Source organism: Eupeodes corollae, chromosome 2, assembly GCF_945859685.1.
Source record: "Eupeodes corollae chromosome 2, idEupCoro1.1, whole genome shotgun sequence".
In the NCBI taxonomy this organism is placed as follows: Eukaryota; Metazoa; Arthropoda; class Insecta; order Diptera; family Syrphidae; genus Eupeodes; species Eupeodes corollae.
Window position 1 is genome coordinate 54,995,065 of NC_079148.1, and position 72,089 is coordinate 55,067,153.

Genomic DNA, 72,089 nt, shown 5'->3' on the forward strand with positions numbered 1-72,089 from the left:
CTACTAATTGCTATAAAAACAGTAAAACATTTCAGAACAATCTAGTTTCAATTTTTACGGATAGCTGTAATCGAGTTTCTTACATTTTTGCCTGTAACACGATTAATGCTTTTGGTTTTTCAAGCTATACACAACGGATCAACAAAGTTTCGTCCTAGTAAAAATCGAGTTTGAGTATTTCCTAAAAGTGAAACATTTTTTCACACCATTTTTCTTAAACATACAGTTTTAAGAGTTTGTAAAATGAAGAGTAAAAAAGAATCGAGTCACTGAACACAGCTAGGTCTCTGAAGACTGTCAAATTTTAAATTTGGTTTTAAATACTATACTCTCTTGAACTACATTACAATTTTTTCAGAGATCCTGTATATAACGATGGTAATGTCAGTTTTCCTTGCCATCTTAATGACTTGTAGATTATCTATAAGCTGAGTTTACTAGAAGCAGCAAAAAAAAATACTTCATGTTCAAAAACAGCAGTTCTAAGAGGGATAAATCGGCTATTTTCCTTAGTTCGTCAACAGCAATTTTTTGAATTCACTTTAAAGAATGATCTAGAACTGATTTCGTTCGCTTTATAGTTCCCAACAATTACTTATTTATTCTTTCTATATATCACTTTCTGTTTATTAACAAAGCCTTCAGACAAACAATTCATATGATGTTTATATTTATTACTAACTATTCAGATGATAAGTAGAGATTAACTTAAACTCAAACCTCTCTGATCCTCCATTATTAAATTTATTACCAGGTCATAACAAAAGGGTGAAATAAGGCACTTAGTAAATTTCCAAAGGATCACGTCGGAAAACAAAAACAAATGGTAATTTTGTTCAGTTCGCCATTGATCCCATCTTGTTATATTGTATATATTTACATGTGTATTATGTACACCAAAACAGGTGAAGTGGGCGGTATAACTACACAATTCGTGATTTAATTTTACAAATATTTACACTTTGACGCTTCAATAAAGCAACCGAACCGAAACGTACACCCAAGGAACTCGCTTTCTACCTTGTGATTTATCACCGTGAATTGTTGAATTCTACACATAATATAAACTAACCATAGATACACCTGTCAAGGCATGATGTTCCGAGAATAACCAGAAGCAGAAAATACATACGATCCAAGTACTCCTCCGTAGTATCGAGAAGGTGCTCCGTTAAGTATTCAAAGGAATCTTCAAAACTACATTGTTTACAGTATTTAAATGTTTCTCTGCAGCCATTCGAATGCCCAATGAAGCTCCGAACTGGCACTTGAAATTATTTTAAACAATTTCGAACTTCAGATGTTTTTATGACTGCGGCCACCCGCCACCCACCACCCCGGTTGATCAAACCGAAGGCGTATCCAAATGGGGACCAACCCGTTTGGCATTAAGTATCTGTGAAATTTCCTCGTTCTAGTATTCAAAATTCTTCCTCATATTCGGTGGTGGTGGCAGCAACAGAAATCAGCGTGATCTTTCGAACGACGAGAACAGCAAGAGACTCAGATATTGTTCTAAAAATAGATCACTTGTCATTTTCATTTTCGAAAATGAGGCAATCCTATTGGCTCACGGCAGTATAGTTCACCCTATGGATGATTCCTGCGCTTTCGAAAAACGAAATTCAGTATCGATACGATCTTGGTGGATGCGATCTTCACACTTTTCATTTATTTATAAACAAAGATCACTTCGGTGTGATTGCTCATTAGTCGAATCGATAGTCGGATTTTTGGAATTGATCTTTGAAGTTTTAAGGGAGGGCTTGGTTTTCTATAAAATTTCTAAGGCTACGCGTGGACAGACATTGTCGACGACCGACGTCGACGTTGATTTGTTGAGTCGCTTGTTGATTTTTGAGGAGAGCGTATATACGTGTCAGCTGAAGAATATCTGTGCGGACGGTTGAAAGTTTAATTGACGCTAAAAAGGTTATTGCGCTGATATAAAAGTGTCGAAAAATTGCAAATCGAAAGTGCTAGACAATAAGGTGATGATCCGATGTTTGTTATAATTCGGTGATTATTCGGCGTTGAAGTTTCTCACTCACTAGTGCTAATAGTATCTTATGTATTTAATGTTTTATTTTTCTATTTTTTTTTCTTCTAATATTTTGGTCAATTGGTGTTAAAATGTTGATGGTAGTTTTATTGAAAATTCGTTTAAGTCTTTTCAACAGTTTGTGTTGTTAGTTTATGTGATTAAAGTTTGGAATTATTTATTGTTGGCTTTAACAACAATTGTATTGTTGGTTGATTTGGAAAGAAATTTTGTTGTTTGTTGTCGAAAGTCAAAATAGTATATTGTGAGAGATTTGAAAAAAAAAATCGTTAATACGTAACAGGAATGCATCAGACGGCTTATCGTCGAGCAATGTCTTCAGATTGCACTTCTATGGTTGCTTCGATGTCACCATTCATCGAAAATGGATTAAATGCGAGTTTTACGGAATGCTGTTACACTGCACCGGATTATTGGTCTGGATCTTATGGAAGCAGTGCCATAAGTCCAATGAAACAAATTGAGGGTAAGTTGTAAGGTTTTCATAATCTAGGTTACTGAATCTTACCCTGATATAATAATGAATTTTTATGAAGATTAGTTGTGAGATTAGACTTGCCATATTTTTTTTAAATTACTTAAGTATAAGTAAATATTAAATTATACCACTTTTAGAAAATTGGTTAATTTCGTATGTAAATTTAGTTTCTTGATTAAAACCAAACAAATATTTCGATCTTATAGAGTTGACCCCCAATGTGAAACGCCTATCGTCGGGCCAAGTATAAAAAAACCATAACAAAAATTTACAAAGTATAAATAGATATAGATATATTTTATGTAGATAAAGTTAGACTTAAGTTGATATAAAAGACTCTGTTTCATATTCCTTGCGTTGCGAAATTTACTTTTTGAAAATATAATTTCGAAAGTCCGCAGGTAACTTAAGACAAAAAGAGGACAATCCGCAGTTTTTTAGTTGTCTGAAGCGACGCTAGTTTTTTTTGTTTATTGTTTGAATACAATCGATCATTTTTGTTCGATTTGAATATAGGCCAACAATAAACTTTTGCTGTTTATTTGTATATGGTTGCTGAAAAAATTAATGTTTCTTTTGTACCTATATTTTCAATATTAAGTTTTCAATAAGTGTTGTGATTGGGATCGTTAAGAACTGAAATTAATAATCAAAATTAACTTAAAAAACATAAACATGGTAAATACGAACTTTAAGCAAAACATCTCAAAATATTGTTCAGTTCTTCTATAAACTCTAAAAGAGAATTCATATCAAATGTTAAAATGTTCATCATTTGTTTCATTATAATTTTCAAAATGACTGATTGTATTAACATTTTAGTTAATATGAATTTACTTAAACATATTTAAACAGCTTTTCAATACTTTTTGTAGTTACATAATTTGTTCGAATGTTAGGTTTAACTGGAATTCTTATATAATTTTAATATTTTTATGATTTCATATTGAAAATAACAACAACTTATCTTAATACAAGGCAGAGTTAGTGGTTTTTCCTAAGAATGAAGTTGGAATTAACTTATTAATAAAACCCATTTAAAGGAAATAATAACATTTAAATAAAACAAAGTCATAAGCAATTTGAGCAAGGATTTCAAGTAAAGGGAGAAACAGTTATCATTTTTGTATTTTGTGTAAAAAGCTGGCCGATAATTTCTATCCAAGTTTTAAAGATTATTTTCTAAAACTCCATTTTTCAGTGAGAGAAAATTTGAAGAAGTTTTTCTAATACTAACATTATTGTTCAAGATACCTATGCAATTTGAGCCCAAATGGAAGTTTTTTTTTTCAAATCCAATATGCTATTTAAATCCTCATTTAACAAAGCACAATCTTCCCTGGATTTGGTAGTTCTATACAATTTAAGGCCATCTACAAATAGAAGACTTAATACATTTTTATAGATATTAGTGGTGTCATTTATAAATAAGAGGAATAATAACATACCCAAATGAGGACAATTTTGACAATTTGAAATCTAAGACTTCAAATAGACAATAAACCAATCGTAGAAGTTCGAATGAAATCCGAACCTAAAAAGCTTGTGCATAAAAACGTCATGATTAGCACGATCAAATGCTTTGGCAACATCTGTAAATATAATATCAGTTTCAAAATTTGATTTCAAATTATTTATTATATAATTAGTCGTTGTTAATTTAACTGAATTAAAGACGAGTTGGTACACCGATGTAAACTCTTTTCATTGAAAAGAAAGTCAATCATTTCAAATAAGTTGGAAAAGCTGAAATCGACAATATATCTGCAATTGAAAAACTCATACATTTTAAGTAGAAAGATGATCATCAAGGGTACAATCGATTAAGATAAACATGTACAAAAAAAAAGGTTCTTCGGGATTTTCATTTTTAGTTGAATATAAACTGACTTCAGAAATATCTAATACCATAGAACCTATATTTATAGTCTGTGGGATTTTTGAAAGTTTAAGGTTAGAAGGAGAGTCTGTGGAGCATACTGATTGAAAGTAAACAGCAAAAAGGTTAAAAATCTCGTTTAATAATGTTCTTACTATATTCACAATGGTAAACGTTAAAACAAAATAATGTTGGTATAGTTATACAATAAAATAAACGAACTTTTCTCATACTATATCTATTTTGTTTGGTCAAAACTAAAGCAACTTTAAAAAAAGCATACTTAAATAATATTCTTTACTTAAATTTACATATTGTGAGATACAATATTTCATACATATTCCAGTCATACTGACCTAATTGGAACTAGAACACTTTTGCAATTTTCATGGACTGAGGCAAAAACCCATTCTACAGTTGCTTGAAATTTTGTTTTCTACGCTAAAACTATATTTCAAATAAAACCGAAATATGCTACATGCCAAAACTTTCCTAAAGTATCCTTTTAAGACTGAATAATTCTACATATTTTGGAGCACACAATTTCCGCTATGTCCTTGCAATAAAAAAATATTAAAAAACATTTCAACTGAGAAATGAAATTCAACAACAAATTAAATTACTTTAGTTTTGTCCAACACTGCACTTTGTACTTTTAGTTTTTGAAATCAATTTTATTTCAAAAAGTAAAAATGTTATCATATTAGATGGTAGGTTTGTTCTATTTTAATCAATGTGTAACTACACATATCATGATTAATTTCATAAAATGGGAAAATAAGCTACTTACAAATTATCTAAAAAAGAATCTTTGTCGGTCGCAATTAAAAAGTATAACAAGTTAAGTCACTTTTTTTAAGTTTTTGGGGAGACATTTTGAATGTTAGAACAAAGTATTTCTTGTATTTAATAAGCAAGAAAACAGAAATAAATAAGACATTAGTAAAAATTGCTTAACGAAACATGTGTATTTTTCAATAGGTTTCGGTATTAATTTCACTTATGTCTTTTTCTGTGTTGGAAGAAAGAAAGGCATATTGCGTATCTCTTAGTATATTCCATTTAAGAACAAGTTATGGATCGATATAAGCTGCGCATGAGCAAACTTCGCACAGTGGCACAAGTTGTATGGGGCAAGTTAACCAATGAACCGATTTTCATGAAATTTGTATGTAAGAATAGTAAAAGCTAGGAAAATCAACTCCAGAAATTACAGCCCACAAAAAGTGACAATAGGTTTGAACCAAAATTGAAACTGGTTTTTTCATAAATCAATTTTTTTTTATAATTAGCAAACACTAAAAGGGTTGTGTAATGTGTGTACCTTTAAAATGCCAAAGACACAGTGTGAGCTTTAGGAAAATAGGGAAGGGTTCAATACTAGTTGCGAAGTACGGCTAAAAAATGAATCTCTGTACTTCATAGTACGGCCGAAGTTGGTCTCAAAAACTAATGTTCATTCCTAGAAGCGTGGGCGTTACGGTTAAATTGTTAAAGGGGAGGAATGCAACTGGCTATTTCACTAGAGCAAAGTACGTTTATATCACGGTAAAAAGAGATAAGACAAGAAACTTTACAACGATGTTCGAAATCTAAGTGTGCTACCGACAGCGAAAAAATGTATTGGATTGGAAGTAGCAGACAGGAGATCATTTTTAAAAATGAGGAAAAGAGTTGGAGACAAAACGGAGTCCTGGGGCACACCAGCATTTATTTCATGGGTCTCAGGCTTGAATTCGTCCAAAACAACTTGTTTTAAACGATTCGAAAGAAAATTTCTAATCTAACGAAGAAGAGATTCTTCAATCCCAAAAGCATGCATTTTCCATAAGAGAGCAAGATGCCAGACTTTATTAAATACCTTTGAAATATCAAGTGCAATTTCTTACTTTCTCCAAAACGTTTCTATGACCTTAGAAAGAAGGAACGTTGGTGCTTTCAGTCGATAATTCGAGGGGGAAGAAAATTCGTCTTTTTTTGGGATTAGCTGAACAAATGCAATTTTCCAACAACTCGGAATGAGCCCAGAAGAATTGGATAGATGGAAAAGCTTACACAGGTATTTTGCTAGCGAGGAAGAACAGCTCTTGAGAATAATAGCGGAGATACCATCCGGACCAGCGGATTTATGAATGGTGAAGTCTTTAAGAATTCTCGCCAAAGTACGAGTACGATAATAGATTGGTCCCATTGAAACATTTACCCATTCAAGAACTGGGGGAGCCATGACACTATCTGGTAAGGTGCAATTTTCGGCGAACTGCCTTGCAGACAAGTTAGTTTTAGAGCTAACTTAACTCGTGCCATTTGACAACAAGCGTAGGCACCGAGGAACAATTCCAAATGTTTTTTTACATATGACCGAAAATTCTTACTGCCTTTGGGACATTGCAATATTTTTTGCCATAATTTCTGGTCATGCAAACATTTGGAATGGGCATTGTAGGCCTTCCTTGCTTGTGAAAACCTTTTTCCGGTTTTCCTTATTTGGGTTGGTTTTAAAACACCGGAAGTTGACCTCTTTCTCCTAGATAAGCTCTTTGCATCTCGAATCGAACCATGATTTAGTCTTAGGTTTAATACTTTTAATATGAAAAAAGGTAAACACAATAGTGTTTCAAATTTAATTTGAAATTAATAATTTTGTATTCGGATTTAAGAACAAAAAAAGAACAAACAGCTTGTTGGAATTTCTGAAGAAAAAAAATTAAGAGGTATTGTATTTTTTTCGTAATATTCGATAATAATTTTCATACTTTCGTATTCAATAGAATTCCATTAATGTGTAGGTTTCGGTATTAAATTGACTTAAGTCTTTTTTCGTGTTAGTAGACTATATTCAAGAAAAAGTTATGGATCGATGTAAGCTGGGCATGAGCAATCGTCGCACAGTGGCACAAGTTGTATGGGGAACCGAAACAAACTCCATTAATCCCTCAACTGAATAGATTTTCATAAAATTCTACTTCAGAAATTACAGCTCACAAAATGTGAAAATAGGTTTGAACAAAATTAAAACTTGTTTTTTTTCCTAAATCCAATATTAAAAAAGGAAAACACAATAGTGTTTAAAATTTTAATTTTCTTACTTTTGGATTTGACATGATTCGAATAATGTGGTTTTTAATAATTAATTCCTTAAAGTAAAACTAAACAGGCATTTTATAATTAATATTCACTTTGAATCTTTTTTGATTAGAATGATAACAATTGAGTTGAATCAACTTAAAATAGCATGTTAAACATGGAAAAATCATTCGATTAAAATTCAAAGTTTGAGTTTCAGACATAACAAAAGAGAGAAAATTATATTTAAAATTAAACTGAATTCTACTCAGAGATGAATATAATTTACTAACCCCTCTCTTTTGGATTAATTTTCAGAAAATGAGATTTTCTTGCAAGCTCAATTATTTCAGACTTTGAGAAGGAAGTTTAAGACAAAATTTGGGGTGTCATACCTTTTTTTTGTATGCTCTGAGTACGAAAATGATATTTGTAAGCCCCACAAAATTTTGAACAAATTGCGTAAAACATTGAAAGCCGCCCATTTCGTATGTTTTTTTTCGATTTTTTACTAATGTTTGAGATTTGAAAATCACTAGAACCTTGTTTTTAACGCCACCATATTTATTTATTAACTTCCCATAGGAAGTTATTGTAATTGGTCCGAGTGTCGAATTGAAAATTTTGACTTTTTTCGACGTTTCAAGGACCCTAGAGTCTAAATGATTTTTTTTTGATAGTTTAAGTTAATACAAAATATCTAACGAACCAATAACGCTATGAATTAAATTTTAAATTATATATTGTGACGTGACATCAAAGAAGTATATCTTTGGAAAAAATCCAATTAACGGTGTTTTTATGAATCAAAATAAATTTAAAGAAATAACTGCCACCTCAAATATTTTTGACGATCAAAAAATTATTTAATTTCCAAAATAATTTTTGTGCAACGCAGAATAAAGTTTTTGGTTTTTGACATTTGGTAAAATTTTGCGAAAAATCGAATTGACAGTTTTTTTTACAAAAATAAAAACCTAACAAAAAATAGAGTTAAGACTTGGTAAAAATTTACTTTCGACTCAAATATCTTTTCAAAAATTAAAAATATTGAATTCAAACTAATTTTATCTCACAGAAATTGTTGTTTGCGATATTCAGTAATTTTGTATAAAAATCCAACAACCAGTTCTTTCATAAAAAAATTAAAAATAGTACGCAAATGCTACTAAAATTGGTAAAAACTGGCTTCCGACTAAAAATCTCGTTAACAAAACTATTTCATCATACGCAAAACGTTAATGGTAATTTTTAATTCTTTAGAATAATTCAACTGAAATACTTTTTTAACAAAACACGAAAACCTACAAACCTTTTAACAAGACAAATCGGCAGACGGGGTCGGAAGTTATCGGTGTGAGTCGCAACCCAGCATCTTTTTCAATTTTCAATTGAACAATGATGTGCAGGAGCTGTGGTTTCAATTAAGACGGCTTAATGTTACACAGCTTGTGCCAGAATCGAATTATTTAAGGAAACTTTTGGTAACCGCAGGGTTTTACGTTACAGATCCATAAAATAGCCTAAAAAAGAAATATTAGATTTAATACCGTTGGACTATTGTTTTTTCTATTTATCCTGAATATTGTTATAACATGAAAAGGCAGATTGTGGTAAAATATTAATAATTCGCGTAGAACGGCTAAAAAACAAACTCTGTAGGTACATAAGCATTCCATGAGCTGCGAGTATTATTGTTAATAGGCTAATTTATACTGCAGCATAATCCGTTGAAATGACATTAATCAAGGGTGAGACCTGAAATATTTTGAAGCTGTTCAAACGACGCACGTAAATGAATCAACGATTTTATTGTTTCCGATAATTTTAACGCTATTTTTTTCGTTATCTTAAAAGCACTTACCATCCGTTATCGTTAAAAACGTCACCTAAGTCTTACATGGCATCTTGAAATCTACAAAAACAAATGATATTTTGAGTTAAATCTGCTTTCAATGTTCTTCTCGGAAGCAAAAACAATTTTAAAAGAATTCGAAAATTGTTGACTTACTTATTGCTGGTAACTAACCTATGCGCCAACAAATTAAGGCTTCATTATTACAAGTTATTTGGTTGCTCATGTAAAACTTGTCATAATTAATTATGATTTCAGCTTCTGATACACAGCACATATCTTAGTTAAGTTAACCTAATACCCAATTAATCGCTTATGATTGCTCTGTGAATTCAAGCATACATGAACGGTGTCCCATCATTTCTTGCAACCGCACCGGAGGAAGAAGCGGCGTCGGTAGTATGATACACACAATACAGACGGTGACGGGAAAAGTGATTTATTCACTTTTAACAGCATCACGAACACTTTTCTGACATAAAGATTTGTAGGATTTTCCATATACATTCATGCGAGTAGGAATAGGAACCCCAAAAAGGAGGCATTTTAATTCAAAATAATAGGATCCCATTGCAACTTTATCACCACAGAGAGATCAACTCAACCCATCTAATTATGAACCTCTGAAATGAAGAGATCTCACCTAGTTTATTAGTGATGGCCGAGAACGCACGCTTCATGTGTGACGATTGACATACTTCTTGTACAGGTTGATTGCTCGACGATTCCGAAGGATGGCCGTCCATTATACATATGTAGACTATACTACCATCACCAGAAACAGTCTTGTCACTCGAATAACCAACTGACTGAATATCAAGTGAAGTGAAATCTATTTTTAGGCTTTCAGGAACAAAGTAAGTTGATGATGATGCCGCCGCGCCACCGAGTTGGGCTATACATGTACTTTCTGGGACAAAAAGAAAAAAGAGATAAATCAAAAAAATCCATTTGATTTGGCTGAGAATGAGAACTCGAGCGTTCCGGATCAGGCGCGACACGTATAACCACAACTTTGCAATGCTAGGCTTATGTTTCAAAAGAGATCTTGTTTATTATGTGGCGTGGAGTGTTTTGTGAAGTGTATAGAAGCAAAGCACATTGCTCAGTATTTAGTCTTGAAATGACCCATGGCGGGTCGGAATGCCATCAATTGTCACTAACAAGACATCGGAATTCGACTTGCTACTTATTTTGCGGTGGTTTTACAAATAATTAAATAAAAATTATCCTTAATGGCTCCGCATCGGTGCGGAGATGGTATTCAATTAGTGGTGCTTTAGATTCGAATCTTATATTCTTATATCGGCCATACCCTCGACCAAAAACTGTATTGGTACGCTTGAAATGTACCATAGCCCGTGATAGATTCAATCAATTAAAAACATTGACATCTAGCTACACATAATATGAGCCAAAAAGTTTAGCATTTCTTTAAAAGTGTATACCATAGTAGGAATAAGTAGAGGTGTCTAATGATTTCCTTTTTTACAAATTCTACAACATTGTTAACATTCAGGAAGGCGACTACTGTGAGATTACCTATGTCTTCGTCATCCGGTAAAAATCAAAAGAAGAAGGCAATTCATAGTCTTAATTTAAACATAAGCGAAATTCATAATTGGACAAGTGTTTTTAATGGTTTTAATACATACAACATTTGTTCACTTTTTAATTGAGTGTTTTTTATGATTGGGATATAAAATGGATACAAGATATCCGAAATCAATTGAAATAAAATCGATTTAAACTGATAATTGAGTAATACTATTTTTTCAGGGTTCTATCTTTCGATTTAAGTAAAATAGATCTTAGGGCCAAAAGGCATTAGTATTAAGTGTTATAGTTTAACTTAGAGTGTCCGTATGGGACCAGTAAGTTAGTTGTAAGTTATGGTTAATTAGGCTAGTTTTATGAATTTTTGTCTAGCTCTAAGATAGATTTAAGATTGAATTCATAAAAATAAATTTAAAAAAAAAAAACATAGAAACGAAAAAACGATAATCGTTAGACGATAGCGTTTCGACGATAGTCTCACTTCACGAAAGACGATAATTGTCAAAGTGATATCGTCAAAACGATAGCGTTTGCACGATAGCTAAGTAGGCATCGTCTGCTATTAATTTCCATTGATAACTAAGCAAATTGAAGTAAAAAAGTTCTTAGATTTGTTACAAATTGAAAATAAAAACTCAAAAGAAAACAATTAATTCTGTTACGAAGAAAGTTAAGAGATGTATTGCATCTTCTATCTATTCTAACCCATATGTATCATTTTTTTTACCTACAAAACACTAGTAATCTCTCTTAATTGTTGTTTAATAAATAAAACAATTGTAGTTTTGAAATTGCAAAAGAGGACTTTATAATGATATTGGAAACAATATATTCGCCAGTTGTCGTTCTTCAATATTAAAATTTGCTGTAACTATTGAAACTTTGGGGGCCGGAGAACATTGATATATTTGACAGGCAATGATTTTAATATCGCTCTTGCACAAAACGCTAATCCAAAGTAGTTAAAAAAATATATTTTTGAAGCCAAGTTATGTTTATTGTGAATAAAACGGAGTTTTCGGGTTTTCGGCAAAAAGTTTTCGAAAACACGAAAATCGTTCACACCGAACATTTACACGTTTTCATTTCACATTTGAATGTCAAATTTTGTATTGATGAAAAAATTTGTGAGTAAAAAGTGTTGTTCTTCTCAAATTATTTGTGAAATGTTATTAAACGATGATGAGTATTTTAAACAACATTTCAGAACGAGCCCCAAAACTTTCGATATACATACTCTGCAATGAACTAAATGATCTGAAAATGCAAGATACACACTTTAGTCTTATGGAGCTACTTATAAAGTTGATTTTCAGGAAGATAAAGATCTATACGATCGCCAAAAAAAACGAATGTGTCCCGTGTCATGTGTCATTGAGGGGTTTAACAAACGCTTCGATACGAACATACAAAAAACTCCCAGTATATCACCTCGGATGCGGATAAAATGAAAATATCCAAGTACTTCCTTTAACCCAGTGAAGACATTCTATATGGTATGTATTCTCTCAAGATTCAATTTTTTGAAAATTCTTGAAGTGGAAACATTCTAATAAGGATTTTTCTTTGCCGTGAACACCTTTAAGTCGATAATCATTTCCTGTGCTGTGATAGAGCAGCATATCAGCGCAGACAATGCTGTCTGCTATTCTCGAAAAAGAGTTACTGAAGTTCTGGGGACGTGTGGAATGATCTCACGGCACTCTCTGGCTCTCTGGCTGTAGCTATACTCTTTGTTCACTTCAACCGGTCTAAACAATTGTCTAGAAAATATATTATAGAATCAACAAAAAACAAGTTTTTACAAAACAAAAATTAATTTTATTTGAAACATTTTCTTCTTCTTTCACAACAAATTCTATCCAAAATACTGAGCTTATGACTATTTCTTCTGCCATAGATACATTGTTGCCTTCCTAGCAACTTGTAGGCGGGGTTGAAAAGATTCTGAACGATTTCGTGTAGGTCCTTGTGGCCTAAGCAGAAAAGGTCAATTCCTAGTTCCAGATTCGTACCAAAATCACACTCATCCAGAGCGATCACTGAACGAACTATGATCAAGTCTTCCTCGTCCTTAGGGTCGTCACGCCAGTAGCGAGAGTGAATCCGGGTTCCTCGCTTAACAAAGAGCTTTTGAAACTCTGGAGGATAATAAAAAAACCGCCAGTGCCGCAAATAGTCACCGGGACTTTTGTTCTCGATGGTGGCAAATGTTCCATATACTGTAAATAAAAAACAAAAACCAATAATTCTTATTTTGTAAGGAAATTGTATAAATAATATTACTTACCACGACCAAATTTATTTCAAAAATAAAATATTTGTTTTGATAGCAGCTATCAACTGTTTTGTTTACATTAATTTGAGCGCTGAATTTTTCGAAAGGTTTGTTTGTTTAGTTCAACTTTGAATTGCAACTAGTTTTCGAGTATATAAACCTTGTGGTTTACCAAAAATGTATTTGAGAGATTGAATTTTCGATGTAGGTTTTCGGCCAAAACCGATAATTTCGCGAAAACCGTGTTTTCGGTTTGGTGTTTTTTTATTAACTTGCGATTTTAATTTTCTTCATTCGAAGTTTTCATCCTCAACTCAAGTTTTTTTCAATTTCCAAGAACTTTGAAAGATGACTTCGGCAATACCATTAGATTTAAACATCGTACAACAAACAAAAATAACAAAATTATTCTGATATTTCATAAATCTATTAGAGGATATATTCAATCTTTAAGCAGATCGACTTTTAATTTCTAAGTAACTGAATAGAAAACTACTCAGGCAACGAAAAGCATTCCTCAGCTTAAAATTCAACCTTTTGTTTAATACCAACTTTACAGTTAATAAACTACGGAGTTTAAGACAAGTTAAAAAAAAGACCTCTTAAAATATTGTTGGTGTATTAAGGGTCGCAAATTTTTGTTTGTATTTTTAAACTTTAAAGAGCTTGAAGTTGCTAGTTTTTGTCATTATATTTAAGCGTAGGTTTAAAGTTAATTATACTTTATTCTAAAAAATGACATTAATATTTTAAGAATAATTAACTAAATACTAACTACAAGCATGCCCAGACATGGTTCGAAGTAACATAAGGTGTGGTTTTACGTTCTAACGACTCTTTAAATTGGCATTATTAATCGTTGATTAACTAACTTAAGTTGTAAAAAATTGCTCGGATATAATGAAGGACTTATGAAACACAAACACGCTTCAGCTTTGACTTTTCTGCGTTACGATGGGTCTGCTTCGAGGTTGCTTTGAATGACATTTCTAATATGAAATTTCTAAAATGACACTTCTGTCATTAGGAGCTATTATTTTTTCTCAAAAGATTGTTTTGATTTTTCGTGCAGTAAAAGATATGAATTTTGAAAAATTTGAATTTATCGCGGAAGTAGCTTACACTGTGGTTATTTACAGCTCATGGAGCAAGAAGAACCGTAGACTGAGAGACATTTGTGGGTCCGGAAGCTCAATCTACGGAGTTCGTCAATCTATAAGTAGTTCTCCAATGCTCATTTTGGGTTCTTCAAAAATAAAACTTTTTGTTAGAAAAAAATGTATAGTTTTTCTATGTATATTTTAACAACTTAACTTTTAACTTTTTCTAATAAACAATGGTTATTCCTCCAAATGCAAATGTATTTTGTTTGTTGACTTTTTTAAAAAAATTTAAATTTAAAATTAAAAAATTAAATTTATAGCTGAAGTAGCTTTCACAGCCTATAATAACCAATGGGAATCCCTCCAAATTGTATTTTATTCATTTGTATGGCTGAACTCGTAAACGTCAGGCGAAGCCAAAGCTGAAGCGTGTTTATGTTTCAGCCATTAATTCTATGGAGAAATACAAAATTTTAAATGGGCTCTTTTTTATTTTGGTAATTTTTCTTTTTCATTTTACTCCACAAATATCTTGACTATTTTTTCTGTTAACAAGAGTAAGGTTCCTCGAAAGTAAATAAATGAACAACAAATTATAAAAATTGGGGTATTCTTGTGTTCTTTGTCTGCATTCTTGTTTTCAGAATCTAATTTACAGAATCAAAACTTAAAACGATCTTTCTTAAATACGATGTATAAAGAGTGGTTTAACAATACCGCAATTGACGTGAAGTCCACAATTTGAGGTAACACGTCCATTGAATTTCTGAGAGAAAATAAAAATTGTTTCGTTGGCTCCGTAGCAAGTGAAACCATCCTATTTCAACAACATATTGTTGAGAATTCCTCCAAAATATTTCGAGGGGGGTAACAGTTTTCATGCAAAATCCAAATGTTTTTTTTTAGAAATCATTTTTCTCTACAAGAATAACTCTTGGAGGATTTGTCAGTTCACTGCAAGAGGCAGAACCCATGAAAAAGTTCTTTGCAAGAGGCAGAACCCATGAAAAAAATACTTTAGGTGGCATTGGCTAAGGTTAGAAACTCGACAGTCTTACTTACCTAATGGCCCCATACGGGCACTCTAAGTAAAAACCTATTCCCTAACCGTCACTCCAAGGTTAGGTGGCCCAAAAGTCCGTTGAGAACTAGGGCCTAGTGACTTGCAACTCTCAACCATTCCTGTGTGCGAGTACTGTTGTCAGGGATGGAGGGGACCTACTGTTTAAAGCCAAATCCGAATGGCTAATTTGAGAAAGCACTTTTCATGACAAAAACTACTCTTGGAAGACTTGTCAACTACTCGCAAGAGGCAGAACCGGTGAAAAAAAAACTTTAGATGGCACAGACAGAGGTTGAACCCAAGACTTCTGGCTTGCCAGTCCAACGCACTAATCATCGTGCCCCGAGTACAACAATTAAGATGTCTAGATTTAAAAGAATTATATAAACGCAGTGCATCAAACGACCAACAATACCGCGCAACCTTTTGTCGAAGCTGATAAACCCGGTCGGTTATTATCTGCATTCGAAATCAGACAAAATTTAAACTGTTGAACACACTTTCATTAAAATTTAATTCGTTCTATGTTATCGATCATATTAAATCAATCTGAAATTCAGAATTGTATTCTTTCAATACATTAATTATTGAAACAAAGTATGCGTAGTCAACTAGTTTATAAAAACAGTTTTCAAACAATTGTAACAAAAATTGAGTTCCACAAACTCTACAATACTTCTTTGAAAAACCATACAAAACATTTATGCTAAGGATGATCGAAGTAAAACCTGCAACTGATTAAATTTTGTTTAGTCAGCAGTTACAAACAAATCAATGCAGTAGTTATTGTCATTTTGGGTTCGATTTTTTTTAAATAATAAGAAGTACTTGCATTAAATCTCTCAAATTATGACTCAAAATGACTTTTCATTTATTTCCAAGTTGTGCATGCATATTGTGATGTTCGTTTATAAGTACAAAAACTTATAATTAAAGTAAAAACTATAAAACTCTATCAAAAATCTAGAAGACCTTTTTTTATTTTAGCAAACTTCCTAATAATATTTTTTATCAATTTGTTACTTTACAGCATGCATTCAAACAGCAGGAAAAGATCGATCTTCATATAAACCTCTTGAGCACATTGCAATCAATCCTAAGCATCCGGAAGAAAGTAGCTGCCAGGATAATCGCACAAACAATGAAAATATCAACAACAATGGAAGCAATGCAAAGAAGTACAAATCAAAAAAAGATAATACCAAAAACGTCAGTAAAAAATAGATGTGAAGATATCAAAATATTAACTTTTTTAACTTATATACAGGATGAAATCGTTCATCCGTCTGTAGCTCAAGCTGTGGTTATCCTTGAAACCAAACAGCTATGGGATAAGTTCCACGAACAAGGAACGGAAATGATTGTCACAAAAACCGGAAGGCGAATGTTTCCAACATTTCAAGTTCGAATCGGCGGTCTAGACCCACAGGCAACCTACATCATGATGATGGATTTCGTCCCTGTTGATGATAAACGTTATCGATATGCATTCCATAAGTATGAAATATTTGTTTGAATTTATTCACGAAATAATAATAAAACTTATTATATTTGTGCAACCTATGCAGTTCCAGTTGGGTTGTTGCAGGTAAAGCTGATCCAATCTCACCACCACGCATCCACGTACACCCGGATTCTCCAGCCCCCGGCACAAATTGGATGAAACAAATCATTTCATTTGACAAACTCAAACTCACCAATAACCAACTCGATGAAAATGGCCACGTAAGTCCCGAGCCCGAGTCCGAATTCGAAAAATGCAAAGCTATATAAACAAAATTAATTTTTCTCTCGAAATTTCAAAATATTATTTTTCTTTCTTTCCAAACGATAAAATTATAATTTATGCACTTTCTTTGTTTTTGTTTGTCTTCTGCAGATAATATTGAACTCGATGCACAGGTATCAGCCAAGATTCCACATTGTCTACCTGCCACCTAAAAATACATCGTTGGATGAGAATGAGCATGCCAGCCATTTTCGCACTTTCGTCTTTCCGGAAACATCGTTTACGGCGGTCACTGCCTATCAGAATCAGAGAGTGAGTATTTGTGTGGCTGTGTGTATTTTCAAAACTTAATATTTATGTAGGTTCAGATGAAATGCGACTGTTTAGCGGCTCCCTCGGTTATCAGGGTGTTCGACACTAATTACGACTCTAATGACATCTATTACGACTATACGATACGAGAAAATGCCTCAAGTGATATACATGGATCGAGAAATATTTTCGAAAATCTGTTCACAACGATTTAGATAAACGTTGTCGGTGTTTTTGAAAGTTCTTTTTGTTCTGTTTTTTGTTTTTAATAATCAGATTCTATTAGAAAAGGCAATAAAATCGGATGATTTAATATTTCTTTGGAGCACATTGTTTTGATAATTTATGTTATGATTTGGCGGGAAGCTCCAGTTGTGGCCAACTTGTGTTCTTTATCCTCAAACACAAACACTTACCAGAGATATTATAGAATTTTTGAAAATTTATTTTCACATTGTTAGCTAGTGACACACACAGTACACAAATCTGAACTGTTGGAACGGAACTACTTTGTGTTTTGTTTGATTTGAATGGTTGCATTCTTTAATTTTAACATAAATTAAGGTGGTTCTTTATTAATATCATTAAAATTTAGTTATTTGTAAAATTTACGAATAAATAAATTGGAATTCATCATTTCTTTGTTATAGTGTGTAAAAATATTTATGACTTTTATTTACCCATGGATGAGAATTGAAAGCTGTTTGATGTTTTGATTAAATCAAAGAAATTTGTATCACATGTGGGACTTATAATTGTATATATGTATAACTAAGTCGATTTAGATCTTTTTTCTTTAATTGAGGTGTTTCAAGTTTAGATGATCTCAATATTTTTAAGGTATGACATTAAATGACATATGTATAGAAGGCTATATATATATTTGAATATTTTGAGGCAAAATTTAACACAGCAGGATTTAAATAGGACCTCAATTAGCACTAAATCTTTAAGGTGTCTTAGAGTAGTTTTTAATTAGCATAATCAAAATTTTAGCCCAAAGGTATTGAACTTTATTTTTTGTTATATCGCGCTGTAAAGAAGAATTTATAACCACTAGACGTATATACAAATAATATAGGGCCCGCCATCTAACGGAGGGTTTTTTTTTTTAACTATGCTTATTTGGTGAATAGTAACACTTAGCTCATGTCTGATTTGAAAGACAATGAATTTTATCCTGCCGCTGAATCAATATGGTTCTATATACGCTTAAACAACGCTGAGAAATATTGCCTGAGATCGACTTAGAGAAGATGTCGATTTTGTCAAAAAAAAAACATTTATTCAGATGATGCTCGTTTTGATCTTGACGAGTATGTAAACAGCAAAACTGTCGCATTTGGGGCACAGTAAACCCGCACGTATACATTGAAAAGCCGATGGACCCAATTTTGGTCCAGAGGCATAATTGGGCCATTTTTCTTCGAAAATGTTCAAGTCGCCGTTACAGTCAATGGCGTTCGTTATCGGGCCATGTTGAACAAATGTTTGTTCAATTGAAGGGGAGGATATTGGCAACATTTGGTTTCAATAGAAAGGCGGCGCTACGTGCCACACAGCCGAAGCTACACTCCATGTTTTGCGCCCATTAAAAAAAAAGAAGTTATTTGGCGGACCCTTTATAAGCTTTAGATTAAAAATGAGTTATAACTACCAAAACGTTCCAATTACCTATAATTCATTTTTGTACGTCTTAAATTATTATCAGATACATTTTTTGGCTACATTTCTAAGAATTAATTTTCGGATAAATTATATGGGACCATTGATAATTATTCTACAAGTGTTCCACTGACAGATCTGACATTAGGCTTTTTCTATTCAAATCTTTAGGATCTCAGTCTTTTGCAGATGTTGAACATGCTGAGAACTTAGTCTGCTTCAAACGTGATCCGAACACTTAGATTTTTTTAATTTCTTAAAGGAAGTTTTTGTAATCGGTGGTATTTGAGGATTTGTATTATCTCCAGATTAATTTTAAGCAACGAAAACTACCGTTTTTACATCTGGTAAATAATCAAAGTAACGTTTCTCTTAAAAAAAAATAAAAACCTAAAAAAAGTTGGTAAAAGTTGATTTTCGACTCGAATATCTTTGCAAAAATTTAGAATATTGCCATCAAACTAATTTTACTTTACATAATATATAGTTTTTATCATTCAGTAAAATTTTTTAGAAAAATCAAACTATCAGTTTTTAATAAAAAAAATAGAAATCTACAAAAAATACAGTGTACATTTTTGAAAAACTGATGTTTGGTTTGAATATTTGGAAAATATATTTAACTGATTTTATTGAAAGCAAATATTTTTGTTGTTAACGTAAGGTAATGTTTCAATCATTATTTACAAAAATGATTAGTTTTTGACTTAAAATGTCGGGAACATAAACCGAAATTGAAATCAAACTTATTTCAACATTTGCAAAATATCGTTTGTTACTTTTATTTTAATTTTTTAGAATAATTAAGTTGTAAACTTTTTTTAAGAAACAGACAAATCTAAAAAAACAACGAAAAACTTATAAGAAATGGTTTTCGAATGAAGTTTGATGAGAACAAAGCAAGATTTTGACTTTCAATTTTGTATCTCACACAAAATATTGTAAGCTTCTTTTTGAAATTATTTTGAGTGTTAACCTTTCACGAATTGGTATTTGTAATGTGTGACAAATAGAAATATTTCCCTTTTAAGATCAAAAACATGATCATCGATTTTTTACAAGAAATAAATATAATATTAACATTGTGTGTTAAACAACAAGCTTAATCCCTCATTTAAGTTGTTTTAAGGATTATATTATATTTTTCTTCGTCCCCTGAATGAAAAACAGAACAAATATAAACGCATTAAAAAAAAGAAACATAATTCTAAGTTCGACAGTTTAAGATAATTACTCTCAACAACAACACCTGGCTATAAGTTCTTATTTGTTTCGACGGTCCCTCGTTACCATCGATCTTAAGATTTTTAATCTTAAGAAGGAAGATAACTATTAGCTTCTTGCGTTCGCTAACAAGTTGAGAATTTCCTCTGTGTAGTTCTCCGCCGTGCCTTTTTCAATTATTATCAGTATCAATCATCATTAAACTACACTGATTTCTCTAACTTGTTCCTAGGATTCACCACGGGGAGGTGCAACTAAGCGCTTCTTCCTTCCAGACTATAGACAAGAATATAGCTTTCCCTATGTCTACATGGAAGTCAGTTTGACCCCCTCTAAGTTCGACAGTTCAAACTCTGTTCAGAACCAAAATTGTCCGCCTATACGGTTGGTTGATTTAATCTAAATATTGGACAAAATCTGCAAACAATAGCCGACGAATTTTCGTTCTCCAATTAAAAATTGTATTTACAAGGTTGGAAAGCTTAAGAAAACAAAAAAAATTGGTAAACTCATTACAAGTAATTATTTTAGAAGTGGAGAGAACAGAATCAAGGTTAAAATTGAAAATTATAAGGAGATTGACAATTTGATTTTCCATTCGTTGACGGCAATCTCAATTGATGGCGTAGCTAACTTCTTGCCTTAAATAGTCTGTACTCCACACAACCTCCTACCACAAATTCCTACTTGTAATCTACAGTCACAAATTTTGTATTTGAATTTACTTTACACCAACTACACGTGGGATCACATATTTGTGATGAGAGTTAAAAATTGTACAGTAAACCTACAATTAACCGTTGAACTATTTACGCTTGGAAGTTGTAAGTTACAAATTTAAAGCACAATTTTGTTCAATACTTTTATTAATCAATGCTTTTGCTATGCTATTCGTTTGACAGAAAATTGCTTAAGGTATATTGAATATTAGCATGTCCTTCGTTTTCGTCGCTTGTTGATTGTTGTAATTATTTTCATTTTCTCTGTTTTCTGGTATTTCGATGGTGTCATCATTTGAACTTTTTGAAATGTTGGTTAAAGCTATATAACATTTGATTATATTTACAGCTTTTTGAGGTTGTAATCACAAATGTTTTAAACATTGTCAATCGAATTTACAATTATTCTTCGAGTAGATTTGTGTGCCCGATTATAACGTTCAACTACAGGGGAAGTTTCTCGTAAAATCGGTCTAAGTAACCAGTCTTTGCATGGGTACCCGGTATCTCCTAGTAAAACGACATAGGGTAAAGGCCGAAAACCATTCTTCGCAAGAATGGTTTCACATTCCATTATAGAACGTATAATCAGGCCCACAAACTAATATACAATTTATTTAATTACTTCCATGTCTATCCTAATCAGCAGCTTCAAATTGTTTGGTGCATCTATGTTAGATAACGTTCCATCAATGCATCCACAAATACGTGGCATACCTAAATAATTTTGATTTGAGAGACAATTTGAACAAGAAGATGCTTACTAACATGCAATAGAGTCAACATTTTTGATATATTTCTTGAATATTTGACAATGTGCTCATATAATAGGTCAACGATAGCTTTGGAGACATTTTGGACACAATACTGTTGACTTATCAGTACCATGCATATCCCCGACGTCATGGAATTGCCCTCCGTTACTCATCCAATTCAAAGTTGTTAAAAGTTTCTGTCTTGGGGTTAATGCACAATTTCTTTCCGTTTTGTGTTTTATTCCGGGTCCAATAATATTAACTATTCCTTCTGCTTTAGAGTAACTCTGTCGGAGTTATAATTTTGACGCGAAGAATAAACTTTTTTTTTATTACATTAACATCCGCCTCTGAATTACTGCTGTCACTACTGTGCCTTCTACGCAAAGACATCTTAATTATGAATAACAAATTTGTAGACAAATGTCCACACGTTCTTTCGCCCGTAGAATTTTTTCACAGACTGACACAAATTTGTGACCCTCATTCATATTATGCAACAGAAATTCACAATAAAGTAGAATTTTCACAGTTATTTTGATTGTGATTTACAATTACAAACTTTTTGTCGTGCAATCGAATATTAATTTTTTTAAACAATTTTGTAATTTGTGAATCACAACTACAATTTTGTAGCCTACAGAATTTTACAAAATACGAAACTTGATTTTTTGACGAATTTGTGGTAAAAACGTTTGAAATTCACAAATTTTTAAGATGGTGCAATAGGCCACTGGTCTCGATCTCCCAGATAAATTGTAAAGTTTGTTCATGCGTCCAATCCTTTTCAACTATTCTTTGTATGACTTTATTTCATTTTCTGCAAGAGGGTGATTTCTTACATATGTATATCTTTCTATTTTCGTATTTTTTACATTCTTTCAAAGTAATGTAAGTTTTGTTGTTGATATCTCCTCAAAAACTGTCTGCAACAACATCATCCAATATCCAAATATTGACCATCTTCCAATTAAATGAAAATACAAACATTGTGTGTTTAGACGAGTTAAAAAAATAAAAAACCTTCGTATCTGAAAAGCGAATTCAAAATTTTCTTTTGTAGACAAAATCAATAAAATATATTTTAAATTAAACCTATTCTTTTCCGTCTTAGGTAACCCAGTTAAAAATTGTGAGCAATCCATTTGCCAAGGGATTCAGGGATGACGGGACAAACGACGTGTAAGTATTTTTTTTATAGAAATATAATTTTTAATTCAGCTTATGACGAGAATGCATTCGTCTTGTAGATTTATCTCTTAATTTTATTACTAATTAGGAAAAACGTCAATGGTTCTGGTTACCTTAATAAAAACTAAAACATTGAAATTATCAATCATCTTTGCGTATGTACATTAGATCTGATATACATTTAGAATAACACCTGAAGCTGTTTATAGTTACACATGGTTGTAAATAAAAATTATTTTCAAATTGGCCAACTTGCAAAGAAAAATTAAAAAATTGGAGTAAACCATATATCATCTGTTCCATAATAATAATAATCTAAACATACAATTTGTGTTCTTCTCAAAAATATGTTTTTTTTAATATTTAGAGCAAAACCATACACCAGTGTAAACAATCTACAAAAATGAAAGAATTTTTTTTTGATTAATTCCTCGTTTTTCATCAAAAGTGGGCTCTTTAAATTTATAAACAATCAAAAATGTTGCTTGTGGTTTTGAAAGTTTCGAAATGTAAGAAACCAGTCGAGTACAAGTATAGACTTTCAAATATTGAAGTGAAATATTAAAAGACACTATACGGAATAATGAATAAAAATGAAATATGAATCAAAATTTTTGTTTATATAGAAGAACTTGAATAATTCTGTTCTGATGCTTGAATGTAGGCATTGTTGTCTCTCTAGATCAAACTCGACGAATCTTTTTTTATACTTCTAGATGCTAATGCTATACTTTTATATTGAATAAATTGAAATGATAACAAATACAACAATTTATGATGAAGGAATTTTTTTATTTGATTGCGAGTTTAAGACGAAAGACGTGTTCGGATTGTTTATGCGTTAAATCAAAAGTATGTTTTTGGTATAAATATACAAAACTTATGATTGCTCTCGAATTGATTTTTCAAATTTTTGGATATTAAAAACGATAATATATTTATACAACTATTTATATGTAGTTTAATGGGAAATAATTTTGGTATGTCAAATTCCAAGATATAAAAAGCCAAACATTTGCGAGTTTAGCTCATTGTCCAAAAACAAAAAGAAATAGGCAAAATTATGGTTAAGTAAGAAGTGATTTTGAAAGATTGGTTTTGGTTATTTTTACATTCAAAAATTAGTTTGTTTTTTGTTTTATACATTTTATGGCTGAAACTCAAGTCAAGGTCTTTTACTCTTACACGCTCGTTAACTTTTAAGTCATAAACCATACAACAATATTTTATAACACACATGGTATATGAGTGTTTTTTATAGGCACACGCCTATAAAGACGTGTGATGGTTGTTTGACGATTGTTTTTGTCCTACAATGTAACCATTTGTTGTTTATACAATGTATTCGAATCAGGTACAAAATAAGCCATTCATTCTTTTAGTTTTAGAATTGCCAATCCTTCGTATTTTACCGAAAGATCGATTATGATAAAGTTAAAAAAAACGAAAAGCTTAAGTACAGTTAAAAAAAATATATTTACTGATCAAAAGGGTCTTGGGTGGATAATTTGACGCTTGTTAGTTGTGAATAAATTGTGACAATTTAAAATTTATCGCACTGTTTTTAAGGTTTTGGGTATTAAAGTTGCCTAATAGTTATTGCAAGTAATCGGTCTCTAGTTTTTCAAACTTATAATTTGAGATTTTTCGACATTTGAAGGTCTCTCGAATCTAGATCCATTGATTTAAGATGTTTTTTGGGCTTGCGTACAAGAACGCATAGAACCAGCACCGGCATCGACTTCAAATTAATTTTTTTGATAGATAATAATTTAAAGGTACATAGTATAAGAGCCGGTAGCAAATGAACTTGAATCCACTTGTTTTTCAGCAGCGTACGAAAATGGTTATTTTTCCGATTTTGGCTTCGAAATCGTAAAAGATCAAACAGTCAAAAAAGGCTCAAGATTATAATAATGTGTGCCCAAGACGTTTTACTTTAAACCTTTTGCTTGACAGACGTAATTTAAATTCATTTTTTATCTTAAGACCCTGACAATTCCATCGATTTCATTGGAACAAGGCTAAACAAGCATTCATTTAGGCCTATATGGCGAAATTTTGTACTTTGTTTGGCAATCTATTTTGAATACCCTTACAAAAGTTTAAGCGCTCAACAAAATTTATGAGTGAATGTTAGGCGTGTTATTGCTGGCTATTGACATACAGCTCTCAACCATTCCTGTGTGTTAGTGCTGTTGTCAGAGATGAAGAATACCTACTGTTTTAAGCCGAACCCGAACGGCTAATTTGAGAAAGCACTTGTCACGACAAGAATTAATCTTTAAGTATTTGTCAATTGATTTAGATTGCACAGGCGTGGATCGAGACTAATAGCCTTTTTACATAACTAACGCAAAACCGGGTTTTCGGCAAAAAGTTTTCGAAAACCCGAACATCGTTCACACCTAACATTTACACGTTTTCATTTGACATTTAAATTTGTTTAACACCGGCGGTCAAATTTTGTATTCATGAAGAAATTTGTGAGTAAAAAGTGTTCTTCTTCTCAAATTATTTGTGAAAATAAAATGAATTCTAACCCATTCGAATTGAATTTAACGTAACTCTAGCTCGTCCCGAAGAAGAGTTTCAACTGAAGTTCTAGGGACGGGTGGAATGGGCTCACGACATGAACCAATAATAACTACAAGCTCGATTGGCTGCAGCTATACTTCTTGATCTTTTTGATACTTTTTCACACTAAGGAGAATCTAGTTGTCTAGAAAATATATCAAACAATCAACAACAAACAAAACTGTTACAATAAAAATTCATATTTTTAAAAACATTTTCTTGTTCTTTCACAACAAATTCAATCCAAAATACTGAACTTATGACTATTGCTACTGCTGGCTAAATGTCCCTTCAGAATCGTCTTTCAGAATATATTGTGGCCGGCCGAGCAACTTCTAGGTGGGCTTGAGAAGATTCTGAACGATTTCGTGTAGGTCCTTATGGCCGGAGCAGAAAAGGTCAATTACTTCGTACCAAAATCACACTCATCCAGAGCGATCACTGAAGCTGTTATGATAGGCTTCAATTTCTCCATGACTATCTCTTTGGTTTCTTCCTCCGAGGACTCGCCTGGCTTGTCCAAGGAACTGTGGATCTTCTTGATATTGGCATCGCTGTCCAACAAAGGGCGATAGCCCACTGTTGTGGTTTTATTTACTGGAACAACGATTCCCACATTGTTTAATGTTTTGGCTCAAGCCCGCTGCGACAAAGCCTCCACCAGAGATTTTCTTTCAAACTTATTCTCCTCCACAAATTAACTTATCGCCTTTCTCATATCTGCCAAACCCTTGTAATTGAACGGAGTTACCTGAAAGTCTTTCTCCAGGTAGTAAGCGACGAGGTGTGGCGACGAGTTCGAAGACACATCCCTTGGAAACGCTATTGAGCCAGTGCCAGTGCCGCAAATAGTCACTGGGTTTTTATTCTCGGCGTTTTTTGTTGCCACGCAGCTCCCTTTTCTTTTTGTTTTTATATATTCTGTGCATAAAAAAAAGCAATAATTCTTATTTTGTAAGGAAATTGTATAAATAATATAACTTACCACGACCAAATGTATTTCAAAATAAAATATTTGTTTTGACAGCAGCCATCAGCTGTTTTGTTAACATGATTTTGAGCGCTGAATGTTTCGAAAGGTTTGTTTGTTTAGTCCAACTTTGAATTACTGCTAGTTTTCGAGTGGTTTACCAAAAATGTATAGAAAAACTTGAGTTTTCGATATAGGTTTTCGGCCAAAACCGATAATTTCGCGAAAACCGGGTTTTGGAGTTGGTGAAAAGCCTATAAGACCACAGTCCAGCGCACTCACCATCATGCCACAGGTACTACTTATGTTTATAGAAAGACTTTATTCCTGGCTGTAACATTAACTTACATGCATTTTATTTTTTCTTGAAAATCAAATTTCTTAAAAAAAAATGAATAAAAAGACAAATTTTTGGTGTCGATTTTGTTTAAGTTATGTTTACTTATATTGCTATCCATTTTTATTTATTTTGAGGAATAACTGATTATTTTGTCAGACTTAACTTCTCTTCAGCAATAGTTTTCGTTTTCGAAGTTTCCTAGCAAATCTTAATACAAAATCGAACTACTAAGTGCCAATAAGAAACTAACTATTTTCTAGAGGTATTTTAATTAACAAATCAGTAAATTTAACAAATCAATCTGCCGACTGCACTCTGCGAGTGCAGTATTATACCTCTGAAATCTGCATTCATTGTGCCAATTTTTTGGAAAAGTTATACACAAGGGTTTTGACAAGATTTTTCTATATCAAGATACCTTATTTTCTTCTTATTTTTAATTAAAAAAATCAAAAGCTATTAAATTTTTATACCGATTAATTTTTGGTATAGAAAACTGCTGTAAAAAATCACTGAATTCATTCATTTGCAATCTACTTCAAAAATATAAGTAAAAAAAGCAAACTGAATGAAAAAAAGGCATATATGTATATTGAGTCCCCTTTGGGGTAAGCTTAGGCGCAAGTTATAACGATCATTGGTTTTCATCATTGAAAACAAACATTGGAATTTGTGACAGGTCGTTTATATAGCGATCATTCAAAATTTATGTCATTGGAAAAAATTCTCTGAATCCACCGAAAAATGTTTGCTGACAGAAATATGTCATTGCAATTGTGTGAAATTGGAACACAAATCAGTGGAACGATTCGTTTCTCTTTTGAACCTAAAAGTATCAGCTGTTCAGGATAATGAATTTCCGTTCTGAAAATAGAAAAATACAATTTTAGCGAAAAATAAATGTGCAATTACATTTTTTTTTTCTAAAACAAAATTTGAATGTGATTTTCGAAAGAAAAGTATATAATTTTCATATCTTATAAAAGTAAAAACACCGTCAAATTTCGATTCAAAAATGTTCCCGGATCGATTTCAATGACAGCTTTAACTGGTCCATTTATGTTTTCCATTTCAGAGCAGTTGAAAAATGGGGTATGTCCAGTTTCACGATTATATATTCCTTACCGTACATGCATATATTTTTTTAGAGAAATCTTTAATGTTTTATACAAATATTCATAAAAGAACAACAGATTTGATGTATTTTGCTAAACATTTATCTGACAGTTATAATGAAATATCGTATGTCGTTTTCTTTATTTATATTTTTTTAGTAAAATTTGTATTAATTTCTTCTTGTGATTGGAATTAAATCTATTTAATACAATAATTAAAATGATTTTTCTTTTTTTTAACGCCACTTTGTTTTTAAGGTTTTTACAAAGATAATTGTCATGTTTTGAGGACATATTGATTTTTCGATCAATATTGATTTACAGAATAAAAACATATTATTCAAATAAAAAACTATATTTTCTGTTTAAAACACATTTGTTTAATAAAATACAAGGCAAATATCATAAAAAAAAGGTTTTGTTTCTATTTGAGATTCAAAAAAATTAAATTGATGTTCATTGAGAAATGATCTGGCCACACAACACGTGAACCAAGAATTAACTTCACATACATTAGATATAGAAGCATTTGAAATTTAATAACTTTTCTTTATTTTTTAGAACATCAAGCAACATGAGTATAAGCCAAATGAATCATGATAATCACAATCGTATGAAACAGCACACCCAACAACAGCAACAACATCAGCAACAATTAAATCAATTGAAGCTTTCATCAAAAGATTCAAATTTAGGTAATAAAATTACAATTCTTACTTTTTTTTTATTATTTTGAAAGTATTCCAACTTTTCCTGATCATAAATCTGTCAATTCCTCTTCTATTTCAGAGTTAGATGCACATCAAAATTCACTGCAAGTGACAGCCCCCCATCCTCCTGCAACTACCACCGCTCATAATAATGGTTCACCCGAATTGGGATATCATTGCAGTAGCAGTGGAATAAAAACTGATGCGGCGACTGCAGCTGCGGCTGCTGCTGCCTCGACAGCAACCCTCAACAACACCCAAATGAATAGCCTGGTGACAAACGCGACCAATATATACTCTGCCATCGGGCAATCCTACACCAGCGAGAGCAGCAACTTTGGAGCGATCTATCATCACAATCATCACCATTTGTCTCATGGCCATGGTTATGGGAATCCGTATGATAAAATCAAAGTGCCAGGTCATATGCGTCAGACCAATCCCTACAGTACGTATCAGAGCTTCTATGGCAGTCCTCATCATCAGATGGTTCGACCCAATGGATATATTGACTTGGTTCCAAGGTGATATGGATAATGTTCTTCTCCACTTCACTGTCCTATCATTTTATTGTATTATTTTTATCATATTTAATTAAAAACATAAAAAAAACATCACTTTGTATTTCTGTTACCATTATTTAAATTTTAAATAGGCACTTTGTCCCAATTACTTGGCTTTTAACATTTAATTATGTCGTTTAGTTTGATTAAGAATATAAAGAAAATATAAGTTAATTTTATTCTTTGATGATATAAATAAATATAATTTTTGTTCAGGAATAAAAATATCGATGTGGAAACATCACACAGAGTATTATAAATGTTTTTATCTCTTATATCTCATATATATATAATTTTTGTGAGTTTTAATATAAATTATATTTTATGAATGTAAATAAATCTTAATTTAAATTGTTTGTCTAGATTTATTGAAAATTATTTTATTAGTCAAAACGAAATTCTTTGTATAATGATATCAATAAAAATATTCGAATCAATAAGAAGCTTGATTTATGAGTTGTTTTTTTCTTTTTAACGGTAATGACGTTTCAACTTTAAGGTTTTGACACAATTATATTAACCTGCAGCACATCTAACATTCGAGGATAATTGTCAGGTATGTTTGGAGTCTTTTATTTAAATATAAACTTATAATAAATAACAAATAAAACAACAAAGTTAGGCTGCCTTAAGAAATTAGATCTTCCTACAATTTCAAATCAAGCGGTGATATTCATATTTAGCTTTTTTAATTTTGTTCTAATTTAAAAATTGACAAAAATAAAAAGAAGACACGAAATGTAGTTTTAAAATGTTGATAGATTTTTGATCAGAAAAAATTAAAAAATGCAACAATTTCTATAAGTTATAAATAATAGGGTTGTGCTGTCTTTGGACTAAGAAAAACAATTGTGACAATATGAATATCAAATTATTTTTGACGGTTTGACATTTGTTCGAATTTTTAGAAAAGTTTTTTTTTCTAATCTCTCGGATATAAATATTTTTGTAATTTCTTAGTATTTAAATAAGTTGTCTTGCGTACTGTATGCGACGTAATTATTATTTGACATACTAGATACTCCATCAAAATTTAGGAAAAAAAAGAAGGGCTTAATGTACAATTTATGCAGTCCAGAACATCAAGTTAAAATAAAAAATCAACAAAATGTACTCATTGATTCTAACAATACGGTATGAAACCCTGTGAAGAAGTTCTATGTTTTCTCAAACTGTTCTCAAAAGTCTAGAAACTCAAAACCCCAAATGCCCCTTTTAAACCTCGACGCGATCAGTAGTCTATGCTGTATTACAGTGCTTTGCAAAAAAAACGCTTTTAATTTTTCGTTTAACAACTTTAATAAAGGCTAACAAAATAACTCAGAAGGTAAAATTAATCCTATAGTAGTTAATATTATTTACAGTAATATTTGAATTCACGATTTAGTTGATTTCAAGCTTAGATCTTAATGGTTTTTCTTGAGTTTTCCTAGGCCAGTCCATAGGAAAGTACGAAAAAACATAAACTTTTAACATGAATAATATTATCTCTCTAGCAAGCTGACGATCTATAATTCATGCTTCAATAAGTAATTTTCTAAAGGTTTTTGTTGTCATTAATTCCAATCCCACTTAAAAGTCAATCTCAAGTTCTTGAGATAGGTATCAGCAGTTAAAGTTTTGAAAAACCGCAAAGTATTGTTTTATCACATTTTTGCAATGACTTTACAAATTTATAATTGTTGCCAATTCTGGCAGCACGCTTCAATCTTAAATTAGAGCCTGTTTAAGGCCAAGCGAGAAATGTTATGAATTTGATGGCTTTTTTTTGTCAAAGGACCAGTCAGTAGTTATGGCGACGACGACGCGTCGACGCAAAACGGGAAAAATGAAATCTTTAGTTCCGTATTAAAATATTCTATTGTTAATCGTCGTCTGGTGGAAGGAAAGCTGAAAGTGATAAGAGTACTTCTTGCCAAGTTGGAGAAACTAGAATCTTGCTTTAAACTTTATATTTGAAAGAAGTTGGCTAAACTTGAGTAAGTAATCTTAAATTCTTAGCGATTACTTTACACAGAACGAACAAAATTGATCACAATCAAAATACCCAAATTTGTTAAAAAAAAAAGTTTGTAACCCAAGAACAATGGATGGCGTTTTGGACCGAAGTTGATTTCAGAGGTGCTTGGAGGGTTGAAAAAAAAATGGAACAAGCAAAGGGAGATTTTTTTAAAAAGTATAATATTGAAATAGTTTCTTATAGAAAAAAAAGAAAAAAACTACAGAATTCTCAATATGGGATATGGGAGCAAAAGAGAAAAAAAGCTGAATACTTTGCTTGTAAATACATACGATTTTTAGATTATCTCAAAGTTTTCGAAGCAAAGATGGAAGAAATTGGGAGTAGTCACAGTAATCAACAAAGCTGGTAAACATTGATGCCTCCGATACCCCTTGATGTGTCTGATGACTTTGGGAATAATAACGAACGATTATACAAAAAAAAATTATTTAATTCTTTAATAATTACACTTTAATTTAAAGAAAAAAAGAACGGTTATATAGATTTTCTTAAAGAATATTAGTGAACAACTTTTTTCCTATAAAAATTAGTTTAATGTACTATGCATTTTTGTCTTGCCTTTTTACAGGAGTCACCTATCCACGGTTCGTCGTCTGACGTGGTTGATTAGCGGAACTGCTAATCTATCCTGAAGCCGCTCAAGCGTGCACTCTCAAAATACTCGTCGTTCGGATAGAACGCCCTGAAAATTAAATTGTTGGTCGAAGACATAGCCCTTGCAATGTGACCTCGAACGAGTTTTATCAAGAAATTGTAACGTTCGATATAAGCCTGTACAGCATCGTTAACACTGCCGCTCGAACACCCGAAACTTTTCCATCTGGGAAGGGGCAACGTTGAACCACATAGGACAACCATAAACGATTATCGGCCTTATGAGGGCCATGTAGCAAATTACCTTCACTCTGGGGTTAAGCCGACTGCTGTAAAACAGCCGTTTCGTCAGAGCGAAGGCTCCTATGGCCCTGGTCAGAGCAGCATTTATATTTCTGTCGAAATATAAATACTGATCTAACCAGATACCGAGGTACTTCACTACACTTTTGCTCGCTATTGTTTGCCCGTGAAGATAAAGGATTAACATCTTGCGCCAATTCTTGCACGTATTCCTCGTGGCCATAGCCAACGGAGTCCGGAACAGAATTGTCTCCGACTTCTGGACATTTATTTTCAGTTTCCGTCACAATGTCTGTACGCAATTAGATCGTCGGCGTACGCAATCGCCTTTGTAAGACTACCTATCAGTTCGTTGGCGTTAATGCTGAAAAGAATCGGCGAATTCACCGCTCTGTGTTGAAGACCATTTTTAATTAAGAATGTTGTGGTAGAAGTTACATTGCCACTTTTGAGAACAAACTTTCCGGTATACTTAACGGTATTAAGCATTTCATAAAGTATATACAACAATGGTTTGCTTATGCCAAGCCTGCTCAGTTATAGGTAAAAACCCTCTAACCATACGGTGTCAAATGCGATTTCCAAATCAACCAGAACAGCACCTGTGTATTGTTGTAGTGTAACGCACTAACCATTATGCCACGGGTACTTCCCGACTAATGCTTATGACAAAAGACTAAACTGTGCAGAAATATGTGACTTACATGTAATATGAAAGGCTATTTCTAAGTGTTTCACAAACTTCTGGCACAATAGAAAATATGCTTTATTTTGAAATTTTCCATTTATGTATTAAATATTTAATATATTAATCTAATGACCAATCAAATTAACAATATACTTGAAATCCTCATAACTTTAACCCACCAGAATTATGTATTCTTCTTAAAATATTTCTTTACCATAATTATTTCTCATGATGTCTAAACACGACGCAATCAGAGCTACATCTTTAAAATGTGACCACTCAATAGAAACATTGTTTAAAACTTGTATAAAATGTTTTTTAAACAAATTGGAAACATTTCAGAAAAATTGCAGTCAAATTTTTGATATTTTTTTTGGTGTAGACGCTTTAAGAAACATTTTAAAACGTTTTTTAAATGTTTCTTAAATGTTTCGAAAATCCATTGTCATGCTCTAAATTGGAAACAAAGAAACATTTCAGAAATGTTTCTTAAAGTGTCCACACCAAAAAAACAAGAATTCAGAAACATCACTACAATGTTTTTCTTTAAGAACGTTTCCTGAAATGTTATATTAGAGTTGACACACCTTAAAGGTGTGTAGAAACTAATGGAAAATTGAATTTATTAAATATGTCTATCTCTTTGAATTTGTCTGTGCTGGTGCTATATTTTTTTAAAGCAATTTCGGAGAATAGCGAAACAGAAAAATTATTTGCATTCAGACATCCGCCGTCAAAGCATCATAATATAAGGCTAATTTACGTTTAGTTATTGCTTTTTTTTTGTTTTTGGTATCTCATTTCTTATTGTAAAAATATAAGTTTTGAAAGAACAAAATATTGTAAGGATTTTGTTAATAAGTCGTCTTTTAATTTAACATTTTTTAAAATATCCCTACAACATAATAGCATAAATTTGGTAGCATACACCCTTTTTATTATTTTCTTTAAAAATAAAGTGCATCACTTTTAATTATTACCCGCCATCGGAAATTGAGCACATATAGGAAGTCAAAGGCAATAAAAATTGGTGCCATATTTAATGCTATCCCGTTCTTAAAAGAAGTGATGAAATTTTGAGAATTAATGCTAGTGATGACAACTTCTGCGCGCGAAGAAACGCGCACACTTACTGCCTCAACATGGCCAATGATTCAAAAACACATACACCATAGCACAGCAATATTCAGTATTATTATGTTTCCTTTAAAATTTCGAAGTCGAACACTCAAGAACAACGAATGTCTAACCCCAAGAGCAACATCGATCGTTTCAGAGATCGTTTCTTAAGATTTTCAAATAGAGAGGAAAAAAAAGATATAAGAAGATGAAACTCAAAAACAGAAGCAACTATAAAAATACATAACAAAATATGGGAATAATATTGCCTACTGTTAACAGATTTGTGAAAGCGTTTATGCCTCGATGCAGTTTATGATTCGGATCAAAGTGTGCACTTTAGAAAAACTCACGAGGCCACGACACTATTGCCACCGTACACCGTACACTCTTACAGTGTTCATCAGGAGAGCCGTGATGCGTTTTGCATTCTTGGGCTTCTGATGGGTAATGTGATGTTACAAGTTACAACTTTTATGTTCTTTTTACAAACTATATGATATTATGATTCGTTGTATGATTATAAGCGATGTCACTCTGTTTCTGTTGATCTTTATGCTTGCAAGTCTAATAAATGATCAAGTTTTTGGTAGATGATGACGACGCACGATAAAAGGTTGTAATTCATTGTGTTAGTGAAACAACAACTGGCAAGGATATATTGGATTGATGACATAATGTTAACACGATCAGTATTTCGCATTATACATAATTTCAAAACACAACAACTCATAATTTAATTTAAGAGTTATACTTTTATTTATGATACTTTTGCTTTGTCTTTTTTTTTATTAGATACAGCATCTCGGTTTTAAATGTTAAGATATTTTTGGTGGTGAAGACAGCGGGAAAACTACTTTCATCATTTGAATGCAATTTCTGTTTTGTTTCAAATAGTTTTTATAATAACTAATTTCTTTAAGAAAAAATTTTACTGTCAAAAAACTAGAGTCAAATTCTTATATTTTTCTGGCGTTTTAGGTGAGCCAACTTGACACATGTCTCAAATTATTGTTCCTAGTGTCAAATATCATTATTTCGGTGAAGTCCGACCACCACGATATCCTTCAATGTGATTGACACTTTTAGATTATGTAACACTAACAAAATGTCAAGCTGTCAAACATCCTTCATGTCTTCCATAACAAATTGTTACTTATGTTAGGAACCTTGATACTTTTTAAAGTTGTACATGATCGATTTGAGATTAGAATTTATTTGTATTATCATTGCATTTTAAATAATTGGCGAGATCAGTAAAATGTTTGTTTGAATTCGATCTTCTGTTATTCCTTAGAAAGGAAAAGTCAATTATCTCAACAAATTTTGCCCAAATATTATTTTTTGTCATAAATTACTGCCGCACAAATCACTTGAAACAGTCACAACGTTAAAAAAAATAATTATTTATAGCTTCCTCACTGCCGAATCCCTCATCATCGATCTTCGCTCTGCCTTTCTGTACAAACGGGTATGACTTGACTATGGTATATGAATCGGAATCCCAAAAGTCTTTGCCGAAAGTGATTGCGTATCTATAGCGGGAGTGTAAACAGATTTGTTTACTTATGGAGTTATTTGTCATTGGAGTCGAATTGCGGTACTTTACATTATCGATGGTGGCACCCTGTGGCGCACACGCCATTCAATTGCCCAAACAGCGCCCAAAAGTAATCTTTCCACTGTCTTTTTTTGTGTATATTTTTAATAAGCTTGTGAGGTCCTTGAATAACATTGAAATGTGATGATCTTGCCACAATGATCTGAATTTTGAAATGCAAGACTACGAGGACTCTTGTTATAGTTGTGTTTTTTTTGTTGCCTTTGTCAATTGTCTGCATTTGAGACTTTTTCGTCATTAATGCTAGACATGGAAAAGGGGTTTTTTGTGTGGAACATTGAACAAGCAGAGATTTTTTGTATACATTTGTATGTCAAGAACTGAAACATTTTCAAGTGGATTTGGATACAACAAAAAACGTAGTGTATTTGTATACGGAAAATTTAAAGCCAAAGGCTTTTAAATACCGATGCTATGGAGCTGTGTTTCATACCTGGAAAGGATGTTTTGTTAATGGAGGGATGAGCCCGATAGGTTCCGGAACTGATGAATACCTTTCTTTTTAAAAAAAAACAAGATTTGTTTATTATGTTATGTTCGTAAGTTCTAATATTTTTCTTTAAATGATTGGGTACGGTTTTAGTTTAACCTTAATGTTTATATATACATATATTATATTTATATATGCATCTACCTAACGCTTTTGGTTGTACATAACTGTCTTTTAATTGATGCATACATTACAAACTTTAAAAAAAATTAATTTATTGAAAGATTATAAAGTGAGACGAGCATCTGGTTGCTGTTTTTGACAAAATAAACACATACAGTTGGTGTACAAATATTGCACTTAAATTTGTGCTATACTTGTAATTCCTCAATTGAAGTTGTTTGTGTTTTAATTATATTTTAAAATCCTTACAAAAATAGAGGGTTTTACATTAAGAGGTTTAATTTTAAACTCCCAATTATATCTTCTTGTAATCCAATGAACTTGTCTAAGCTATTTCTATAAATAGTATAGTAGTAAACTCCCAAGGAAACCCATCGACAGTAGCTAGATTTTCGTATTTAAAAATTCGTACAACTGAAAGAAGACCTGTCGGAATAATAATAAAAAAACACAAATAGAAGAGTTTTGTTAAAATTAAAATCAACTAAAATTAATAAAATGGACAATTTTCAATAAAAATGGTAAGAAAACATCTGGAAATTGAGATTCTATAAAAAAAAGTTTATTTAACAATTACAGTTTTGACATAAAATAAAAACTTCAAGAAGGGGTTTTGTTCGTAGACTACTACATTAACATCTGGTAGGCGTTTTTTACTGGTAAATTTATTCGCAGTGCAGCAAAATCTTACACACTAAACAACAACAACGAAATAGTGCGGATAAATAAGGCAGTAAAAATTGTGCATATAAATAGTTCAGATAAAGTTTTGGAATGCTTGAAATAAAATCACACTTGATCCAGTTCCAGAAATATTTTGTACTTAAAGGTTGTCAGGATTTTGTTATTTGAGGATGCGTTCGTATTTTTTGTGTGCTCTGTTTTCACTAGAATACAAATTAATTGGTTTGAAATATTAATCTACGATTAGACTGTCGACGTAAATATTCAATGCGTTGACTACTTCACATCACCCAAAAATCATCAATAATCACAGTGCTATCTCTAAATTTATTGACGTGTGATGTGTGTTAGGACTAGTCCGAAACCAAAGCGAAAACAAAACTTTCGTCATTGGTCGGGTTTAAAGGCTTTTCCAAACCAATGCGAAAGTGGCACATTCGCCGACGCAGCATTGTTTATTTGTTATTTTTGTTATCATTGTGAGTGATTCGCCCTTATTCGCTTCGCCTCAGTTATCATAGTGTAAGTTTATTTTGAGAAGAGAAAGTTTAATTGTGGCGCTGAATGTTTCGCTTTGATTTGTCCCCTTTCACACAGGAAAACTGAGTTGCGAGCAACTGGGTGCTTGTAGGCAAGACGGGCTTACGGGGAAGGACAAAATCTCCTAACATGAAAAATTTAATGTGGACAGGCACCCTTATGTCATTTCAATCTTTCAATTCATGCTCAACTCTATTCTGACTGGACCTGCATGTACACATTAACTTGAACTCTTATTCAACTTTACATACAAACAACAATACTTTTTCAACACATCCCTTGAGTACGTATTTAAAATAAATAGAAAATGCTTGGAAACACCAAAAAGATTTATTTAATCCAAACTAAGATAAGCCTTTGGTGGAAACATAGCAAAACTTACTTATCATTTCTATTGTTTTCTCTTGCAAAATAAGCCCAGTTAGTCCATTTTGATTGTTTCCCCAATGGAAAACACATGATTCCAAATGCACAACTACTCAACGAACACAGCCATCGAGATGCAAATGCAATTTCAATCGTACCAACATTTGAGGACGAAATCACATAAGATCCATTCGAGACTCGTATAAATGTCAAAAACCTATCGTATAAATGTCAAAAACACATCTATAGTAAGATTCTACTTTAACTTTTATCGGTAGTATTCATACTACGGACATTGTTTTTGTTATTCGTGTAAAATTCTACTATACTATAAAGCACGGGTAATAATATCATCCAATTCGTAATTAGCAAGAAGTTTTTGAGCAGGAAACAACAACAAAGGTTTACAGGATTTTGGAATTCAAAAACTACGAAGATGAAAAGAAAAAAGTCACTGTTTGGCAATATAAAGAAAATGAAGACATACAAAAAACACTTGAAAAGGATTCGACTTGATTTTTTTTATAGTTTTTAAATGTTATATTCTCTGTAATTTGTCAAGAAAATTGCCTTCGAATGAGTCTAAAACTTGTTTTCTAAAATCTTTCAACAGAGAGCAGACAATTGATCTTGGACTGACCATTGAGTGAATGAATAATTCAGAGAAAATGTTAGTTCCAAAAGATCTTGGTGGCCAATTACAATCACTTTTGCAGAAAATAGTACAGTGAAAAAATTTTTCGTTTAAACTGCAAAATTTTCTTAGTTTTCGTTGTGAATTTGAACATATTTAATGCATTTTTATAGTGCCTTGCGTAATTTTGACTTACCAAATGTCAAAAGATGATAGTTTAAAAATTTTCAACTCCCTAAATAGCAGGCTATTCGCCAACTTCAAAAAAAAAAAAAAAAACATTCAAAAGAACTTTGCCTCAATGTTATATTAATGTGAATATTTATGTTATGTGAATTTACGTCAACTTGTAAAGAATGATAATATAATGCAAAAATCTGAAAGGATAATTTGCTTCTGTTACGTATTACAAAATGAAAAAGCTGTTCGTTAAATGTCAGAAATTATTTTTAAGATGTACTGACAATGTTCGCATTCACAAAACTAGTCAAGGGATTCTGATTGGCTAAATCTAACTACAAAAGAACTTTAAATTTCCTCTCCGACGTAGTGTAAAAATGTCGGCAACAAGGTTAGTGCACACTTGTTTTGACGTTTCACCATCAACTGCTCAGTAAGGCCACAAAAATTCAAAATGAAATGAATATTTCGGTATTTAAATACAGATATAAATCAATCAAATTAGGTCCGTTCGGGTAGGTACCTTGATAAAACAGTCTAATTTAACGAAAAATTACGAAATTTAACTAAATCCCGTTCTCGAACTTCAAATAAATTAAATAAATTTCTCGCTTTTGCTGTCACTTATAAAATTAGAAATTCTTTTCCCAAAGAACAGTAACAAGATTACAATTTTCAAGTTTTAATTTAATCAAGTTTTTTCAAAAAAAAAAACAATTAATTTATCCATTTCCAAAAAAAAATTCTAAACACGAAATGAAACGATGATGTTTAAAAATTTATATGTATTTTTTTGAAAGTCAAATTGTGGGAAAAGTTTGTTGCTTTCCCGTTCGCTTACTTTTTTGTAGTTTTGTCTTTTATTTGTTTTATTTTACCGCCATTCTTTAAAACATCTTTTGTTAGGAATTTTAGTGCAGAAATTAAGTCAACTGACCTATTATATGTCTTCTATTTGATTTTCTTGAATTTAAAAAGAAAACAAACTACCCAAAGTTTAGAAAACACAAATGTTTCTTATTTAATATACATATTTGTATTTGTCATTAATATGACAGTTCCGGACTGACTAGCTTTGTAGTGCAGTTTTTCATTCACAAAGCTAGTTTAATTTTGACTACGTAGTCACTAACTTTGTGAATGCTCCCAATGATAATATTTTAAGCAATTTAAATAAATAATTCCCCTTTAAAATATGACAATTTATTAAAGAAAATGTTACCTTAACCAAGTTAATGGTATACTAATAGGGCGTTACTAACAATAAATCTCTAACAAAAACCTTTTTGCATCGGTCAAATTTTATTTTTTTTAATAAAAATAAACAAATTTTTAAGATAATTATGCCACCAACAACCAACAGACAACGATCACAACAAATATTAAATCTTTTTTTCTTTTTTGAAATGAAAAACATATTGTTTGTGTCAGCTGTCAAAATGACAGTTTTAAATATCTGAGGATTTATAATTGAGTTTACCAACAATATACATATGTAATGAAAGCGTATATGCTTTTCTTCGCACCTCTAACAAAATGTCGCCGTCCGGTTTTTTGCTGTACGATGAAAACGGTGTAGTGTTAAACGAGCCTTAGGTTCTGCTGTACACTTTCACGGACAGCGGCTTTGTTCGCGGCCGATCTTGTGTTCCTTGAACGTTGGCGTAATGCGCGCAACGTTAGCGTTAACGAACACTAATTTTGATAATAAAGCTTTATCAATTGAACGAGCTGTTCAATCGTGTAACTTGACATGATGATTTGGCATAAACAACTTAATAATAAACAAAAGATTTGGCAGATTTCACCAAAACGAAATAGCCCAAACGTGAACCCAAAATATACCCCGCCAATTGAAAAACTCTTTCTTTTGGTTTTTGAATTACTCCTCAACGTCGGTGAAGATGTAGCAGATTTTTGGAACCAAAACGTTTGTTTTGTAAAAGAGGAACATAATGGTCGCATTCACAAAGCTAGTGGCTACGTAGTCAAAATTCAACTACCTTTGTGAATGCAAAACTACACTACAAAGCTAGTCAATCTGGAACTGTCATATTATTGACAAATGCAGATATTGTCAAAATCATTTTCCAAATTTGTAGCCATATTTTTACACTACGTCGAAGGGGAAATTTCAACTACTTTTGTAGTTAGATTGAGCCAATCAGAATCCCTTGACTACGTAGCCACTAGCTTGTAAATGCGACCAATGTTTGTGTTGAAATAATAATAAAAAATGATACCATCAGGGTTAAAAAATAACTGGGTTAACAAAATATGCTTGATCATAAAATATTTAATTTTAAAAAATAACCTTACAACGAGTGAAGAATAACCCTTTGTTAAAAACTATGTCGGGTTGTAAAACAACCTGGGTTAAGGAATTACGAGGGTTAAAAACTTCGATTATAAAAGGCCCAGTTTGAAAAAAAATTGGGTACAAAAGTATCAAGGGTTAAAAATAACCTGGCTTGTAAAATAGGGAACTACCAGATTTAAAAACTCACCCGGGTTATAAAATAACTAGAGTAAAAAAAATCTGTTTTACAAGTTGACATTGGTTTAAAAGTAACCAGTGGGAAAAACACTGGTTTATAAAATAACCTGGATTAATAAATAACATGGGTTAAGAAAAAATTTTGTGAAACACTTGCCACGGTTACAAAATAAAAAAACCTAGGGTAAACAAGAAACTACCTTAAAAAATATGCAAGTTTAAAATGACCAGGATTGTAAAATACTCTGGGTTATAAAATAACCTGAGTTAAGAACTTACCAGGTTTCAAAATAACCTGGGCTACAAAATAGCATAGGTGATAAAATATCCAGATATACTCTGGGTGAAAATAACGACCTGTGTTATAAAATATATTGTTTTTTTTTAATAATCTGAGTCATATAAACCCCGGGGTTAAAAAATAAGCAGGGTTCATTTAATAACATGGTATGGTTGGCTGTAAGTTGCTGAGGAAACCGTGTTTTTAGGAAGGTGGAATGGCGAAAACGATAAGTTGAATACTAAAGACTAATTTTTGACCAAAAACTAGGTCTGCTAACTTTATAAAACTACTTACTACTAAAACTAAAACTAACTTTAAAAAAATGTTCAGCTTCTTAGTTTTTTTTTTAGATTGTATGCTTTCTTAAGCTCTGCGGGTAGATTTCCACAACTCAATGTTGTATGTTCAGTAATAAAAAAATGCAATTATATATTTGTAACCTTAAGTGCATTTTATAAATCAACAACTTATTTAGCTTGATTGAAAAAAGGAATATATAAAATAAGTAATTGTTAATGAGTAACCAGAGACACACCTTTTTCTATGAAATGCCAACTTTCAACCTTTGTTCGCATATTCGAATTCGAAAAGCCAAATTTGTGTCAGCACTAAAGTGATATTTGACATCATTACTTAAAATCTATAAAATCAATTTACTCCACATTTTATTAAAAAAAAAAACAGTCAATTAATAGAATATAACCACAGTAGTTAAAAATTTGAACCGGTTCAACACCATAAGTGTGACTGTAACCTAACCTAAATAATTCAATTAAGAGTAGACTTGGCATTACTTTTTTTCAATTTTGACATTTGCACATTTCTGTCAAAATTATCAGCTGGGGAAAATAAAGAGTGATGTTTATAAAAGTATTTTGTAGACCAAAATTTTAACAAACGTACAAATTAAATTTAATTCTTTTAAGTTATTTCAAATACAAAGAAATAAAACCAAACAATATCATGGATGAATCGCCAGGCAGCAAAGCACTTCAAAATATGAAAAACCTTTCAAACAGTCTTGTTGAATTTAAAAAGCCAATTGTTCCCAAGAAGCGCAATAAACCAAAAATTCTCACTGAAGAAAAATACATTGAGGTAAGAAATATTTATTTAATACGTTTGCAATAATTTTAGCTAAACTTTATTCTGTTTGTAGGAATTATCTAAAATAATTCAACGCGACTTCTTTCCTGATTTGGATAGATTGCGAGCTCAAAATGATTACCTCGATGCCTTGGAAAAGAACGATCACGTTAAAATGCGTGAAATTCGTTCTAAATACAGTGGAAAACAATTTTCCGAACGAAGTAGATGTAAGTGGATAAAATACTCATTGCAATCTTCCACTAACCTTGCTTACTTTCAGCTATGACGCCGGCTACTTTCGAAACTCCTCAAATGAACGCGTCTGGAAAAACACCTCAGCCAAGAACAACTCAACCAAGTGACACTCCCAAGTCAACGGATTCCAGATCGAGTGAGCCTAAATCGTTGTCCACATCACATACGTTGGATTCCTTTTTGCAAGCCTACACCAGTGAGGATAATTATAGTTTTCAAGAAATCATCGAGACCGCCGATGAAAAACTACGAGAAAAGTTCGCCGTGCTTTACAACCAAGAGTTCCTCTCAGCGGACAAATTAGCCAGAGCTCTGACGCTGCCCAGCATCGAGACACAGTTCAGCGATGCAGATCCTCAAAAAGCGGTAAGTGGAACAAAATTCTATTTAAATTTAATATTCATTGAATTTCATTTTAGATAGAAACATGGTCCTACCGCAATCGTAACTTCATAATGTACATCCCCGAGGGTGTGGAGCTCACAGAAGATGAAAAAATCGAAAGCATCAATAGACGCCAAGTCATTTCCCACAGTAACACCCGCCTCTCGGTGAATCCTTTCAACGAATCTCGCAACAAGGAGACTATGTCGGAAATAATCAAGAATCAGTCCCAAATGGTTAATGGCAAAGTTGGCGTCGATGGTAATATTATGAATTTGAAAAATGTTCCTAGTGTAGGTGGCTTTGATCTGGTTAAGACACCTTCGCCTCGACCCGGCGAAGCATTCAGTCCGCTTATGACGTGGGGTGAAATCGAAGGTACGCCTTTTCGTCTGGATGGCAGCGATACCCCAGTGAGATCGAACAATGGTCCATCGTTCAGAATCAACGAGAATTCACGAAGAGAAACCATTGCTTTGGCCTTGGCTGAAAAAGTTGGTGAAAAGATGCGCGCCCAGAAACAAAGAGCCATGGATACTGCGAGAAAAAACATTGGTTCTCCTTTCATCCGATCGTCGATGGATAGACTGGCGTCCATGTCCCCAGCAGCACGACGTTTGGCAACAGCAAAACTAGGTCTTCGAACACCTAGTCCATTCCGAACACCGTCCTCGACGGCGTTGGGAAAGAACAAACCAAAAACAACTCCCTTATCAATGGCGCAGAGGAGAAAAACTCCATTAGGTGCTGCATCCTCAACATCGTCAGATGCATCGAAGGCACCTGATTTGACTGATGATTTACTTAAGATTCCAACAAAACGATTGAACGCATCAGATTTCTTTTGAATCTTCTATGAGCTATATTTTTGCACTACAATCTAAAAAACTATTATTATAAGTATTTGATTTATTTGTCATATGGAATTTGTTACCGCAAGCCGAGGCTTAGGTGTTAATTAAACTAAAAGTTTTCGAGTTCACGATCTGGATTTATACATTTTTTTGTTGGTATTTTGAAGAAATGGTAGCAAGCGTTAGTATCGATAAATCAAGGTTCCTTGTATCAACATTTTCTTTTTATGAAAAGGGGATTATTATTACCCTTATTATGTAAAGACACAGTGTGTGGACTAGGTAAAGAAAAACAGAGCTCTGTGGTAAACCAGCATTTTTTTTGTTTTCAGTCTTGAACCCATCCAATACTACTTGTATTGAACGATCCGAAAGGTAAATAAGGAGTGATTCATGAAAACCGAAAACACGCATTTACAAATGCTTTTGAAATATCAAGTGCAATAATCTTACTTTCTCCAAAACTATATTCGGTGAGATGAAGCATTGCATCACTAGTGGACCTTTTGTAGGAAAAGCCGTACTATCGTTCATTAAGAAGCTTTCGATTTTCGAGATATTTCTTGAGCTGATAATTAATCATCGTTTCCATGACCTTGGAAAGAATGGGCGAAAGTGCAATCGGTCGGTAACTAGAGGCTGAGAAACATTCGCCTTTTTTGGGGATGGTCTGGACAAATGAGGAAAAGGATAGATGGAAAAGCTTACGCATAGGTTTTGACAGCGTTGAAGAACACCTGTTCAGAAAAATTGGCCATATCCGGTCCAGCGGATTTATGTATGTAGAGATCTTTAAGGGCTCTTGCCACAGTAAGAGTGCGAAAAAAGATTGACCCATAGAATCACTAGAGCTCTTAAGCTCAACGACTGGCGCAGTCATAACACTTACTGACAGCGATGAATTTGCGGGGAACTGCTTTGCAAATAGATTAGCTTTTTCGAGAGAGCTCTTATTAAATCTAGTTGATTATGAAAAGTTTAAAGAATACTCGGCCATATTGAGGTAACCGTCTTTTGAGCGGAATTCTCTCGGAGACATTTAGCTTCCAGGTAGTTGTCCGATCAGCTGATCGGACAATCTTTCCGACGAAATTCCACGCATGCAATTTGCATGCGATGTTTTGCAATGAAGTATTTGTTTGGTTTTATTCTTGACACAATTTGCCGAAGTCCTCCGAAAAGTTTTTGTTGCGGAAAGTGTTTTCTATAGTAAGTAATACAAAAATTAACTTTATTTACGTTATCTTGTGTTATTAATAATGGACTTTTTGTTTTTAGGCAAAACGAAAAAACAAGCGCTCAGCAATATGAGGGAATGGTAAATCTGATGAGCGAATATCCAGACATAGCTCAAAACTATACAAAAAGGTCACCAGAAATTGTGGCTGTGTTTTGGGAAGATCTGGCCAATCAGTTAAATCCATTGGGACCAAGGCAAAGGGATGTTGGTGAATTGAAAAAGTATGTTCGTGATTTTGTGCATTGATTACATTGCGATTTAAGTATACATATTTCATTATTATATTTTAAAAAGGTTTGGAGTGACTATAAGTCTTACATTAAAAAAAAACTCTCGGCAAATAAAAAAGAAATAGCGGGTACTAGTGGAGGACCATGCAGGCAAAAGTCTTTCACCCCTTAAGAGGACGCTGTGATAGCCTTAACAAATATTGGCAGCTCTGTAAGGGCATTGGAGCTGCATCATTTGGAGCAGGAAGCACAGCACGCCAAGTGCCACCTCGGGAATCTTCCACATCAAATACCGCTGCCGCTGATGAGAACACAAAAGAGGACAATCGACCATCACCTGTGCAGCACCAAAACTCAGCCGAAAATTGGACCAGACGCTGAATTCGATTCAGCTTTTAACAAAACAGATTAAAAATCAAGAACATTTTTATAAGGGCACAACCAAAACCTTAAGAAGGGTTTCTCGATCACTCGAAGATGTTTGCAAAATTAAAAGAGAAAAACTAAAAGAGACGCAAACTTACAACACTGACATGAGGAGAACAGCTTTGCAGAAGCTCCAATTGAAAAAAAGAAAATTGGAGTTCGAAATTGCAAAAGCTAATATTTTGATGGCTCCGCTGTAAACGCAGAAAACAACACCAGCGCTGAGATCAAACGCAGAATTACTCTTGCTAACCGCTGTTTCTTTGGACTAAGAAAGCAATTGAGTGGTAAAGTCCTCTCTCGAGGGACCAAAGTGTTGCTATATGATAAGGGTCTTTATCATCCCCGTCCTGCTATACGGTGCAGAAGCAGTGTTTTTTTTTTACAATTTACGACCGACTGACTAACTGACAACTATTCTCTTTGGCTGAAGCTTTCTGAAAATTATGTGAACATAATGTATCAAGAAAATCCAATGAGAAAAAAAATATACAATTTCAGTTTGCGAACCATATGAGTTGTTTTCGAGAACATCGAAATCTTATGCATTCAATATTTTTCCATCCCTTTTTTTACAGATACAATTTAAAGTAAGTATTTTAATATTTTTGTTTTTTAAAAGTCAAAATTGAATTGAAATTTGCCGTAATTTGAAAAAAAATTACCAAATAATAAAATAAAATGTTTGACTTGGAAATACAGTTCTTTAGCAAGTTTATGTGCAAGTCGTGGTATCAAATAAAAGTAAAATATCGCAACATTTCTGCGTGTGCCTTGAGGGCTGGAAGTGAAGGGTTAGAATCAAATCGATCGAAAATGAAGTTACAATCAATATTAGTGATGGTAAACAGCAATTCAATTAAATTCAAATAAATAAGATTAAGCACTACCGATAAAGAGGCCTCATGATCGAGTATGTGTTGGAATGTAACTTTAGCCCATTTGGTAAAAAAATAAATTTGTAAAATGAAATCCTACAAAATGAAATATGTTTTATAGTTAAACATTTTTTTTCTATACGATTTAAAATCTTCAACAAAGTGGGGCTTCTTACGGCACTAAAACCACCGGTTAATCAGAACCAAGCTATTAAAGATCGATAAAGGATTTATAGTTGTAATACTTTCCCGTAGTTTTTAGAGTATCAATGCAAGAGGCGGTTAGACGGTTAGACGGTTTCCATTTTTAAGTTGGTATTTAGGGGGCATTTATTATTCCACCAAGGATTTTGTTTTGTTTGGGTCTGTTACCCATAGTTAGATGCCATACGTCCGAACGCGCTTGAATATTTGCTTTTAAAACATTAGTTTATTCTCTATAAATAGGTCAACATTCTTTCTTATTAAACAGCACTTTCTTTTGTACTTTAAGTTAAGCTCTTTTCTTTTTGATGTGTTCTTTCCAATAAAACGTTTGCATTCAAAGTCATTCCAAGGTATTTTGAAGTATTGGAATAAGATATGTACTTTTGTAATGCTTATAGAAATTGGAACATTATTATTTATGCTTTTTGTTATAAAATGTATACACGGCGATTTTGTTTCGTTTAATTTGAAACAGAATTTTACAATTTTTGTGTAGCTTTTGCACAGGATCTATCTGTCTCCAATATTGCAGTTTATATAAAAGGTAATAGGTTGGTCTTAGGACACTTCCTTTAATTTAAACTGCTCCCATTACCTTCAGTTCCGTTCTATATTGGTACAAGAGTTTTGAAAAAATAAAAGAAAACTAAAGCTATTTTTACACGATTGAAAGATTTTTCAATATTGTCCGAAATGTCAAAAATTTTCCAATAGCATCCAATTTGGTGACAACTGCCAATTTTCTATCAAGTGAAAATTGTCCGTTTATACAGTTGGTTGAATTTATTTAAATATTAGACAATTTTTTGGTAGAAATTCAGCTAGCAAAGCGCAGGTTCATTCGACATAACGGGCAGTTTCAAACAACATAAGTGACTTCATTTGCAGTCAACTGAATTCTTTGAAAGTTTATTTTGACCAAGGCAGATAGTTAGTTTGTCAAGTGTCATACATTTCAAAGTTGGAACTTTACATCACTAACCTCTACCGTTCCTCGTACAACAACTAATAAAAACGTTACTGTCTACAAAACAGCCATAAGGCAAGCTACAAGTTAGTCACGGTTTAAATTGTGTAGGTATTGTAAAGAAATATTACTTGTATCTTTCCCAGTTTACCAAGAAAATATTAAATGGAATTCTGCATAAAACAAATAAATCATAGAGCAATAAAAAACATGATTGATTGTCATTTTGACACAAATAGATTTGACTTTATAGTTAGGGAGATTTGTCTTGACTAACTTTCAAGTCAACTTTCCAATAAAGTTGCCTTACTAGAAACTTGTCTTACTTTCAAGTCTCTTATATCATTTGAACCTGCAATGGACCTTAACATAAAGCAAGCTTCTAGTATCTGATTGGCCAGCTGCTAAAAAATTGCCTTCCATTCAAGGCAACTTTATTGGAAAGTTGACTGGAAGTAAGTCAAGAAAAAATCTCCCTAACAATCAAGTCAACTCTATTTGTGCCAAAATGACAGTTGATCATGTTTTTTCGTTCAACTGAAAGCTGAACTTTATTACTCTCTGAATTATATATTTTCTACAAAATTCCATTTTCTGTTTTGGAAAAAAAGGTTTCTTCTCAAATTGGAAGATAAATAAGTAAAATTACATTACAATAAAAAATACAATCCGTGACGGATTTTATGCTTGCTTGAAGATTGTTTTGTAGACAAAAATGTCTTGGCTAGTTTTTTTTTACGATGATCTGAAGGTAGAGGTTAGTGAAGTAAAGTTCTGAGTTTGAAAATTAAAGCACTTGTAAATTGCAAATGAACTCCCTTATGTTGTTTGACATTATTTAACAAGTAAAAAAAAAACAATAACAGTTCGTGCAAAACCATTTAAAAAATATAATTACATAATGTGTGTACATACATATATATGTATTATTTCTTTCGATTTTCGTAGTTTAAAAACTTTAATTGTTTTTGCTAAAAAAAAATTCCTACCAATTCAAAATTCGAGATGTTGTTGCTTTAGACGATTACAAACAATTGACTACAGATAAAATTGGGTGTTCACATAGTTGATAGAAAATTGGTTAAAATGTTTTGAGAAAAATCTGAAAATATTTAAAGATCTTCCAATCGTGTATACTTATCTCTTATGGGCTTGGCGCACATGTAGAACTGGTTGGTATCCTTTTTCCAAAATATTACCTCAATTCTATAACTTAACTTGATATAGAATCTTAAGTTCCAACAATAATTGAACAAAAAATCGGGCATGTTTCGCTACTAATGGCAAAAACAAAACTGTCTTCTTACCAAAATTTTGTATTTGTAGCATTTATCTTCAATTTAAATCATATACAAATTTTACTTAGTTATCGTAATTTCTCATTAGTAATGAGATGGCTTATGGGTCTTCTTTTGACTCTGAAGTGTTGAAAAACATTGAATACAATTATTTTATGTTTGTTGGTGTTTTAGAATCAAAAGACTGATTTTAGGTACATATCTGTACTTATATACTCCGAAATACCCGTTTCAACATTATTTTCATATTTTCTTCGAAACATTTCAAAATTTTCGTTTTGCGTTTTTCTTTAAAAAACCGTTTTAGCATAAATGCTTCGGCATTCTTTTAAAGTTAGACTAACAACTAATAAGGATTTTTTGAAAAAAAAGTGACGTATAAAAAATATATTTAAAGCAAATATGCAAGGATTGCAGAAATGGAACCGTATTTTATTGACAAACAAAAAAACAAGTTCATGAGTTAACATAGTTAATTTTAAAAGGTTATATCTCAAAAATTGATCGACTTTGAAGTCCAATCGAAACTTAACTTAGAAAAAGTATAATTTGATTGCCATTTTGTTGACCAGTGTATTAAATGTATTTAAATTATAATTAATTTCCAAGAAATCATATTTGGAAAGTCCAAATACAACTAAATGAAACCATAAATCCAGAAAAGTAATTCAATAGTAATTATATTAGTATTTAGGTGATTTACACGCTGTTTTGCATTGTTTGTTTGGTCTTCATAATAAGTATAAAATTAAGTAAAGTACATTTTCGTTATGTGATTTCTTACTACTTTCGGTGTGGATTATCTTTGAGGGTTTAAAGCAACGTTTGGGGTTGAACTTCATGTTATAGCAAGATTAAATCTTAGTACAAGTAATTCAATAAATACTGAACGCCCTACGATAGTTCGTGGAGGTTCCCCAAAATAAGTAGTTTTACCAAAAACTACATGCATGTCAAATGACATTGAAAGATAGGAGCCGCTTAAGCTTAAAAGGCGGATACAATAATGTTGCCATAGATGTTTAAACATAAACCTATGTCAATAAGACTGATTGCAGATGAATGTCTATCTTAAAATCTCGAAGCACTTGCAATCAAACTGCTGGATGTTACTTTGTCGTAATTGAATATGTGGCCACACGAGGAATGCAGAACGGTCAACTTAGAATACATTACGACTGTTTTTTTTAGCGGAACACGTCGATTAATTTTTCGTCATGAAAACGAAAAACCAAAAAATCAATTAAGTTAACTGAATTTTTCAAAAAACAAAGCATTGAATTTGTAGGTCATGTTTCGTATATTTTTGATTAAATAACGAACCACTTATTCTTTGTGGATAACGATTTTCTTACGGTGAATAAGCTCACATCATAGATTAAGGGTCTATTCAGTAGTCGTAAACATGTATCCACAATTTTTGAAAAAGAATGAAAAATTTATTGCTTGTTTTATACGTTTAAAAACAATAAAACCACCTAAATAAAATATAATTTAGCTATCACTGTTAGGGCGGAAATTAAAAAATCAAGCCTCATAGGTTAAGTGCAATCAAAACAGTAATGAAGATATATATGATATCATTTATCTATCATCAAAAGCAAACTTGCGTTTTCCGTGACTTAATGCAAAACATTATCTTTTTATATCTGAATACAAGATAGTTTTTTTTGAAATACAGAAGTGTAGAAATTTGAAATAGAAAAAAAGATTATTTTTTAAATCGCCGTGAAATTTCCTTGATTCGAAAGATAGCTTTCATTTGATTTTAAAACATTTGTGGTAATAAGGCCGCGAATGTTTTCCTCTAAGTAGTCAATTGTTTCTGGTTTTTCGGCGTGGACTAGAGCGACTTCACAGATCTCCACGGAAAACAGTAAGGCAGGGTCGCATGATATTGGAGGACAATTCACGGGTCGGTGACATAAAACTATGCGGTTAGTAAACATTTCCTTCAATAAATACATAATTGTGTTAAACTGATTAACGAAAAAGTAATCATGACCCTGTAACGGTCATAATTGGCTGCAAGATCTGGCCAGGATCGATTTAAAAAAAAGTACGATTAGATTACTCCACAAACCCATAAATTACACGCCAAACGTTAAGTTTTTGTGGATGTAATAGTGTCTTCAAACAGATTTGACGATTATCATCACTTCAAATAAATCGGCTAAGGTGATTGTTGATAAATGACAATCAAAATGAACGAATTTAATGCACGTAAGGTGATAGTCAAATTAATACCTAAAAAGCTGTCACAACAAAGTGTGATAGTCGCTTTCAAACAAATATGTTTTTTCTGAATAGAGCTACGCGACGCTTAAACAAGCGACTGTAAAATGTTCTTAGTTCGCTTTGTTCCGTTAAAAAAACACATTTCTGTGACAGACAAAGCTCATGACATTCGAAAAAACCAAGAGAGGTGTTCCCAGCTTAAAGTTCTATGTCAAAAAAAACACACCCGTTACTTAATAATTTGTCACCCTCAATAACTCAGAAACTTTACTGATTATCTGATAAATAAAATTTCGAAAATTAAGAAAACCATCTTTTAACGTCCTTTGCGTTCAACAATTGTTTGGACCAAAAGTTTTTCTTTAATCTCGTGTTGGATAGAGTGAATTTTTAGATACCTTGTTGAACGAGTTGGATAGCTGTATTGAGATATCTGTCAAAAAGTAAAAACAACTTTGAGCTGTTCACAAAAAGCAGGGAACATTTAAGGTTCTCCGACCCTCTTTCTCATTTTTATAAATGATCTCCTGTCTGCTACTTCTAATCCAATACATTGTTTCGCTGACGATAGCACTCTTAGCTTTTCATATTCGTTTCCAGACTCACAACCCTTCTCTTCGGATGTGGAATTGCAACGGCAAAATATGATTAGCTCATTAAATTCCGACCTACACAGCATTGTACAATGGGGAATAAAAAATCGTGTGGAATTTAATGCTTCGAAAACGCAATGCTGTCTTGCATCGTTAAAGCGAGATAAACCGTCTTTGCCACTATCTATGAGTGGCACTTGCATCAACGAAACAGAAAATCTTGACATACTCGGAATGTGCATCAGCAACCACCTATTGTTGAGCGATCACATACGCGATGTTGCCAAAAATGCCGCAAGATGTCTAGGTTTTTTGAGACTTTGCAAGAAATTTTTTTCTCCGTCTGATCTGGATACAATCTACAAAACCTATATACGTCCGAAACTTGAACATAACTCTCATCTCTGGGCTGGTGCTCCAGTAACTTATTTAAGCCTCTTGGACAGTATCCAAAAAAGAGCTTTTAAAATGATTGGTGACATTAACATCATCAACTCGTTTATGCCTCACCCTTTTTTACCGTTATTTTAACGGACTATGCTCTAGTGAAATAGCCAGTTACATTCCTCCCCTTAAACGATTTAACCGTAATACCCGCGCTTCTAGGAATGCCCATCAGTTTACCCTTGAGCCCAACTTCGGACATACTATGAAGTACAGAGATTCTTTTTTTAGCCGTACTACGCGAATGTGGAACGCCTTGCCACGCTCTGTCTTTCCCTGTCATTGCAATGTTCTGAAATTTAAAACCAATGTACACCGACACCTCCTATCCAACCCTTCCCTCTTTTCCTAATGCTCACACTGTGTCTTTGGCATATTAAAGGTATAAAGGTATATAAGGGTCATCTACAAAACGAGAGCAAAACAAGTCAATTTTGAAGCTTAGAAAAATAGATCATAATTACCTTCTAAAAGTCGGTGGCAAATAGCTTCTTCACTGTCTATTATGTACAGAACATCCTCAAATACAAATTCAACTAACATTTTGTATCTTTTTGTTTACCAACAAACACAAAAAGGTAAAATCAATTTTCAAGTTTTGTGTTGAATCAGCTGTTCTGTCAGATATCTACATACCCCAGAAATTCTTGGATACCTTTGGATTCCTCTTTTAACATCTCAGCTGTTTTTGATCAGCTGTTATTTTACACTTTAAACACTAACAAAAAGGTATCCGGATACCCTATCTGTCTGAGATTGAATGGAGTCAATTTCAAGTCAAGCCCACTTATGTCAAAATGACAGCTGATCTTTTCTGATACTTTCTAAATTATTTATTTTCTGCACAATTCCATTGTATGTGTAATATGGTTTCTTGTCAAATTGGAATTTTGTATTATTTTATATTACCTCGCTTTAATACAGAATACAAGTCCTTTATGATGTCATTTACATAAATGTTTTTTAGAGCTCGATTTACACTCATTCCGCTAGATTATGTCTAAAATCTTATTTAATTTGGAGGTTATTAAGTAGTTATCTTTTGAAAGCAAACGTATGAAAGCGTTAAACGATTGACACGATGAACTGAAGGTAGAGGTTAGTGAAGTAAAGTTCTGAGTTTGAAAATTAAAGGACTTGTAAATTGCAAATGAACTTCCTTATGTTGTTTGAACCTGCCTCATTGCTGACAATTTTGTATCTTCGAATTAACAATTGTCTGTTTAAACTGTTGGAAGACTTTAGAAAAGAAAACAATTGGTAGACTCATTGGAAGAAGATGTTCACGTCAGATGACAAGCGAGTATACAATCATTATTTAACAAGTAAAAAAAAAAAACGATAACGGGTCGTGCAAAACCATTTAAAAAATGTAATTACATAATGTGTGTACATGCATACATACATATGTATTCTTTCGATTTTCATAGTTTTTAAAATTTTAAAAACTTTAATTGTTTTTGCTAAAAAAAAAATTCATACCAATTCAAAATTCGAGATGTTGTTGCTTTAATTACAAACAATTGACGACAGATAAAATTGGGTGTTCACATAGTTGATTTCTATCAATTGGTTAAAATGTTTTGAGAAAAATCTGAAAATATTTAAAGATCTTCCAATCGTGTATACTTATCTCTTATGGGCTTGGCGCACATGTAGAACTGGTTGGTATCCTTTTTCCAAAATATTACCTCAATTCTATAACTTAACTTGATATAGAATCTTAAGTTCCAACAATAATTGAACAAAAAATCGGGCATGTTTCGCTACTAATGGCAAAAACAAAACTGTCTTCTTACCAAAATTTTGTATTTGTAGCATTTATCTTCAATTTAAATCATATACAAATTTTACTTAGTTATCGTAATTTCTCATTAGTAATGAGATGGCTTATGGGTCTTCTTTTGACTCTGAAGTGTTGAAAAACATTGAATACAATTATTTTATGTTTGTTGGTGTTTTAGAATCAAAAGACTGATTTTAGGTACATATCTGTACTTATATACTCCGAAATACCCGTTTCAACATTATTTTCATATTTTCTTCGAAACATTTCAAAATTTTCGTTTTGCGTTTTTCTTTAAAAAACCGTTTTAGCATAAATGCTTCGGCATTCTTTTAAAGTTAGACTAACAACTAATAAGGATTTTTTGAAAAAAAAGTGACGTATAAAAAATATATTTAAAGCAAATATGCAAGGATTGCAGAAATGGAACCGTATTTTATTGACAAACAAAAAAACAAGTTCATGAGTTAACATAGTTAATTTTAAAAGGTTATATCTCAAAAATTGATCGACTTTGAAGTCCAATCGAAACTTAACTTAGAAAAAGTATAATTTGATTGCCATTTTGTTGACCAGTGTATTAAATGTATTTAAATTATAATTAATTTCCAAGAAATCATATTTGGAAAGTCCAAATACAACTAAATGAAACCATAAATCCAGAAAAGTAATTCAATAGTAATTATATTAGTATTTAGGTGATTTACACGCTGTTTTGCATTGTTTGTTTGGTCTTCATAATAAGTATAAAATTAAGTAAAGTACATTTTCGTTATGTGATTTCTTACTACTTTCGGTGTGGATTATCTTTGAGGGTTTAAAGCAACGTTTGGGGTTGAACTTCATGTTATAGCAAGATTAAATCTTAGTACAAGTAATTCAATAAATACTGAACGCCCTACGATAGTTCGTGGAGGTTCCCCAAAATAAGTAGTTTTACCAAAAACTACATGCATGTCAAATGACATTGAAAGATAGGAGCCGCTTAAGCTTAAAAGGCGGATACAATAATGTTGCCATAGATGTTTAAACATAAACCTATGTCAATAAGACTGATTGCAGATGAATGTCTATCTTAAAATCTCGAAGCACTTGCAATCAAACTGCTGGATGTTACTTTGTCGTAATTGAATATGTGGCCACACGAGGAATGCAGAACGGTCAACTTAGAATACATTACGACTGTTTTTTTTAGCGGAACACGTCGATTAATTTTTCGTCATGAAAACGAAAAACCAAAAAATCAATTAAGTTAACTGAATTTTTCAAAAAACAAAGCATTGAATTTGTAGGTCATGTTTCGTATATTTTTGATTAAATAACGAACCACTTATTCTTTGTGGATAACGATTTTCTTACGGTGAATAAGCTCACATCATAGATTAAGGGTCTATTCAGTAGTCGTAAACATGTATCCACAATTTTTGAAAAAGAATGAAAAATTTATTGCTTGTTTTATACGTTTAAAAACAATAAAACCACCTAAATAAAATATAATTTAGCTATCACTGTTAGGGCGGAAATTAAAAAATCAAGCCTCATAGGTTAAGTGCAATCAAAACAGTAATGAAGATATATATGATATCATTTATCTATCATCAAAAGCAAACTTGCGTTTTCCGTGACTTAATGCAAAACATTATCTTTTTATATCTGAATACAAGATAGTTTTTTTTGAAATACAGAAGTGTAGAAATTTGAAATAGAAAAAAAGATTATTTTTTAAATCGCCGTGAAATTTCCTTGATTCGAAAGATAGCTTTCTGGAAGTATAATTTAAATTTGATTTTAAAACATTTGTGGTAATAAGGCCGCGAATGTTTTCCTCTAAGTAGTCAATTGTTTCTGGTTTTTCGGCGTGGACTAGAGCGACTTCACAGATCTCCACGGAAAACAGTAAGGCAGGGTCGCATGATATTGGAGGACAATTCACGGGTCGGTGACATAAAACTATGCGGTTAGTAAACATTTCCTTCAATAAATACATAATTGTGTTAAACTGATTAACGAAAAAGTAATCATGACCCTGTAACGGTCATAATTGGCTGCAAGATCTGGCCAGGATCGATTTAAAAAAAAGTACGATTAGATTACTCCACAAACCCATAAATTACACGCCAAACGTTAAGTTTTTGTGGATGTAATAGTGTCTTCAAACAGATTTGACGATTATCATCACTTCAAATAAATCGGCTAAGGTGATTGTTGATAAATGACAATCAAAATGAACGAATTTAATGCACGTAAGGTGATAGTCAAATTAATACCTAAAAAGCTGTCACAACAAAGTGTGATAGTCGCTTTCAAACAAATATGTTTTTTCTGAATAGAGCTACGCGACGCTTAAACAAGCGACTGTAAAATGTTCTTAGTTCGCTTTGTTCCGTTAAAAAAACACATTTCTGTGACAGACAAAGCTCATGACATTCGAAAAAACCAAGAGAGGTGTTCCCAGCTTAAAGTTCTATGTCAAAAAAAACACACCCGTTACTTAATAATTTGTCACCCTCAATAACTCAGAAACTTTACTGATTATCTGATAAATAAAATTTCGAAAATTAAGAAAACCATCTTTTAACGTCCTTTGCGTTCAACAATTGTTTGGACCAAAAGTTTTTCTTTAATCTCGTGTTGGATAGAGTGAATTTTTAGATACCTTGTTGAACGAGTTGGATAGCTGTATTGAGATATCTGTCAAAAAGTAAAAACAACTTTGAGCTGTTCACAAAAAGCAGGGAACATTTAAGGTTCTCCGACCCTCTTTCTCATTTTTATAAATGATCTCCTGTCTGCTACTTCTAATCCAATACATTGTTTCGCTGACGATAGCACTCTTAGCTTTTCATATTCGTTTCCAGACTCACAACCCTTCTCTTCGGATGTGGAATTGCAACGGCAAAATATGATTAGCTCATTAAATTCCGACCTACACAGCATTGTACAATGGGGAATAAAAAATCGTGTGGAATTTAATGCTTCGAAAACGCAATGCTGTCTTGCATCGTTAAAGCGAGATAAACCGTCTTTGCCACTATCTATGAGTGGCACTTGCATCAACGAAACAGAAAATCTTGACATACTCGGAATGTGCATCAGCAACCACCTATTGTTGAGCGATCACATACGCGATGTTGCCAAAAATGCCGCAAGATGTCTAGGTTTTTTGAGACTTTGCAAGAAATTTTTTTCTCCGTCTGATCTGGATACAATCTACAAAACCTATATACGTCCGAAACTTGAACATAACTCTCATCTCTGGGCTGGTGCTCCAGTAACTTATTTAAGCCTCTTGGACAGTATCCAAAAAAGAGCTTTTAAAATGATTGGTGACATTAACATCATCAACTCGTTTATGCCTCACCCTTTTTTACCGTTATTTTAACGGACTATGCTCTAGTGAAATAGCCAGTTACATTCCTCCCCTTAAACGATTTAACCGTAATACCCGCGCTTCTAGGAATGCCCATCAGTTTACCCTTGAGCCCAACTTCGGACATACTATGAAGTACAGAGATTCTTTTTTTAGCCGTACTACGCGAATGTGGAACGCCTTGCCACGCTCTGTCTTTCCCTGTCATTGCAATGTTCTGAAATTTAAAACCAATGTACACCGACACCTCCTATCCAACCCTTCCCTCTTTTCCTAATGCTCACACTGTGTCTTTGGCATATTAAAGGTATAAAGGTATATAAGGGTCATCTACAAAACGAGAGCAAAACAAGTCAATTTTGAAGCTTAGAAAAATAGATCATAATTACCTTCTAAAAGTCGGTGGCAAATAGCTTCTTCACTGTCTATTATGTACAGAACATCCTCAAATACAAATTCAACTAACATTTTGTATCTTTTTGTTTACCAACAAACACAAAAAGGTAAAATCAATTTTCAAGTTTTGTGTTGAATCAGCTGTTCTGTCAGATATCTACATACCCCAGAAATTCTTGGATACCTTTGGATTCCTCTTTTAACATCTCAGCTGTTTTTGATCAGCTGTTATTTTACACTTTAAACACTAACAAAAAGGTATCCGGATACCCTATCTGTCTGAGATTGAATGGAGTCAATTTCAAGTCAAGCCCACTTATGTCAAAATGACAGCTGATCTTTTCTGATACTTTCTAAATTATTTATTTTCTGCACAATTCCATTGTATGTGTAATATGGTTTCTTGTCAAATTGGAATTTTGTATTATTTTATATTACCTCGCTTTAATACAGAATACAAGTCCTTTATGATGTCATTTACATAAATGTTTTTTAGAGCTCGATTTACACTCATTCCGCTAGATTATGTCTAAAATCTTATTTAATTTGGAGGTTATTAAGTAGTTATCTTTTGAAAGCAAACGTATGAAAGCGTTAAACGATTGACACGATGAACTGAAGGTAGAGGTTAGTGAAGTAAAGTTCTGAGTTTGAAAATTAAAGGACTTGTAAATTGCAAATGAACTTCCTTATGTTGTTTGAACCTGCCTCATTGCTGACAATTTTGTATCTTCGAATTAACAATTGTCTGTTTAAACTGTTGGAAGACTTTAGAAAAGAAAACAATTGGTAGACTCATTGGAAGAAGATGTTCACGTCAGATGACAAGCGAGTATACAATCATTATTTAACAAGTAAAAAAAAAAAACGATAACGGGTCGTGCAAAACCATTTAAAAAATGTAATTACATAATGTGTGTACATGCATACATACATATGTATTCTTTCGATTTTCATAGTTTTTAAAATTTTAAAAACTTTAATTGTTTTTGCTAAAAAAAAAATTCATACCAATTCAAAATTCGAGATGTTGTTGCTTTAATTACAAACAATTGACGACAGATAAAATTGGGTGTTCACATAGTTGATTTCTATCAATTGGTTAAAATGTTTTGAGAAAAATCTGAAAATATTTAAAGATCTTCCAATCGTGTATACTTATCTCTTATGGGCTTGGCGCACATGTAGAACTGGTTGGTATCCTTTTTCCAAAATATTACCTCAATTCTATAACTTAACTTGATATAGAATCTTAAGTTCCAACAATAATTGAACAAAAAATCGGGCATGTTTCGCTACTAATGGCAAAAACAAAACTGTCTTCTTACCAAAATTTTGTATTTGTAGCATTTATCTTCAATTTAAATCATATACAAATTTTACTTAGTTATCGTAATTTCTCATTAGTAATGAGATGGCTTATGGGTCTTCTTTTGACTCTGAAGTGTTGAAAAACATTGAATACAATTATTTTATGTTTGTTGGTGTTTTAGAATCAAAAGACTGATTTTAGGTACATATCTGTACTTATATACTCCGAAATACCCGTTTCAACATTATTTTCATATTTTCTTCGAAACATTTCAAAACTTTCGTTTTGCGTTTTTCTTTAAAACTAAAACGCATGAATGCTTCGGCATTCTTTTAAAGTCATATTATTATTAGGTAAAGACTTACAACTAATAAGGATTTTTTGAAAAAAAAATAACGTATTAAAAATATATTTAAAGCAAATTGACAAACAAAAAAAAAAACAAATTCATGAGTTAACATAGCCTCCAAAAGTTTTTTTTTTTAATTTTAAAAGGTTATATCTCAAAAATTTATTGACTTTGAAGTCCAATCCAAACTAAACTTAGAAAAAGTATAATTTAATTGCCATTTTGTTGACCAGTGTATTAAATGTATTTAAATTATAATTAATTTCCAAGAAATCATATTTGGAAAGTCCAAATACAATTAAATGAAACCATAAATCCAGAAAAGTAATTGAATAGTAATTATATTGGTATTTAGGTGATTTACACTCTGTTTTGCATTGTTTGTTTATTCTTCATAATAAGTATAGAATTAAGTAAAGTACATTTTCGTTATGTTATTTCTTACTACTTTCGGTGTGGATTATCTTTGAGGGTTTAAAGCAACGTTTGGGGTTTGGAAGCTTCATTTTATAGCAAGATTAAATCTTAGTACAAGTAATTCAATAAATTCTGAACGCCATACGATAGTTCGTGGAGGTTCCCAAAAATAAGTAGTTTTACCAAAAACTACATGCATGTCATTTGACATATTGAAAGAAAGTAGCTACCTACTCATACATTAATATCAGTAATACGATATTATTAACATTAATAAATTATTTGTGAAAAAGCTATGTTCACGCTGGAATACATATAATTTAACACTCGCTACAAAAAACCGTTGTCAATTGATGTTAGGGAATGCTCAATATTGTATTCAAGCTTGAAAGGAGGATAAAATAATGTTGTCATAGATGTTTAAACATAAACCTATGTCAATAAGACTGATTGCAGACGAATGTCTATCTAAAAATCTCGAAGCACTTGCAATCAAACTGCTGCATGTTACTTTGTCGTAATTGAATATGTAGCCACACGATTAATGCAGAACGGTCAACTTAGAATACATTACGACTATTTTTTTTAGCGGAAGACGTCGATTAATTTTTCGTCATGAAAACGAAAAACCAAAAAATCAATTAAGTTAACTGAATTTTTCAAAATAACAAAGCATTGAATTTGTAGGTCATGTTTCGTATATTTTTGATTTAACAACGAACGACTTATTTTTCGTGGATAACGATTTTCTTACTCACCGTGAGAAAAGCGTTATCCTTACATCATAAACTAAGGGTCTATTTACAGTAGTCATAAGCATGTATGCACAATTTTTGAAAAAGCATGAAAAAATGTATTGCTTGTTTTATACTTTAAAAAAACAATAAAACCACCTAAATAAATTATAATTTTGCTATCACTGTTAAGGCGGAAATTAAAAAATCTAGCCTCATAGGTTAAGTGCAATCAAAACAGTAATGAAGATATATATGATATCATTTATCTATCATCAAAAGCAAACTTGCGTTTTCCGTGACTTAATGCAAAACATTATCTTTTTATATCTGAATACAAGATAGTTTTTTTTGAAATACAGAAGTGTAGAAATTTGAAATAGAAAAAAAGATTATTTTTTAAATCGCCGTGAAATTTCCTTGATTCGAAAGATAGCTTTCTGGAAGTATAATTTAAATTTGATTTTAAAACATTTGTGGTAATAAGGCCGCGAATGTTTTCCTCTAAGTAGTCAATTGTTTCTGGTTTTTCGGCGTGGACTAGAGCGACTTCACAGATCTCCACGGAAAACAGTAAGGCAGGGTCGCATGATATTGGAGGACAATTCACGGGTCGGTGACATAAAACTATGCGGTTAGTAAACATTTCCTTCAATAAATACATAATTGTGTTAAACTGATTAACGAACAAGTAATCATGACCCTGTAACGGTCATAATTGGCTGCAAGATCTGGCCAGGATCGATTTAAAAAAAAGTACGATTAGATTACTCCACAAACCCATAAATTACACGCCAAACGTTAAGTTTTTGTGGATGTAATAGTGTCTTCAAACAGATTTGACGATTATCATCACTTCAAATAAATCGGCTAAGGTGATTGTTGATAAATGACAATCAAAATGAACGAATTTAATGCACGTAAGGTGATAGTCAAATTAATACCTAAAAAGCTGTCACAACAAAGTGTGATAGTCGCTTTCAAACAAATATGTTTTTTCTGAATAGAGCTACGCGACGCTTAAACAAGCGACTGTAAAATGTTCTTAGTTCGCTTTGTTCCGTTAAAAAAACACATTTCTGTGACAGACAAAGCTCATGACATTCGAAAAAACCAAGAGAGGTGTTCCCAGCTTAAAGTTCTATGTCAAAAAAAACACACCCGTTACTTAATAATTTGTCACCCTCAATAACTCAGAAACTTTACTGATTATCTGATAAATAAAATTTCGAAAATTAAGAAAACCATCTTTTAACGTCCTTTGCGTTCAACAATTGTTTGGACCAAAAGTTTTTCTTTAATCTCGTGTTGGATAGAGTGAATTTTTAGATACCTTGTTGAACGAGTTGGATAGCTGTATTGAGATATCTGTCAAAAAGTAAAAACAACTTTGAGCTGTTCACAAAAAGCAGGGAACATTTAAGGTTCTCCGACCCTCTTTCTCATTTTTATAAATGATCTCCTGTCTGCTACTTCTAATCCAATACATTGTTTCGCTGACGATAGCACTCTTAGCTTTTCATATTCGTTTCCAGACTCACAACCCTTCTCTTCGGATGTGGAATTGCAACGGCAAAATATGATTAGCTCATTAAATTCCGACCTACACAGCATTGTACAATGGGGAATAAAAAATCGTGTGGAATTTAATGCTTCGAAAACGCAATGCTGTCTTGCATCGTTAAAGCGAGATAAACCGTCTTTGCCACTATCTATGAGTGGCACTTGCATCAACGAAACAGAAAATCTTGACATACTCGGAATGTGCATCAGCAACCACCTATTGTTGAGCGATCACATACGCGATGTTGCCAAAAATGCCGCAAGATGTCTAGGTTTTTTGAGACTTTGCAAGAAATTTTTTTCTCCGTCTGATCTGGATACAATCTACAAAACCTATATACGTCCGAAACTTGAACATAACTCTCATCTCTGGGCTGGTGCTCCAGTAACTTATTTAAGCCTCTTGGACAGTATCCAAAAAAGAGCTTTTAAAATGATTGGTGACATTAACATCATCAACTCGTTTATGCCTCACCCTTTTTTACCGTTATTTTAACGGACTATGCTCTAGTGAAATAGCCAGTTACATTCCTCCCCTTAAACGATTTAACCGTAATACCCGCGCTTCTAGGAATGCCCATCAGTTTACCCTTGAGCCCAACTTCGGACATACTATGAAGTACAGAGATTCTTTTTTTAGCCGTACTACGCGAATGTGGAACGCCTTGCCACGCTCTGTCTTTCCCTGTCATTGCAATGTTCTGAAATTTAAAACCAATGTACACCGACACCTCCTATCCAACCCTTCCCTCTTTTCCTAATGCTCACACTGTGTCTTTGGCATATTAAAGGTATAAAGGTATATAAGGGTCATCTACAAAACGAGAGCAAAACAAGTCAATTTTGAAGCTTAGAAAAATAGATCATAATTACCTTCTAAAAGTCGGTGGCAAATAGCTTCTTCACTGTCTATTATGTACAGAACATCCTCAAATACAAATTCAACTAACATTTTGTATCTTTTTGTTTACCAACAAACACAAAAAGGTAAAATCAATTTTCAAGTTTTGTGTTGAATCAGCTGTTCTGTCAGATATCTACATACCCCAGAAATTCTTGGATACCTTTGGATTCCTCTTTTAACATCTCAGCTGTTTTTGATCAGCTGTTATTTTACACTTTAAACACTAACAAAAAGGTATCCGGATACCCTATCTGTCTGAGATTGAATGGAGTCAATTTCAAGTCAAGCCCACTTATGTCAAAATGACAGCTGATCTTTTCTGATACTTTCTAAATTATTTATTTTCTGCACAATTCCATTGTATGTGTAATATGGTTTCTTGTCAAATTGGAATTTTGTATTATTTTATATTACCTCGCTTTAATACAGAATACAAGTCCTTTATGATGTCATTTACATAAATGTTTTTTAGAGCTCGATTTACACTCATTCCGCTAGATTATGTCTAAAATCTTATTTAATTTGGAGGTTATTAAGTAGTTATCTTTTGAAAGCAAACGTATGAAAGCGTTAAACGATTGACACGATGAACTGAAGGTAGAGGTTAGTGAAGTAAAGTTCTGAGTTTGAAAATTAAAGGACTTGTAAATTGCAAATGAACTTCCTTATGTTGTTTGAACCTGCCTCATTGCTGACAATTTTGTATCTTCGAATTAACAATTGTCTGTTTAAACTGTTGGAAGACTTTAGAAAAGAAAACAATTGGTAGACTCATTGGAAGAAGATGTTCACGTCAGATGACAAGCGAGTATACAATCATTATTTAACAAGTAAAAAAAAAAAACGATAACGGGTCGTGCAAAACCATTTAAAAAATGTAATTACATAATGTGTGTACATGCATACATACATATGTATTCTTTCGATTTTCATAGTTTTTAAAATTTTAAAAACTTTAATTGTTTTTGCTAAAAAAAAAATTCATACCAATTCAAAATTCGAGATGTTGTTGCTTTAATTACAAACAATTGACGACAGATAAAATTGGGTGTTCACATAGTTGATTTCTATCAATTGGTTAAAATGTTTTGAGAAAAATCTGAAAATATTTAAAGATCTTCCAATCGTGTATACTTATCTCTTATGGGCTTGGCGCACATGTAGAACTGGTTGGTATCCTTTTTCCAAAATATTACCTCAATTCTATAACTTAACTTGATATAGAATCTTAAGTTCCAACAATAATTGAACAAAAAATCGGGCATGTTTCGCTACTAATGGCAAAAACAAAACTGTCTTCTTACCAAAATTTTGTATTTGTAGCATTTATCTTCAATTTAAATCATATACAAATTTTACTTAGTTATCGTAATTTCTCATTAGTAATGAGATGGCTTATGGGTCTTCTTTTGACTCTGAAGTGTTGAAAAACATTGAATACAATTATTTTATGTTTGTTGGTGTTTTAGAATCAAAAGACTGATTTTAGGTACATATCTGTACTTATATACTCCGAAATACCCGTTTCAACATTATTTTCATATTTTCTTCGAAACATTTCAAAATTTTCGTTTTGCGTTTTTCTTTAAAAAACCGTTTTAGCATAAATGCTTCGGCATTCTTTTAAAGTTAGACTAACAACTAATAAGGATTTTTTGAAAAAAAAGTGACGTATAAAAAATATATTTAAAGCAAATATGCAAGGATTGCAGAAATGGAACCGTATTTTATTGACAAACAAAAAAACAAGTTCATGAGTTAACATAGTTAATTTTAAAAGGTTATATCTCAAAAATTGATCGACTTTGAAGTCCAATCGAAACTTAACTTAGAAAAAGTATAATTTGATTGCCATTTTGTTGACCAGTGTATTAAATGTATTTAAATTATAATTAATTTCCAAGAAATCATATTTGGAAAGTCCAAATACAACTAAATGAAACCATAAATCCAGAAAAGTAATTCAATAGTAATTATATTAGTATTTAGGTGATTTACACGCTGTTTTGCATTGTTTGTTTGGTCTTCATAATAAGTATAAAATTAAGTAAAGTACATTTTCGTTATGTGATTTCTTACTACTTTCGGTGTGGATTATCTTTGAGGGTTTAAAGCAACGTTTGGGGTTGAACTTCATGTTATAGCAAGATTAAATCTTAGTACAAGTAATTCAATAAATACTGAACGCCCTACGATAGTTCGTGGAGGTTCCCCAAAATAAGTAGTTTTACCAAAAACTACATGCATGTCAAATGACATTGAAAGATAGGAGCCGCTTAAGCTTAAAAGGCGGATACAATAATGTTGCCATAGATGTTTAAACATAAACCTATGTCAATAAGACTGATTGCAGATGAATGTCTATCTTAAAATCTCGAAGCACTTGCAATCAAACTGCTGGATGTTACTTTGTCGTAATTGAATATGTGGCCACACGAGGAATGCAGAACGGTCAACTTAGAATACATTACGACTGTTTTTTTTAGCGGAACACGTCGATTAATTTTTCGTCATGAAAACGAAAAACCAAAAAATCAATTAAGTTAACTGAATTTTTCAAAAAACAAAGCATTGAATTTGTAGGTCATGTTTCGTATATTTTTGATTAAATAACGAACCACTTATTCTTTGTGGATAACGATTTTCTTACGGTGAATAAGCTCACATCATAGATTAAGGGTCTATTCAGTAGTCGTAAACATGTATCCACAATTTTTGAAAAAGAATGAAAAATTTATTGCTTGTTTTATACGTTTAAAAACAATAAAACCACCTAAATAAAATATAATTTAGCTATCACTGTTAGGGCGGAAATTAAAAAATCTAGCCTCATAGGTTAAGTGCAATCAAAACAGTAATGAAGATATATATGATATCATTTATCTATCATCAAAAGCAAACTTGCGTTTTCCGTGACTTAATGCAAAACATTATCTTTTTATATCTGAATACAAGATAGTTTTTTTTGAAATACAGAAGTGTAGAAATTTGAAATAGAAAAAAAGATTATTTTTTAAATCGCCGTGAAATTTCCTTGATTCGAAAGATAGCTTTCTGGAAGTATAATTTAAATTTGATTTTAAAACATTTGTGGTAATAAGGCCGCGAATGTTTTCCTCTAAGTAGTCAATTGTTTCTGGTTTTTCGGCGTGGACTAGAGCGACTTCACAGATCTCCACGGAAAACAGTAAGGCAGGGTCGCATGATATTGGAGGACAATTCACGGGTCGGTGACATAAAACTATGCGGTTAGTAAACATTTCCTTCAATAAATACATAATTGTGTTAAACTGATTAACGAACAAGTAATCATGACCCTGTAACGGTCATAATTGGCTGCAAGATCTGGCCAGGATCGATTTAAAAAAAGTACGATTAGATTACTCCACAAACCCATAAATTACACGCCAAACGTTAAGTTTTTGTGGATGTAACAGTGTCTTCAAACAGATTTGACGATTATCATCACTTCAAATAAATCAGGAGTGGAATCGGCTAAGGTGATTGTTGATAAATGACAATCAAAATGAACGAATTTAATGCACGTAAGGTGATAGTCAAATTAATACCTAAAAAGCTGTCACAACAAAGTGTGATAGTCGCTTTCAAACAAATATGTTTTTTCTGAATAGAGCTACCCGGCGCTTAAACAAGCGACTGTAAAATGTTCTTAGTTCGCTTTGTTCCGTTAAAAAAACACATTCCTGTGACAGACAAAGCTTATCACATTCGAAAAAACCAAGAGGTGTTCCCAGCTTAAAGTTCTATGTCTAAAAAAAAAACACCCGTTACTTAATAATTTGTCGTATCAAAACGGCGCACTATAGCGCTAATTGGATCTCAGGCTAGGTTGCCTTGAGATCGCCATTTTTACCTAATAATTTGTCACCCTCAATATCTCCGAAACTTTACTGATTATCTGATAAATAAAATTTCGAAAATTAAGAAAACCATCTTTTAACGTCTTTCGTGTTTAACAATTATTTAGACAAAAAGTTTTTCTTTAATCTCGTGTTGGATAGAGTGAATTTTTAGATACATTGTTGAACGAGTTGGATAGCTGTATTGAGATATCTGTCAAAAAGTAAAAACAACTTTCAGCTCTTCACAAAAAGCAGGGAACATTTAAGCTTCGAGTTAAAATTTTTGTAAGATAAAACATTTAATGGAAATTTAGCAAATTGGTCATCTACAAAACGAGAACAAAATAAGTCAATTTTGAAGCTTAAAAATTAGATCATAATTACCTTCTAAAAGTCGGTGGCAAATAGCTTCTTCATTGTCTATTATGTACAGAACATCCTCAAATACAAATTCAACTAACATTTTGTATCTTTTTGTTTACCAACAAACACTAAAAGGCAAAATCAATTTTCAAGTTTTGTGTTGAATCAGCTGTTCTGTCAGATACCTACATACCCCAGAAATTCTTAGATACCTTTGGATTCTTTTTTTGACATCTCAGCTGTTGTTTTACACGTTAAAAACTAACAAAAAAGTATCCGGATACCCTATCTGGAGGTGAAGGGTCTTTATAGGAGCGCCATTGTGGTACTCAATAAAGAATCCTTGGCTCCTCTAGCCCTAAACGAGGGCTCCATAAACTATGGTTTCGAAACCATTAAAATTCGAATATATAAAAAAGATGAGGTTAACGCGGAAAGCGGGCCTCCAAAAACTACCGAAGGTGAACTAGCGGTTGGTGAACCTGGGACGTCGTCTTCTCTCCTAACAGAGGGTGACGATGCACCCTTGTCCTCTCCAATCGCGAATGCACCCTCTACAAAAGTCGTGGACAGTCCATCTTTAATGGAGACTGAGGACGACCTTAACATGATCCTTCTGAGCGAGGACGAACTCTTGGGTTCATCCTCAGACACAGAGGATCAAAACAAAACCGTGGTGGAGGTTGATCTGCCTAATTGTAGCCAAAATGCTGCAGTTAGTACAGATTAATCTCCAACACTCCATAAAGGCCTCGGCCTCACTTCTTCTCCGTCTGGCGACTAACGGGGAAGATATTGTCCTGATCCAAGAGCCGTTGTTCGAGGACTCAGGACTCCTGGATACTACACACTTTGTGTGACAGATAAAGGTGAACCTAGATCTTGCATACTAGTGAAACGTAGCATTAATGTATTTTTACTCCATCGTTTCAGTGACAAAGATACCACCGTAGCTAGGCTAGAAACAACCAAAGGAAGTATCTGGCTGGTATCGGCTCGATTTACATTCATTCCGCTAGATTATGTCTAAAATCTTATTTAATTTGGAGTAAATTAAGTAGTTATCTTTTGAAAGCAAACATTTGGAATGCATTAAACGATTAACATCGTGACGATTTCAGCCTATAAGGCAGGTAAAAAAATACAAGCCCTAAATACTGATAATAATTCAGCTTATCAATGTACACCATGTACATGTGCACTGTCAATTTGAAGCGTCATTGAATTCTTTAAAATTAACTTTATGTCGACTCATAATAGTGGTTGTAGCTATTACCAGGAACTTAATCATTAATCTCTTACAATTAATAATCTCATAGAGATTCAATCTTTCATTACAGCAAACACAGAACGAATGATGAAAGCTTTTGCAAAGCAATAATCATCATCTAATCTTTGAAGCTTTATCTATGTATTATAATAATTCTTACCGTGTTATTTAATGCTCAATTAAAAAATATTTATTATTATTGTTGTTAAAACATTTATTGTTATTGGCTCGGGGTGTCTATAGCTACAGATAAGAATAATGATGTTCTTTATCACATAACAAACAAAATAAATTCAATAACCAGATGTTTGAAGCAAACAACAACAAAAAATTAATTTATTTGTTATTAAAAATAAAAGACTTAAAACTAAAAGCACCGTGGGAAGAAATACATATACATTCAGAAACTAACATTCATAATACAAAATATTTGAGACAGTTTTTATAATGTCAGGTATTTAAAGAAATCAAAGAGTTAATAACAATTCAAATTTTAATCATAAAAGTCAACATGGTCACCAGATTTGAATTTGAATTCCTTTATCACTGCTAAGCACTTAGCAGTGGTAAGTTGAGTTGTTAGAATTGTCTTTTGCTCCCTTGAACTCCGGAAACCCTCCCTCAACTCTTCACTCATGGATTCGTTTTGCAGAATGATGGTCATGTCAGTGTCAACAGGACCTGGTGAGTAGTTCAGTACAACTACGTCTTTCTCTTCCAGTGCCAAGACTCTGAAGTACATCTCGCGTGCAGCCTTACCAGACCCATACTCTGCCATACTCGGGAATGGCTCGATGCCAACCTTTGACGTAATATTCACCACAAGTCTTGGGATATCTTCGAAACGCTTCATGAATTCCGCATTCAACGCGCACACTCCGAAAACATTCAAGTGGAAATACTTCTTCCAATTATCGATGTCAGAAAGTTCCTTTGCCGATTTGGTTACGTCTCCCACCGAACCCACATTATGGACAATAAATGCTCGCTCAAATTCATTAACCTCAACTCCGGTCAAGGCATCATCCAAAGTCTCGTGATATTCTTTAGCCGAAATCTCACCCAAATCAAGGGAAAACACTTTGACGGTGATGTCGTTGTTTAGAGCTAGAATCTCCTTCTTTGTTTCTTCCAGACCAGATGCTGAACGGGCAAATAAAATTGCCAAACTTTTGGGCTTAAATAAGCGACAACATTCTATGGCCATAGTTTTGCCAATTCCCTTCGAAGCCCCGGTGAGGATAAAGATTGTCTTTTTGTTGAGATCCATTTCGACGACGTCGACAGGTTTATTTTATTTTTTGAATAAATTTATCGATTTTTCAAAGACCGGAACGACGAGACGACGACGACAGCAACGCGACAACAACCGCCGAGTACGTACATAAGTAATTAAATGGAAAAGTAAAAGTTCAACTTAACTTACTGGTTGAACAAACACAACACTTTTGAAATGAGTACGTAACGTATATATAAAAACTAAAATCTTTACACCAAACACCACCAAAGCATAGACACCAGTTCCGCTGCTTCTGGCCTCTACTCTGGTGCTGGTCTGCGTCTGATGGGAAGGTTGGTTCGTTGAGGTTGAGTCAACGAAACGAATTCCAGTAATTTAGTTAGGTTGTTAGCTTTGGGGTTTTTTCGTGATCTCGAAATGAGTGTATCTGCTGCCAGCAGAATGCTAGAGTGCCAGAGTCAGTCCAATTCCAGTCCAGTGGCTTAGTAAAACAATAAATACCTATGTAATTCGAATTCACTCAACGCAAAACGAAAACACTGAATAAGACCACTTGTTGTATTGTTGAGTTGTTCTATTGATGTTTAATTCGAAATTATAATAGAGTTGCCACATTCCTAATTTGGATTGGATTTGAAAATTAACTATACTTAAACGCAGTTCAATTGATTCTATTTTTAGAATTTTGTAGTACACAAACAAGGCTTGAACAATGCTATGCAGACATTAGAACATTTTGTTAGTGATATTTTACAGTATTATAATGATTGTCCTTAGTTAATTGATCTTTACGCTTCTTCTACAGAGCTAAGAATTCGAACCATGTCCCGGGAAAACGTTCATAGAGTAAATTATGCGTTTAATGAACACATAACTCGCAGTATTAGGGAGATTAATAGTGTGCCAAATAATATAGATTTTAGTTTCCATTAGCAGTAGAGTAGAAATTTATTCAGAAATATGTTGAACTTGTATTTTTTAACAAATTAAAAATAATTTTAATTTTGTTTGTATATATGTAGATTTAATGTATAATTTAAGAACTTCGTTACTATATTTGAGATTGTAAACTCTAATTGATATTAAACAAATAAAAAAAATAATTTTTGAAAGATTTCAATATGTTAAGCAAAATAAGTCGTATAGCTGTTAAGAATTTCTTTAAAGGGGTTTCCATGACAGAGGTTTCATTTTGATAATTTAAAAAGCGAATCTTAAGTTCTGCAATCATTGCATTCGATCAACTCCAGTACCTTAAATGATCAGAAAGAGTATATAACAATTACGGAAGTTGTTGATGTAATCCTTGGATTGGAAACGTGAAAGTTATCGTCCTATAAGTTTACTAAGTTCTGTAAGTGATTGTTTTGAAAAAAATAATTAAAAAAAAATTAATGTCACACATTAAATTAAATAAACTGGGTGGCGCAACAGTCCGTTGTGAACCAGGGCCTAGTGACTTACAACTCTCAACCATTCCTGTGTGAGAGTACTGTTGTCAGGAATGGAAGGGACCTACAATTTAAGGCCGAATCCGAACGGCTAGTTTGAGAAAGCACTTTTTCATGACAAGATTTACTCTTGAAGGATTTTTCAATTCCTCGCAAGAGGCAGTACCCGCGCAAATTTTTTTTTTTTTAAATTAAGGTGGCACAGGCAGGGATTGAACCCAAGACCCCTTGCATGACAGTCCAACGCACTAACCATCATGTCACTTGTACTACATTAACAATTTGGATTTCGACCGTACCATAGTACAGTCCACCAAATTGATCGAATAATCAGAATCATTAAAACCAATTTTATCAATGGTAAAAGTACCGTTATGGTCTTGCTTAACTTTGAGAAAGCATTTGATTCTGTTTGGCATGACGGGCTCTTACACAAGCTTGTAATGCTTAACTTTCCCATGTGTATAATAAAAATTGTAAAGTCCTTTCTGTCATCAAGAAGTTTAGTTGTTTCTGTTAACAAAAATCTTTCGGAAATCTTTGAATGTACTGCAGGCATGCTTCAAGGATCCGTTCTTGGCCCAATACTCTATACAGTTTTTACTGCTGATT

The 72,089-nt window shown here is 32.6% G+C and overlaps 3 protein-coding genes and 1 long non-coding RNA gene across 4 annotated transcripts; 3 read left to right on the forward strand and 1 right to left on the reverse strand.

Moving 5' to 3' along the window:
• Positions 1 to 1,651: 1,651 nt before the first annotated feature.
• On the forward strand, positions 1,652 to 29,457 carry LOC129946374 (T-box transcription factor TBX1). Its single transcript, XM_056056528.1, has 8 exons — positions 1,652 to 2,528; positions 16,372 to 16,550; positions 16,609 to 16,838; positions 16,910 to 17,066; positions 17,221 to 17,382; positions 22,860 to 22,927; positions 28,500 to 28,633; positions 28,728 to 29,457. The coding sequence occupies exons 1-8, from the start codon at positions 2,348 to 2,350 to the stop codon at positions 29,174 to 29,176; spliced, it is 1,560 nt and encodes a 519-aa protein (XP_055912503.1). The 5' UTR covers positions 1,652 to 2,347; the 3' UTR covers positions 29,177 to 29,457.
• A 12,747-nt stretch (positions 29,458 to 42,204) lies between these two features.
• On the forward strand, positions 42,205 to 44,066 carry LOC129945413 (splicing factor ESS-2 homolog). The gene is made up of 4 exons (XM_056055152.1): positions 42,205 to 42,454; positions 42,516 to 42,672; positions 42,726 to 43,066; positions 43,120 to 44,066. Exons 1-4 carry the CDS (start codon positions 42,320 to 42,322, stop codon positions 43,930 to 43,932), a joined length of 1,446 nt encoding a protein of 481 aa, XP_055911127.1. The 5' UTR covers positions 42,205 to 42,319; the 3' UTR covers positions 43,933 to 44,066.
• An 881-nt stretch (positions 44,067 to 44,947) lies between these two features.
• Positions 44,948 to 45,946, forward strand: LOC129948027 (uncharacterized). The gene is made up of 3 exons (XR_008781819.1): positions 44,948 to 45,147; positions 45,217 to 45,399; positions 45,473 to 45,946. It is a non-coding gene; the product is annotated as an uncharacterized LOC129948027 (long non-coding RNA).
• A 23,147-nt stretch (positions 45,947 to 69,093) lies between these two features.
• On the reverse strand, positions 69,094 to 70,442 carry LOC129947182 (sepiapterin reductase). Its single transcript, XM_056057634.1, has one exon. The coding sequence runs from the start codon at positions 70,054 to 70,056 to the stop codon at positions 69,280 to 69,282; it is 777 nt and encodes a 258-aa protein (XP_055913609.1). The 5' UTR covers positions 70,057 to 70,442; the 3' UTR covers positions 69,094 to 69,279.
• Between the last annotated feature and the right edge of the window lie 1,647 nt (positions 70,443 to 72,089).

Excerpts from the sequence above, each read along its gene's own strand:
- LOC129946374 (XM_056056528.1), top strand. The coding sequence starts at position 2,348 with ATGCATCAGACGGCTTATCGTCGAGCAATGTCTTCAGATTGCACTTCT. Across the intron at positions 2,529-16,371 it reads TCCAATGAAACAAATTGAGG|CATGCATTCAAACAGCAGGA; the intron begins GTAAGTTGTAAG and ends GTTACTTTACAG. Across the intron at positions 17,067-17,220 it reads AACTCGATGAAAATGGCCAC|ATAATATTGAACTCGATGCA; the intron begins GTAAGTCCCGAG and ends TGTCTTCTGCAG.
- LOC129945413 (XM_056055152.1), top strand. The coding sequence starts at position 42,320 with ATGGATGAATCGCCAGGCAGCAAAGCACTTCAAAATATGAAAAACCTT. Across the intron at positions 42,673-42,725 it reads ATTTTCCGAACGAAGTAGAT|CTATGACGCCGGCTACTTTC; the intron begins GTAAGTGGATAA and ends GCTTACTTTCAG. Across the intron at positions 43,067-43,119 it reads ATGCAGATCCTCAAAAAGCG|ATAGAAACATGGTCCTACCG; the intron begins GTAAGTGGAACA and ends ATTTCATTTTAG.
- LOC129947182 (XM_056057634.1), bottom strand. The coding sequence starts at position 70,056 with ATGGATCTCAACAAAAAGACAATCTTTATCCTCACCGGGGCTTCGAAG.